The sequence below is a fragment of the Bubalus bubalis genome, chromosome 23 (genome assembly GCF_019923935.1).
Source record: "Bubalus bubalis isolate 160015118507 breed Murrah chromosome 23, NDDB_SH_1, whole genome shotgun sequence".
Lineage (NCBI taxonomy): Eukaryota > Metazoa > Chordata > Mammalia > Artiodactyla > Bovidae > Bubalus > Bubalus bubalis.
Window position 1 is genome coordinate 16,841,633 of NC_059179.1, and position 58,071 is coordinate 16,899,703.

Here is a 58,071-nt window from a genome sequence, read left to right on the forward strand (position 1 = left end):
TAAATAATACATACATACACACATATCTACAGAAACACACATGCATATTTCTCTGTGTGTTCAAATATAACCATAAATACATATTATTTTCCTTCTTTTTTGCTTTAATATGTCTGTATATCAGTAACTGGGTCTATGTGTGGGTCTGTGTTTAATAACTAGGGGAAAAGAGAAAGCACAGCCTTGAAAATAATGAGCAAATGTAATTTTTGTCTCATGTTATTCCCTCTAGCTGGATGAATCTTCCTTTGCTTTCTTCCTGCATGTATGTATGTATGTGTATATATATATATATGTATACATGTATAAAAACATATACATCACACATACGATTACACTTTAATGAACACTGAAAAAACAGAAATTATACATGCCAAACTGTCAAGAGATTACTCCCCTGAAGAGATAATAGCAGTAAGAGATGAGTACATTATACACATATATTTTTTAACACGTGATAATTTTCTACTCTAATTTTTTTAAAAATCAAAGTATGACATTTATAAGGTACCTTTTCACTGTAGATAAGATACAGCTTAAGATCTCAGGATAGAATTACAAAAAAACATTTTATTGAAGACAAAACAGTGAGCTGTAGTTCATGAAGCAAAACTTGAACTGAATCTTAAAGAAAATCAGAAGAGACAGGGCTCAGGAATGTCACTCCTGACTTTAAGGGAGAGGTGGACCATAGCTAACAGCAAGGGCAAAGAGCATCAGCTTGTGTAGACAGAGCTGGAGAGGCTTATCTGCAATCTGGCAGCAGCCCTTTCTTCAGACTGGAATGAAACAGACCTCATAGAAGTGTGGTATAGATCCCACCCCTTTCAGAAGTGGTGTAGTATCAATGTTCTTCAGATCAACCAGAGGTTTCAAGGTAAACTTCTGTAAAATGCTGACCAGGAGTAAAAACAGTTCCATGCGGGCCAGGCCTTCTCCAACACAAACTCTTTTTCCTAAAAATGAGACATAAATGAAATATCCATATAATTCTCATTTGACCTAGTGCACAGGGAGGTGTAGATAAATGTGAAATGAAAGAATAGAGTAAATAAATAGATAAACTAAGGAAAGACCAAATAACCAATGGCTTGTATTTACACTAAAATCTGGTCTGCTTCATTCCCTCAGAACATATTTCTGTGTACATTCTATTTAATATATTTTTTTAATCCCTTCTGTACACCCATGTGGGAATTGCTTTCCTGAGGGTGGCCAGTGACATTTTTCTACACTCACACACACACACACAGATATACACACACACACAGACATATACACACAAACAGACGTATATACACACACTCGCTCATCCCAATCGGCATGAGACACACTATATGTTCTCCATCTACCTCCAACCCAAGTCTCAACAACAGGTTTATTTCTCCTCATCTGATTCCTAACAATAATCTTGACCTTGCCATGTCCCTGTTTTAACACTATTTTAAGAGTTTACCACTATCAGGTATAAAAAGAAATGTCACAAACTAGACAAAAGTATGACTACATGTTCACCAATCCCGGACACATAAGCTATTTCAAGTGTTAGGAATTTCCAGTCATTCCTCCAAATGAAATACTCATCCCCTCAACTCTGCCAGCTGAGATTCTCTACATCCTTCTAGATCCACTGCATCTGTCATTTACTCTATACAAACTTCTTTGATCTATTCAGGTAGATATAATTTACTCCCTCACTGGTATTCCACAAGACTTATTAGTGCTTCTAATACAGAATATTTCACATGAAATTGTAATTATTCCTCTGTCCCACACACTGGAATATAAGCTTATAAGGTAAAGCCTTAGATCTTATAATGGTAGCACAGTATCAGGACAAAAGCAATCCCACAAACCCTGTAAATTGAGCAGAAATCTCGAGCAGGCTCATTATGCAACAATGAACCCAAAATTCAGGAAGAATATAAGATTAGCATTGTCTCTCTATGCGATCACCTCTGGGCACTGTTCATAGTCTGGGGGTGTTTCTCCATCTTCCCAGATCCATTCTGTTTGTTTTTCTTTTACACCTACTCTGTGTTTAGGAAGTTGATTTCTTTGGAATGCACAACCCCAATAGTTAGTTACCTTCTTTACTGTGAGTAAACTCAGAGGATTAAACATTGAGAAGGTTAGAATATGCCCTCCCTCAGTCCCAGCCTGTCAGGCCACAGTTTCAGCAGTGGCTGTATTCTCCAACCTACAGACCCATCTCCTGCTGAGGCAGCCATTCTCTTTGCTAAAAGTCTGCTTGAGTTTCAGCAACACCCTCCTTCTCCTGACTCTTCAACATAGGATGGTAACATCGTCCTGCTGATGCTCATCCCTGAGTACTTGACCACTCCTTGCCACTTCCCTTAATCGTGTCCACACCTCTGAAAACAGTCTCTTCATTAAACTGTCTAAAGTATCCTACCTCTTTCTTTCAAGGACCCTGAAAAATTAAAGGAAGATACTAAATATAAAATGTTTCTTCCTGCAAGAAAACTTCCTTTATCTTCCAACTACTCTGCCCTCTGCCGTGTCCCTCAAAACACAAGATTCAGGAGCTTCTCTCTCTGGGTGCCCACTGAAAGAGCGGAAACCCTCTGAAGAGTATTTTCTCTCTGGAGTATCCTTGCCTTTAACCTGCATTCCTCTTTCTTAGAGGAAGGATGCATCTGTTACCCACATTTGTATCTCTGGACCTGAGTGAGCATGAGTCTACTACATATAAGGTATGCAGACTACATTGAGTGAATTGACTTATCAGGTCAGGGGAGAAAAGCCGCAGTGTCTAGAAACCTAGATATCTAGGAGGAGCTCTTAGGAGACTCAGCAGTGGGTAAGAGAGCAGAAGTCAGGAAATACAGCCTCCAATCCAATGAGAAATTATCTGCACTTTGGGAGTGGTGCCTCTGGCCTCATGCAAATGACAATTTGTCCAGCCCAGACTAGCCTCCATGCAAAGCCCTTCCTTCTCTCATTTCACCACTGATGTACAGACAAAAATGAAGCATGCTTGCCTGCTGAAAAAGCCATGAAGTAGTCACTCTTCTTAAAGTTACCACTTTTATCCAGGAAGTGACCAGGATCAAACTGCTCTGGGTTGGGAAACTCCTTGCCATCGTGCAGGACAGAAGTCAGAGATGTTAATATGGTTGTGCCCTGTGATAAAGAGAAACAGATTAATTGGATTATAAAAATGGTCACAGAGCTTGAAAAAAAAAATACCTTGTCTAATCCTTTCCTTTTGTAAATGATATGACTGAGATACACACAAAAATTTATTCTTTCCATGTCAGAGAACAAGTTAATGACCAAGCCTGTGCTGTGCTTAGACACTCAAGTCATGTCCGACTCTTTGCAACCCCATGGACTGTAGCCCACCAAGGCTCCTCTGTCCATGGGGATTCTCCAGGAAAGAATACTGGAGTGCCATGCCCTCCTCCAGGGGACCTTTCCAACCCAGGGATCAAACCTAGGTCTCCCTCATTGCAGGCAGATTCTTTACTGTCTAAGCCACCAGGGAAGCCCAGTGACCAAGCCTAACAGATCTTAAATCCTACAATGCCAGTTCAGGGCACTGTTAAAGCCTGACTCCAAGACAATCGTCTTCAGCTTGTAGTCTACCTACTGCACTTGCTTTCCAGTAAATTAAAGGAGCTGCATTTTTCTTGACAAAAAGAAAAAAAGCCATATTGTTTAAATGTGCTGATGTCACTGAAAATCTAGCTCTTTCTCTTTGGAATCAAATATGACATCTTCTTCAAAACTACATGAGTGGCCATATTTTTGAAAACTATTTTCTTCTCCTACTAAGATGAGTAACTAGTAAGCATACCCTCCTCCTCCTATGTTTTTTCGATGTATTTGTTGAATGTTCTTCTGGAAGTAGGGTGGCATTTCTGGTTTCTTGTAAGGTTTTCCTAAACTCAGAGATACCACGTAACATAACGATTTAGAGTTTAGTTTTTAGAATGAGTTGAACATTTTTTCTACTAAATTAATTTCTGTGACTATAGGAAAGTTTTTTGCTTTTTTTTTTTTTAACATTTGCATGCTTCATTTTCATCACAAGTAAAATGTAAACAGGGAGTTCCCTGGTGGCTAGGGTTCAATCTGTAGCTTAGGTTTAATCCCCGGTGGGAGAACTAAGATCCCACAAGTGGCTAAGCACGCCAAAAAAAAACTAAACTAAAAACAAACAAACAAAAAAAAACACAAACAATAAATTTGCATTATTTTATTATGTAATGAGATAATATAAGAAATACTTTTTAAATAGAGGTTATTACCACAAGCTAAAACACTCAATAAATAGAATTTTGCTGCTATTATGATAACAATGATTTTATTCACAATATCTTGGGATCACAATAATACAGAGACAAAATTCAAATTCGGATTCATCTGAATGCCTTCTGGTATACTGTATAGCCTTTCCAAATACATGATATAGTTCTCACTCCAAAACATCATGAATTGAAAGACAATCATTTCCAAGTGTACAAATAAATAAAAGAATCAAGATTTCCAGGAGAAATATCAAAAACCTCAGATATGCAGATGACACCACCCTTCTGGCAGAAAATGAAGAGGAACTAGAGAGCCTCTTGATGAAAGTGAAAGGTGAAAAAAACTGACATAAAACTCAACATTTAAAAAACTAACATCAGGGCATCCAGTTCGATAACTTCATGGCAAATAGATGGGGAAACAATGGAAACAGTGACAGACTTTATTTTCTTGGGCTCCAAAATCACTGCAAATGGTGACTGCAGCCATGAAATTAAAAGATGCTTAGTCCTTGGAAGAAGAGCTATGATCAACCTAAACAACATATTAAAAAGCAGAGACATTGCTGACAAAGGTCCATCTAGTTAAAGCTATGGTTTTTCCAGTAGTCAAGTATAGAGTTGGGCCATAAAGAACATTGAGCACTGAAGAATTGATGCTTTCAAACTGTGGTGTTGGAGAAGACTCTTGAGAGTCCCTTATAATGCAAGGAGATCAAACCAGTCGATCCTGAAGGAAATCAGTCCTGAAAGTTCATTGGAAGGACTGATGTTGAAGCTCCAATACTTTGACCACCTGATGCAAAGAACTGACTCATTCAAAAAGATCCTGATGCTGGGGAAAATTGAAGGCAGTAGGAGAAGGGGATGACAGAGAGTGAGATGGTTGGATGGCATCACCGACTCCATGGACATGAGTTTGAGCAAGCTCTGGGAGATGGTGATGGACAGGGAGGGCTGGCGTGGTACAGTCCATGGGGTCGCAAAGAGTTGGTCATGAATGAGTAACTGAACTGACTGGAATAAAGGGGAAACTGAAGTTTCAGTCTTTCCTGAACCTCTTCCTTATGACACAGCAACTCCTGTGATTCATTTTCTGACCTGGGTGGGCTTAGAGATATGCCCTGCGCGTGAAGTACAGGAAGATAGTATGGCCACAGTACAAAGGCTTTCATATAAAGTTAATTAGTGACAAAAAAAATTTATCCTGGATGATGGGACCATCTGTTGCTGTTTAGTCACTGAGCTGTGTCTGACTCTTTGCGACCTCAAGGACTGCAGCCTGCCAGGCCACTCTGTTCGTGAGATTTCCCAGGCAAGAATACTGGAGTGGGTCACCATTTCCTTCTCCAGGGGATCTTCCCAACTGAGGAAGATGGGACTGTATACTTCAAGGTATAACAGAGTAACTGCTTTTGAGTCACCCTCACAAACTTGAAATATATATAAATTACAGAAAGGAGGACTTCCCTGGTGGTCCAGTGGTGAAGAATCTGCCTGCCACGGGACATGGGTTTGATCCCTGGTCCGGGAACATCCCACATGCCTCGGGGCAACAAAGTCCGTGCACTACAACGACTGAGCCCACATGCTCTACAGCCTGCATGCTGCGACAAGACAATCATTGCCATGAGAAGCCCAGGCACTGCACTAGAGACTAGCCTCTGCTCATCACAGCTAGAGAAACCCACAAGCAGCAATGAAGACCCAGTGCAGCCAAATTAAATAATACTTTCTGAAATTCTCAGGGGAAAAAACACGAAGTAACAGCTTTCCAGCATTGAACAAGAAGCAATCCAGGATTGTGATTCTTTAATAAGGAGGAATTAGGTAGGCCCTATATTCACTTCTAATATACTTCTGAAAAAACTTTCCTCCTAGAGTGCAGGGAGGTGGCAGCTGAGCAAAGTGGGACTCTTTCTGACCTAAGGAGACAGAGATCAAAACCTGATGCCTGCAACTCATGAGGAAGGACACAAGTCAGGAAGAATCTATAAACAGGGAAGATCTCAAAAGTATACAAGAGTATTCTCTGTACATTCATGTCTGTGGGTTGGGCAGCTTCAGGACCCCAATTAGAGTATGATTCCTGGGGAGGTGAGAACTGAAGGTGGATACCAGATGCTGTACAGTGATAGAGAAGTTGAGGTTCCAACCCAGTGAGAGTGGAAAGAACTTTCCTGGCAACTCAGATTTTCTGTTATGATTGATCCTCCAAATTCTAAGTTGTTGGATTAATGAACCCACCCTGGACTAAGGGTCATGCCCTAAGATTAAATCAAAAATTGAAATTAAATCACAATGACAAACAATTATAGTAAGCTTAAGAGACTAAAGGACATCTGTCAGTAATTTAGCTGCCTATCAAAATAAAATTCAGTGTCCTTAAAGAAAGGGTAATCCAGACTCCCCGTAAGACATCATTCAAAACATTCACTATACAACAGAAAATTAAAAATAAATGTGAAATGAAGTAAATGTGACCCAAATTTGAAGGAAAAAGAGCCAATAGAAGTAGAACCCATATTATCCTAGATATTAGAATTATCTAAGAACTACACAAGAACTACAAACCATGTATCATAAGTATATCTAAGTTTTTAAAGGAATAATTAATAATAAAAAAAAGAATAAATGAGAAATCTCAACAGAGATTTAAAACTGTAAAAATAGGAATTCTAGAAATAAAATTTTTACTGGATTGAATTAAAAACATTAGAGACTGCAAAAGAAAAGATTAGTGAATTTAGAGACATAAAAATAGAGTAACGGCTGAGAAGCCCCTATTGGAAGAACTTTCCAACACACAGTAATTATAAACTGTGAAATACACACGAACACACACATTCTGCAAGGCAGCCAAAAGCATGAAGTGTAGAAAACACTTGAGAAGGCAAAAAGATACTGGGTGAGTTTTCCATTTTAATGATGCTATCATGAGGACAGGTCTCAGACAACAAAATATTGAGTGACTAAAACATGACCATAAGCCAAGTCTCAGTGCTTTAAAGAATCAATGACAATATTCAGCTGTACCCACTGCACAGAAACAAACAAACAAACCAAAAAAAAAGAAAAAAAAACGGGGGTGTGGGGGGTGGTGGGTAATAAAATAAAAGAAAGAGCCAGAGAAGAGGACCCTTAAATTCCCTATATGAAATATCCCAAATCTCTGACAATCCTATAAGCCTTGAATTACATATGGAATAAATTCCAGATAACTACCCTAAAGTTAAAAAAAAAAACTAAATTTAAAACTCAGAATTCTGAGTTGAGAACAGCATAGTTAACAACCTGCTAAACAAGCAAATGAACAAAGCTTCATGTTCCTCAAAGGACATAAATGAATCACGAGTCCCTATGATATATCATTAAAAATATGTAGGACAAAATCCAAAATAATTAGACACACATACATACATACACACACACACACACACCAAGAAAATGTGACCCATACACAAGAGAAACAGAAGAACAACAGTAACACTAAAATAAAAATAGTGACAATGGAATAAACAAATAAGAATTTTGAATCTCACAATCAAATTTTGAATTATAATCATAGCTATTATAGTCAAGGAAATGAAAAAATGTCTCAACATTAAGTAAAATGTTAATGAATGAATGATCAAAATATCAATTGTAAAGAGAACCCAAATGGAAATTCCAAAACTAAAATTTATGGTTGATTATATTAATTATTAAATAGACTTTACAATAGTTTGAAATAAAAAGTTGGTGAAATAGAAAAATCAATAAAACTTTTTGCAGTCTGTAGAAAAGGAAAAAATTGAAAACAAATAAGCAACCAGAACCTAAGGAACCTTTTCAACAACACAATAAGGTGATTGGAGTACCAAAAAAAAAAAAAGAAAATAATTGAGAGAGGATGGGCAAAAAAAATTGAGAAAATAATGAAGAAAATGTAGACATCTACAATGTAGACTGAGCGACTTCACTTTCACTTTTCACTTTCATGCATTGGAGAAGGAAATGGCAACCCACTCCAGTGTTCTTGCCTGGAGAATCCCAGGGATGGGAGAGCCTGGTGGGCTGCCATCTATGGGGTCGCACAGAGTCAGACACGACTGAAGTGACTTAGCAGCAGCAGCAGCACAATGTAGACAAATAGAATAAATAAAAACAAAACCAGACTTAAACATAAATATATTGTAGTTAAAATATAGTCAAATACACAGAGAAAACTTGAAGGCAGTCAAAGAAAAATGGCCCATTACCTACACAAGAACAAGAATTCAAATGACTGCTGAATACTCATCAATAAAATGGAAATCAGAAAATAGTAAAATGAAATATTTAAAGCGCTAAAGGGAAAAACTTATACCCAGTTAACATAGTAATCTATATCCAGATATCCACCTGTTGCAAACAAAGTTTTATTGGAATATTTCCCTGCCTTTTTTAAAGTATTATCTATGGCTACCTTTATTCTATAATGGCAGATTAAGACTACATGGTCCACAAAATCTGTATCACTACTTGGCCTCTTAAAGACATGTTTGCCTGTTTAAAGCAAAAATTATAACACTGATGGTAGCTTTATAATATACATAGGTATTATATATGTGATTGCCATTTCCTTCTCCAATGCATGAAAGTGAAAAGTGAAGTCGCTCAGAAGTGTCCGACCCTCAGTGACCCCAGGACTGCAGCCTTCCAGGCTCCTCCATCCATGGGATTTCCCAGGCAAAAGTACTGGAGTGGGGTCCCATTGCCTTCTCTCATAAAGGAAGAGGAACAGGTTAAATAATCATATATGATTGCAATGTTCTTGTATTTTTTTAATTCAATAGTTTAATTTAAAGAAGACTGTAAAAATTTAAGAATACATATTGTAATCTCAAGAGAAATAATTTAAAAAATAGTTCAATGACAATAGATATTTATACTCCTGGAAAAAATCTACTAATCCATAGGAAGGCAGGAAATGAGCAGCAGAGAGATATAAAAAAGAGGGACAAACAAAAAAACAATTATTTAAAAGTACAGTTATTCCCAAGAGAAGACAGTAAAGGAGGAAGAGTAGAATTATGAACTTGGTGGATAAGCAGAACACAAATGATGAATTTGCAAATATAAACCCACCATATCAGTAATTATATTGAATTGCAATAAACTAAACATTCCAATTGAAAAAGCAGAATGCACTTAATAGATCTATAAGGACAATCCATCCAAAAGCAATAGAACACATTCTCTCCAAACACACATGAAACATTACCCAGAATAGATCATATGTTATGGCGCAAAACAAGTATTAAGAAGTTTTAGAAGACTGAAATCATATCAAGTATATTTCCAAACAAAATGTTATAAATTGAGAACTCAATTATAAGAAAACTGGAAAATACACAGAGATGTGGATATTAAACAATATGCTACTGAACAATCAAAGGATCACAGACTAAATCAAAAGAGAACCAAAAAGTACCTTGAGACAAAAAAAAAAAAAAAAAGTAAACACGGCATACCAAAACTCATGATGTCAGGAAAAGCAGTTCTAAGAGAAAAGTTCAGTGATAAATGCCTACATCAAGAAAAGAGAATGATATCAAACAAGCAACCTAACCTGACACCTCAAAGAACTAGAAAAAGAAGAAAAAACAAAGCTCAAAGTCAGCAGAAGGAAGGAAATAGAGATCATAAAGTAAATAAAAGAAACAGACAAATAAGAAAAAAGAAAACAAAAAAAAAGAAACAATGAGACTAAGAGCTGGCTTTTTAATGCCATAAACAAAACTGAAAAACCTTTAGCTAGACTTACCAAGAAAAGAAGAAATAAGACTAAAATAAGCAGAAATAAAAGAGAAAACATTACAACTGATACTGGACAAATACATACAATCATAACAAACTATTAATATAATGAACAATACCAGAACAAATTGGAGAACTTAGAAAAAATAGATTCTTAGAAACCTACAACCTATCAAGAAGGAATACATGAATCATGAGTAAGGAGATTGAACTGGCAATCCCAAAACACACAATACACCCCCAAAACACAAAGTGCGGGGTCAGACAGTTTCACTGATTAATACTAACAAATATATAAAGAGAAATGAATACCAATTCTCAAACTCTTCCAAAAAATACAAGAGGAAAGGCCACTTGCAAACTAACTTTGAAAAGCCAACATTACCCTTCTATTATAACCAAAAAGAATATTATGTGAAATGAAAATTATAGGCCAATATCCTTGATATCTGGTCCCATCACTGCATGGCTAAAAGAAGGGGGAAAAGTGGAAACAGTGACAGATTTTGTTTTCTTGGGCTCCAAAGTAACTCACTGCAGACAGTGACCACAGCCATGAAATTAAAAAACGCTTGCTCCTTGGGAGAAAAGCGACGATAAACCTAGGCAGCATATTAAACAGCAGAGACATCACGTTGCCAACAAAGGTCAGTACAGTCAAAGCTATGGTTTTTCCAGTTAATTCTGTATGGATGTGAGAGTTGGACCATAAAGAAGGCTGAGTGCCAAAAAATTGATGCCTCTGAATTCCGCTGCTGGAGAAGATTCTTGAAGGGTCCCTTGGACTGCAAGATCAAACCAGTCAATCCTAAAGGAAGTCAGCCCTGAACATTCATTGGAAGGACTGATGATGAAGCTGAAGCTCCAATACTTTTGCCACGTGATTCAAAGAATCAACCCATTGAAAAAGAAACTGACGTGCAGAAAGATTGAAGGCAAAAGGAGAAGAGGGCAGCAAAGGATGAGATGGTGAGACAGTATCACCAACTTAATGGACATGAATTTGAGCAAATTCTGGGAGATGGTAAAAGTCAAGGAAGCCTGACATACTGCAGTCCATGGGGATGAAAAGAGTCAGACACAACTTAGGGACTGAAAAACAACAATAATCCCTGATAAACATAGATGAAAAAATCCTCAACAAAATATTAGCCAACTGAATTGAAGAATACAGTAGTAAGTGGATTTATGAGCAAGCTGGATTTATTCCAGGGATGCAAGGATGGTTCAATATGTGTAAATCAACTTGTGTGATAGAACTCATTAACAAAATGGGGAATAAAAATCATAGATTCCTCTCAGTTGATTCAGAAAAAAAAGCATTTGATGAAACTCAACATTCATTTATTATAAAAACTCTCAACAAAGTGGTATAGACGGAAGGTACCTCAACCTAATACAAGCTATATGTGACAACCCAACAGTCAATATGATACTCAACAGTGAAAAGGTGAAAACTTTTCCTTTAAGATCAGTAACAAGACCAGAATCACCACTTATATTGAACAGAAGGAGTCAAGGTTTGGGAAAACTTTTCTTAAGATGCAAGAGAATTGGGTATGTTTAAATGCTAGTGGAAAGGAGTCAACAGGGAAGGAGAGAATAAAAAGAAGAAATGATTAATTGAAGAGGAACCCTGAAAAAGTGAGAGGAAAGAGATCCATAACACAAGTGAAAAGATTTACTTTAAGTAAAAGGAAAGCCCTTCTTCCACAACAACAAAATGAAAAAGAAAATAAAGGGGTATGGATGTAGATAAACTTGTAAATCTAGTGGAAGGGAATTGAGGGAGTTCCCTAAAATGGATTCTGAATTTCTCTGTGGGAGACTAGATCATTTGGGAAAAAGTCCATGGTGGAGAAATGGAAGGGAAGAATTCAAAGCTGAAAATAGTTGGTGTGCTTGTTGGAGCAAGATGAGTTCAGTTATGAAACAAGAACATTGAATAAAGTCCCTAAGAAAGACAATGCCAAAGAATGCTCAAACTACTGCACAATTGCACTCATCTCACATGCTAGTAAAGTAATGCTCAAAATTCTCCAAGCCAGGCTTCAGCAATATGTGAACTGTGAACTTCCAGATGTTCAAGCTGGTTTTAGAAAAGGCAGAGGAACCAGAGAGCCAATTGCCAACATCTGCCGGATCATCGAAAAAGCAAGAGAGTTCCAGAAAAACATCTATTTCTGCTTTATTGACTATGCCAAAGCCTTTGACTGTGCAGATCACAATAAACTGTGGAAAATTCTGAAAGAGATGCGAATACCAGACCACCTTACCTGCGTCTTGAGAAACGTGTGTGCAGGTCAGGAAGCAACAGTTAGAACTGGACATGGAACAACAGACTGGTTCCAAATAGGAAAAGGAGTATGTAAAGGCTGTTTATTGTCACCCTGCTTATTTAACTTATATGCAGAGTACATCATGAGAAATGCCAGGCTGGATGAAGCCTGGCAATCCAAGATTGCCTTGAGAAATATCGATAACCTCAGATATGCAGATGACACCACCCTTATGGCAGAAAGTGAAGAAGAACTAAAGAGCCTCTTGGTGAAAGTGAAAAAGGAGAGTGAAAAAGTTGGCTTAAAGCTCAACATTCAGAAAACTAAGGTCATGGCATCCGGTCCCATCACTTCACGGCAAATAGATGGGGAAACAGTGGCAGACTTTATTCTTTGGGGCTCCAAAATCACTGCAGATGGTGACTGCAGCCACGAAATAAAAAAACGTTTACTCCTTGGAAGGAAAGTTATGACCAACCTAGACAGCATATTAAAAAGTAGAGACATTACTTTGCCAACAAAGGTCTGTCTAGTCAAGGCTATGGTTTTTCCAGTAGTTATGTATGGATGTGAGAGTTGGACTATAAAGAAAGCTGAGTGCTGAAGAAATGATGATTTTGAATTCTGTTGTTGGAGAAGACTCTTGAGAGTCACCTGGACAGCCAGGAGATCCAACCAGTCCATCCTAAAGAGATCAGTCCTGAATATTGATTGGAAGGACTGATGTTGAAGCTGAAACTCCAATACTTTGGCCACCTGATGCAAAGAACCGGCTCATTAGAGAAGACCCTGATGCTAGGAAAGATTGAAGGCAGGAGGAGAAGAGGACAACAGAGGATGAAATGGTTGAATGGCTTCACCTACTCGATGGACATGGGTTTGAGTGGACTCCAGGAGTTGGTGATGGACAGAGAGGCCTGGCATGCTGCAGTCATGGAATTGCAAAGAGTCGGACATGTCTGAGTGACTGAACTGAACTGAACTGATTGAGTTGGTGACAATAATATGATCCTCATGGGCTGCATGGTCTTCCAGAAGGGATCAGTAGCTCAAATGCAGGTGGGGAGGAAGAAAACTGTTGCATTGGACTTTTGACAAGTGAAACAGATAGAGAGGCGCTTACTGATTAAGTGGTAACAGTAATAAAACATACACTGGAAAATAGGGAGTGGACAGAAGAGTAGCCTAATGAACAGGCAGAATATGGGACTAACAATGTACTAAGAATCCTGTGGGAGTCTAAGCACTATTATATTTATTAAATTCTATCTACAAATTAAAAGGAAAGGAGTATGTGGTCTGAGGGTGAAATACCTGAGACATGACTTTGTAATACCTGTAGACAATTAGGCAATCTATACATCTACTGCTGTGATAGTTGAAACCTAAGAGTCTTAATGAGGAGTATAGATGAAATACCTCTCACCTTGGGAATGAGATATTCTCTGAATTTAATGTCCTGAGCTGCAGCATGGGGTAGGTTGTTGGGGATAAGGTCAATGAATCTCTGGATCTCGTGGATCACAGCATCTGTGTAGGGCATGCGGCTCCTGTCCTCCATGCATGGACTCCGGTTTCTGCCAACCACACGGTTAATTTCTTCCTGCACTTTAGCTGGCAAGGTAGAAATCAGAATTTATGTCAAGTGATAAAGATATTTTGTCTTCTTAATCATGATTACATTGTGGTAGGATATGGAGAGAAGGAAAAATTACATGTGTTTTCCTACAAGGGAAAAAATGAAAAAGAATTTCAGTGTCATGGACAAATTGGAATTTCATTAGAGACTTAAATACACATACATATAAAGCACAGTTACATCATGAAATTCATTTCTCAATTCTGATACTCTCCTTTGTGTATTTTTTAAAACAAACTCAGGGATGTGGGATCTCAAAGGCTCACATCATGCAGTTTAACCATTTTGTTTATGTCAGTTTTATTTTATGAAAGTTCTAAAAGAGTAGAAGTACTCCATGCAGTAAATACTTAATAAATGGACCAACTGAACAAGATGCTTGGTTGACTCAACACATAGGAATAATGAGTAAGTTAAGGGAGAATATTCAAGATGACAGAGTAGAAAGACTCTGAGATCACCTCCTCCCACAAGCATTACAAAATGATTAATACAATGATTTACAGCACAACTATCAATAAGAACAACCTGAAGTCTAAGAGAAAGTTCTTCAACAACTAAAGATCTAAGGATGGAATCATGAATGCATAGGAGAAGCAGAATCATAGCACAGTTAAGACTTTATCCTCAGGTAGGAGACCCATGAACAGGTTAATTACAATTACAGAGGTTCTCCCCAAGGAGTGAGGGGTCTGAACCCATCACTGGGCTCCCTAACCCAGGAGTGCTGCACCAGGAAGAGGAGGCCCCAGAGCACTTGGCTTTGCAGGCCAACAGGGCTTATTTCAGATGATCTAGTGAGCTGCGGGAAGTAGAGACTCCACTCTTAAAGAGCGTATACAAAATCTCACCCACTCTGGGACCCAGAAGCAGGAGCAGTAATTTGAAAGGAGCCTGGGTCAGACCCATTTATTGATCTTGGACAGCCTCCCAGAGAGGCACAGGGCAGTTGGGGCTCACCTCCAGAACACATATGCTGGTAGCAGCTACTTTGGAGAGCTCATCCCAACACATGGACATGAATGATAGTAAGTGCAATTTTAGAATCTTCCCTGTGGTTTATTAGTGCCAGAACTTGGCCCATCTCATCAGCCAGTTATCACCTGTTCTTGGATGTGGGACACCAAGCAGCTAGCTGGACTGGGACATACTCCTACCCACCAGCATGCCACTTACTATAGCAGCCCTGAGCCCCAGCTGCCCCTGGACCCAACCCCACTCACCAGTTGGGAGACACCAACCCCAGGACTCCCTGGGCCCCCATCCAGACAATGAGCAGGCCAACTGCAACTCCAGGACCCCTAGGGTCCTACAGCCAGGGAACACAGGATCTGGCTCCCCCTACCAAGATACCCAAGACCCTGCAGCCAGAGAAACCAGGATGTGGTCTCATACACCAGAAGGCAGGTACTATCCTCAAGACTCCTGGGGCCTGATCCACCAACTAGCAGGCCAACCTCAGCCCCAGGACCACAGCAGTCCTGCAGCCAACCATGTCAAGATCCAGCCTACTCAACAGCAGGTCAGCACCACTAGAAGACATCTTGGGTCTCAGGCTCACCCAACAGCAAACTGACACCCAATTCTAGGAAGCCCCAGAACTCTCTGCCAGCCATCTCAGGAAGAGGCCCTGGACCCAGCTCTAACCACCAGAGGGCCAGCACTAGACTGGACCCCATGGGGTTTCATAACCAGCTGCCACATGACCCAACCCCACCCACCATCACCCAGCAGCTGCTCCACTAGAAAAATGTATTGAATACAAACAGAAGAAAAAGAAAGTTGAGGAAACAATTCTTATACAAAATAGACTTTAAAACAAAGACTGTATGGAACAAGAGAAAAAAGAAGGAAGGACATTACACAATGATGAAAGAATCAACCGGCAAAAAGATATAACAATTACAAATCTATATGCATACGTGCTAAGTTGCTTCAGTCAACTTATGACAGCATGGAAAGTCCTAGAAGATATATTATGCGACCCTTTGGACTGTGCCCACCAGGCTCCTCTGTCCATGAGATTCTCCAGGCAAGAATAATGGAGTGGGTTGCCATGCCCTCTTCCAGGGGATCTTCTCAACCCAGGGAATGAACCCACATCTCTTATGTCTCACATGCAAGTTGGCAGGTGAGTTCTTTACCACTAACACTCCCTGGGAAGCCCGTAAATATATATACATATAACTAGTTCACTTTGTTGTACAGCAGAAACTAATACAACATTGTAAGACAATTAAACTCAAAAAAATTAAAAATAAAAGTGTCTTAATAGGTCAAAGCACAAAGCATGATAAAGTAAAGGAAATATTCTCTTAGATGAGGACCAAATAAAGAAAAAAAGGAGAATGAGAAATTACATTTTTCAGGAAATTTTGTTTGGCCAAAAGAGTGTATTTGAACAGAATTTTTGTGTATAACTTTTTAATTTAAAGAGTGAGGTTTTTTGATGAAGAAAGATTGTGATTTTGTTGAGTCAATCCTTCCATTGCAAATGCATCTGAGTAGAATTAACTTTTGACAAAAGTACATGTATTGGACTTGGAAGGCTTATCAAGCAATATCATTGTAGAGAAGATTCTTCACCATCTGAGCCACCATGGAAGCCCTACTGCACCTGACCTGATGCAAATCAAGGATACTCCACCACAGTAGGGAGGACTGTGACCTCTGCCCTCCATAATTCTGCTACTGGTTAAACATTTTATTCTCCTGTTTTATTATACTCTGATTTGAATGCAATTCATACAATGATAGGAAGATATACTAAGGATAGAAGTTTTTCTTGTACATCTTCTAGGCAGATGAAGAGTAGAAAAGTCATCAGTGTTGCCTGCCAATTTCTAACCAGAATTTCATCCTGTCCATCATCTGTGATCCTACCTGTGACCTCTGGGTGCTTCAGCAGGAGCAGGACCCCATATCTCAGAGTGAGGCTTGTTGTCTCTGTTCCAGCAGTAAGCACATCCCATACAGTGGTGATCAAGTTGTCCATGGTAAACTCAGACTGTTTATTGTGTTTCTCCTGGCAATGATGTATTAGGATTACACGATAAGTAAAAGTAACTTACAAGCAACTTAAAACAATTCCATATAACAACATAATTGTTAAAGTTTACTTATTTGACAAATTAAGCCAAACATTAGAGAATGTTATAGATGACGGTAAAGTTAGATGCATTGTTAGAATTTCTTCAATTAAAATATAACCAGAGTTAAACTTCCAACAAGTCCTTTCTGATTCCTCACTTGCTCACCCACTGGAGTAAATCAGTTCTTCAGTAATTTCTTTCTAACCTGACTCTTATCAAGTCATCACTGCTACTCACCATCAGTTCGAGCATCTATTGTCTATTTCATCATATCTGAATTTCTCACTCAGGCCTTCAGAACCACCTATCCTCAAATTGAAACACTATTCCCAAATTCATCAGTCATTAAACCCATGACAGTTCCTCAGTTTCTATCAAGACAATCTCTTTAAGAATTCCACACACTTCATCACTACACTTATCTTTCCCTGAACCAGTTTTGTCCTCTCTGCTAATCCTCAAAACCTACTTCATCTGTTTTCTACTGTCTTTTCCAAGAGTAGCCTTTCTAGATTCCCATCCATTTCTGCCTTCTCTCATTTCTTACATCACCCATTCATGGAATTTATTTAATGAAAGAGAATATACCATCTATCACTTATCTTGAATGTGTGTGTGTGTTTCAATCTGTTCTCAAATAAAGAACCAGCTTTAACATGGTAAATATAAACACTTCCAAGCAATTTTCAGTGACAATGCAGAAATAATTCAAGACATCCAGTATGGTTTGCACAATAGGTTGCAAAAGCAATGAATATATCTTTAAGAAGGAGCATTTGTTTTAATAAACCAATTCCACTGAGAAGAACAAAGCTATTCCATGTATTACACCACTCCACCTACAAAGATGAAGTAGCAAGTCTGGGTTCCATTTTACCTTTTCCATTTTAATCAGGAAGTAATCAATAAAGTCTTGAGGGTTATTGAGGTCCAAGGATTCTTGGTGTTCCTTTATTTTCTCCAAAATAAACTTTCTTTGCTCAGTCATGTTTTTAAATAATGTGTTATGACTCCCTGGGAGATAATGTAGTAAAGAGGGGAAAGCATTGTAGAGCTAAAAAAGAAAAAAAGCAGTCAATTCATTCAGCAAAGATTTACAAGCCCATATTATGGTGCAGACATATTGCTATAAAATGAGTAAATAAAGATGAGTAAGATATGCTCCTTGCACTGGAACCCATTTGGGATTTGAAGGAGAGGGAACTGATAAAATGGCCTGAGTGACAGTATGCACAGATTACCAACTAATTTCAAAACCATTCGAATTATTTTCATAACCAAAACTTGGAAGAAATTCAGGGTCATACCACATCTTTCCAAATGAGGGCACTGAGGTTCGGAAAGGTTAGTCAACCAGTCTAAGTCACAAAACTAGTGACAGAGGTAGATTCCAGTGTTTATCCCAGTTTACACTACACACATGTCTACAGAGAGTCACCTAAACAGTGTGCAGGGATCATACACTTTTCTACATTTATTTTTATGAAAATATATTAACAGTTGACACATATTATATTAGTTTCAGGTGTACAAAATGGTGATTCACCATTTACACACATTATAAATTAATCACCATGATAAGCCCAGGAATCATCTGTCATCATACAGTTATTGAAATGTTATTGACTCTATTCCTTATGCTGTATATTATATCCTTGTGACTTATTACACTTATATCTGAAGTTTATATTTCTTAATCCTTTTTACCTATTTCATTCGTCCCTCTACTTCTTCCTCTCTGAGGACCACAAATTCTTCTCTGTATCTATGAATTTGTTTCTGTTTTATTTTGTTTGTTTTAAAATTGTTTTAATTCTAAATATGAAGCAAATCATATAATATTTGTCTTTGTCTGACATTCTTCCCTTAGCATAATATCTTCTAGGACTATCCATGCTGTCATATATGGCACAATTTCATTCTTTTATACGGCAAAGTAATATTTCATTGTGTGTATGTGTGTGTATTCCACTTCTTTTTTATCCTTTCGTCTATCAGTGGACACTTAGGTGGTTTTGATATTCTACCTTTTGTAAACAATGCTACAATGAACATAAGGGTACATATATCTTTTTGAATAAGTTTCTTTTCTTCAGATAAATACCCAGAAGTTTTCTAGAGAGAAGTACCCAGTTGAGTCCCAGATCTTATAGGAGCTCTATTTTTAACTTTTTGAGGAACCTCTATACTGTTTGCCATAGTGACCATTTCAATTTACATTCCTACCAACAGTGCATAAGTGTTCCCTTATCTCCACATCCTCCCAACACATGTTATTTCTTCTCTTTCTTATAATAGCCATTCTGACTGGTGTGAGGTAAAACCCTTTAGTGTTTTCATTTGTATTTTCCTGATAATTAGTGTTTTGACCATCTTTCCATGTGCCTATTGGCCAACTTTTGTCTTCTTTGGAAAAATATCTATTTGAACCTCCTGTCCATTTTTTAATTAGGGTTTTCTTTTGGTTGTTGAAGTGTATGAGTTCTTTGTGTATTTTGAACACTAACTCCTTGTCAGATACATCATTTGCAAATATATTCTATTCAGCAGGCAGGCGTTTTGTTTTGTTGACAGTTACCTTCACTGTGCAAAAGCTTTTACATTTGAGTAGGTCACATTCCTTTATTTTTGCTTTTGTTTCCCTTGCCTAACAATGCATAATCAAAAAAAGATCAACAAGATTAATGTCAAAGAGCACACATCCATGATTACTTCTAGAATTTTTATAGTTCTGGTTCTTACATTTAAATCCTTAATCCATTTTGAATTTATTTTATATGTGGTGTGATAAAGGCATCCAGTTTGACTCTTTTGTATGTAACTGTCCAGTTTTCCCAATACCATTGATTGAAGAGGGTGTTTTTTCTACATTTTGTATTCTAGCTTCTTTTGTTGTATATTAATTACCTACTAAGTGTGGTAAGTATCTAAGCTGTCTCTTCAGTTCCACTGATCTATGTCTGCTTTTTTGCCAGTACCATACTTTTTTTCTTTGCTTGTGTGGCTAGAACTTCCAGTACTATGCTGAAACAAAAGTGGGGAGAGTGGGAATCCTTGTGTTGTTCCTGATTTGAGAGGAAATACTTTCAGGGTTTCACTTTTGAGAATGATGACAGCTTCTCCTATAGGGGCTTTATTACATTTAAGTATGTTCCCTCTCTATTCACTCTTTATTATCATAAATGGATGTTGAATTCAGTCAAAACATTTTTTTTTGCATAACTTAAAAAAATCATATGATTTTTATTTTTCATTTGTTAATGCCATGTATCACATAGATGGATTTGCAGACACTGAACCAGCTTTGCATCCCCAGAATAAATTTGGCTTATTCATAGATTATAATTGTTATAATGTATTACTGATTTCAATTTCATGCAAAGATGGGCACAATAAAGGATAGAAATGGTATGGACCTAACAAAAGTAGAAGATATTAAGAAGAGGTGGCAAGAATACACAGAACTATACAAAAAAGATCTTAATGACCCAGATAATCACGATGGCATGATTACTCACCTAGAACCAGACATCCTGGAATGTGAAGTCAAATGGGCCTTAGGAAGCATCACTACAAATAAAACTAGTGGAAGTGATGGAATTCCAGCTGAGCAATTTCAAATCCAAAAAGATGATGCTGTTAAAGTGCCAAACTCAATATACCAGCAAATTTGGAAAACTCAGCAGTGACCACAGGACTGGAAAATGTCAGTTTTCATTCCAATCCCAAGAAAGGCAATGCCAAAGAATGTTCAAACTACCACACAACTGCACTCATCTCACATGCTAGCAAAGTAATGCTCAAAGTTTTCCAAACCAGGCTTTGACAGTACATGAACTGCGAACTTCCAGATGTTCAAGCTGGATTTAGAAAAGGCAGAGGAACCAGAGATCAAATTGCCAAAATCTGTTGGATCATAGAAAAAGCAAGAAAAGTCCAGAAAAACATCTACTTCTGCTTCATTGACTACACCAAAGCCTTTGACTGTGTGGATCACAACAAACTGGAAAATTCTTCAAGTAATGGGAATACCAGACCACCTGACCTGCCTCCTGAGAAACCTGTAGGCAGGTCAAGAAGCAAGAGTTAGAACTGGACATGGAACAAGAGACTGGTTCCAAATTGGGAAAGGAATACATCAAGGCTGTATGTCTCACTACTTATTTAGCTTATATGCAGAGTACATCATGGGAAATTCCCAGTTGGATGAAGCTCAAGCTGGAGTCAAAATTGACAGGAGAAATATTAATAACCTCAGATATGCAGATGACACCACCCTGATGGCAGAAAGCCAAGAAGAACTAAAGAGCCTCTTGATAAAAGTGAAAGAGGAGAGTGAAAAGGCATCTTAAAACAAACATTCAAAAAACAAAGATCATGGCATCTACTCCCATCACTTTATAGTGAATAGATGGGGAAGCAATGGAAACAGTGACAGACTTTGTTTTCATGGGCTCTAAAATCACTGCAGATGGTGACTGCAGCCATGAAATTAAAAGACACTTGCTCCTTGGAAAAAAAGCTATGACCCCCTACACAGCATTATTAAAAAGCAGCAACATTACTTGGCCAACAAAGGTCTGTCCAGTCAAAGCTGCCATTTTCCCAGTAGTCATGTATGGATGTGAGAGTTGGCAAAGAAAGTTGAGCACCAAAGAACTGATGCTTTTGAATTGTGGTGTTGGAGAAGACTCTTGAGTGTCCTTTGGACTGCAAGGAGATCCAACCAGTCCATCCTAAAGGAAATCAGTCCTGAAGATTCATTGGAAGGGCTGATGCTGAAGTGGAGGCTCAAATACTTTGGTCACCTGATGCGAACAACTGACTCATTAGAAAAGACCCTGAAGCTGGGGAAGATTGAAGGCAGGAGGAGAAGGGGACGACAGAGGATGAGATGGTGGGATGGCAGCATCACCAACTCAATGGATATGAGTTTGAGCAAGCTCCAGGCATTGGTGAGGGACAGGGAATCATGGCATGCTGCAGTCCATGGGGTCAGAAAGAGTTGGACATGACTGAGCAACTTAACTGAACTGAATATTCTGTTGAGGATTTTTGCAGCTAGGTTCATCAAAAATATTGGCCTTAATTATTCTTTTCTTTTTAATTTTTTTTCTAATTTAGGTATAAGGGTAATGCATCATAGAATAAGTTTGAAAGTGTTCCTTTAGACATGTTTGGAAAGGTCAGGCATTAGTTCTTTTTTAAATATTTGATAGAATTCACTCGTGAGGCCATCTGGTCCTGGATTTTTGATTTTGTGGAGTTTTGATTCCTGGTTCTATTTCACTACTAGCGTTCCATCTTCAGATTATCTGTTTCTTCCTGATTCAATCTTGGTATGTGCTTCTATGAATTTATCCATTTTCCACTAGGTGTTTAATTTATGGGTGTATAATTATTCATTGTAGTCTCTCATGATTCTTTGAAATTCTGTGATATCAATTGTAATGTTCCTCTTTCATTTCTGATTTTATTTATTTGCACTTTCTTTTTTTCTGATGAGTCTGGCCAGAGTTTATCAAATCTGATTATCTTTTCAAAGAACCAGCTTTTTGTTCACTAATCTTTTCTATTGCCCTTTTAGCCTCTATTGTTTATTTAGTCTCTGATCTTTATTATTTCCTTCCTTCTGCTAACTTTGGGCTTTGTTTGTTCTTCTTTTTCTAGTTTGTTTTTTTTTTTTTCCTTTGTTGTTGTTTTGTTTTTTGATGTATGTGTGTGTGTGTGTGTGTAGCAGTTTTATTAAAGTAAGAAAAGGGACAGAGAAAGCTTCTGACATAGACATCAGAAGGGGGACAGAGAGTACTCCCCTCGCTAGTCTAAGCAAGGGAGTTATATAAGTTTTTAATTAGTTATGATAAATCAAAAAAATGTCTCAAGGTTGTAAAGGTCTTACTAGATCCACTCCCATAATTTACATTTTAAGATAACAGGATTAGCCACAAGTTTTTCATGAAGGAGAAACTGTCCTCAAGAAGGATGTATTGTTGTTATATAATCCTTAGTACACAGTTTAAAATGAGTTGTTTGTGTGTAATCATCAGTACTAGGCTTAAGTAAAAAAATGTTTTCTGTGACGAAGACTAAAGAATGTAGAGGGAAAAAAATATGTTTGTCCTTTCCTCCTCCTTGAGAATTCCAGAACCCTACCTCTGCTTCATGAGCCCAGATCACTTTCTCCTCCTTAGGGATCCCAGACTTCTTATCAACCTGCCTAGGAATTGACTCTCTCATCCCCTCCTTTTCTTTTGGAGAATTATGTTGCCAAGGGAAAGGGGCATCCTTTTCATTCTATAATTACTTCCTGCTGTTGAGGGGTGTCATCCCTAAACTGTTGAGGCAACATATTCTCCTAACCCTCATATTGAGGGTCTCTGATCCATGGGCCCCAAGTAATAGTTGGGGGAGGCTGCGGCACTTGTAGGAGCCTGGACAACCATTTGTAACCTAAAAGCTTTCAGAAAGTTAGAAACAAACCCCGTTATACAGTTACAGATGTGAGGCAAAATAGTCATTAAACCAAGCTCAAACATAATCAAAATTAAAAGTACATTATGTCCATAGTTACATCAGTTCATCTTAGGATTGCTAGATGTCATCAGATCAAGAAGAGGCATCACATACGATTGTTGCTGGTGAAGACTTGAAGGAAGTCCTTTTGGAGAAACCCACCATGGGAAACCTTCAATTGATGAGGAGGTTGAAGAGCTGAAAGCTGAGTCACATGGTTAATTTTAAGGCTTCAGTGTCTATAACAATGTCTGTGTGTAAGAAGGCTCTTCCATAGGTACATTCAAATGGGAACAGTCCTTCCTTTTTAGGGGCAATTCGAGCCCTCATTAAAGCTATGGGTAGAATTTAAACCAACTGTCTTGTGGTTCCTGAGTTAGTTTACACAGATGCCTCTTAATAAAGTCATTAGCCTTTTCAACTTTTTCTGAAGATGGGGTCTCCAGGAACCGTGTAAGTGATATTTTATTCCTAGAATTTTCTACACCCCTTGAGTTACAGCAGTTTTAAAGACAGAGCCATTGTTGCTCTGAACTTTAGAGTTTAAGATCTCACTCACATCATGAGAAGTCAGTACAGTACGATATTTGCCCATTAGTCAAAATCAATAGTAGCTTTAGACATTAGCAAAACAATAGTAGCAATTACCGTTAAGGAATGTGGCATAGGCTTTTTTTTTTTTTTTTTACTAAGGAACAAACTAAACTCTGATCCTGTGGGCAAGCTCAAAGCAGGAGCGTGCAAGAGAGCAGTTTGAAGAGCCTTAAAAGCCTTTTAAGTCTCTGGGAACCTAACCAGCTTGTCGATTTGGGCCTGCTGAGTTTCAGTTATAAGTTTATCTAAAGGCCAGGCAAGTTCTCCATAACCCAGAATCTGAATGTGGCAGTAGCCTGTAATGCCCCAAAATCCTCTCAAATTGTCTAAAAGTCATATTTGGCTCATTTAGAAATTTCAGACAATAAAGTATAAGGATTAGGCACTTACTATTTGTATATCTTGAATTAGTCTCCATTTATCATTTGACATTTTTACATCCAAAATAGGAGTGTTGCATGGACTACTACAGGGAATTAATAGCCTCTGTTCCTTTAAATCTTCAATGATGGATTTTAAACCTTCCTTAACCTTGGGAGTTAGTGGGTACTGCTTTTGATGTGAAAATAAGTGAGGGTCTTTGAGCTTGATAACAACAGGAACAGCATTTTGTGTTCAACCCTGTTTTTCCATCAGCCCACAATTTAGGATTTACATTTTGTTCAATTAACAGGAGAAAAAGAGCAGGCTCCATATTCATGAAAACAGGCCTGGACCTTGTTCAGTATATCCCTCCCCAGGAGGGGTGAAGGAGACTCTGGCATGATTAGAAACTCAAGAAAATAGCAGAGTCCTAGTTGCAGAATAAAGGACAACTAAAATAATAACATCCGGCTCATATGGACAGTCCCACTATAGTAGTGGATCAGGAGGAAAGTGGATCAGGAAGAAAGCGGACCAGGGGCTTCAGTGAGCACAGAGAAAGTTGCCCCAGTGTCCAAAAGAAATTGACTGATTGGCCCCCCACAGTTATTAATACCCAGGGTTCCTCGGGTGTAATTAGGATGGGAGCTTGTGTGGGGACCCCCAGGCACCTACAGTCCTGATTGTCTTAAGAGTCCAATCCCTGGGGCCTACACCTCGGAGGGCAGTCTCTTCTCCAGTATGGTCCTTTGCAGACTGGACATGTAGCTGGGGGTGGCTTAGATGACTGAGGGCAATCCCGCTTGAGATGCTGCTCTTTTCACAATAATAACAAGTCCATCCCTTTTCACCTGGGTCTGTCTGGGCATTTTTCCTCAGGCTGTTTCACAGTGGCTCTAACAGCCATACTGGGGCTTCAGTTTTTTGCCTGGTTCTTTTTTACCTCTTATTTTCCTCCTCATATTCTCTACCGTAATACCGTCTGAGACACTGCAACAGTTTTTCTAAAGACTGATTTGGTCCGAACGCCTGCTTTTGTAACTTACAGCAGATACCTGGAGCTGATTGAGTGAGAAAACTATCTTTTAAGATCATTTCTCCCTCTGTAGTTTCGAGATCAACATCAGTAAACTTGCAGAGACGCTCCTGTAGTCTACCTAGGAATTTACCAGGAGTTTGCTTCTCTCCCTATTCTATCTCAGTCAACTTAGCATAGTCTAAAGTCTTTGCACTAGTTTGAGTCCTTCAAGAATACATCCAGCAAAGCAGCTCTGTTATCGGAACTGCTTGGCTCCCAGTAGGAAGGAGGGCTATTTCATGTTCCCTCTTTCCCCTTGCCTTCAAGCCATTCATCTCCAAAAGTAGTGGCTTCCCCCAAAACTCAAGTTTTTGAATCAGGAGTCAACTTCTGTCCCAAGACATATATTACATCTCTCCAAGTAAGGTCATAAAGTAAAGTTAGTCCCATAAAGCCTTCTATGTACTTCTATGTACTTCTATATCCTCTAAATAGTCTCGACCACAATTGGGACTATTGGAATTTCTACTGAGACTGAGGCAGCCCCTCCTGGAAGGGTCCCTGATTCTCAGCCTGTTCAGTTGGGAGCCCCAGATACAGGAGCAAAGTAAGAAAACAGGAGACAGCTGAAGATTTCACACCCAAATCTGCACCCTTAGGACGTAAGTCTGGCATGTCTCGCAGAGAGATAAAGAGCAACACATATGTCACTTCTACCCATTTCCTTTGTTTTCTACAGAACTTGTCTAATTGTAAAACAGTATCATAATTGAGAACCCCTTTAAACTGCCAGTGTTCCCCATTTCCCAAAGGATACTGTGGCCATTCAGTATCACAGAAGATCAGGCGTGTATTTTTTAAACTCTGGGGATCAAACTTGTCCAAAGTTTTTAAATTACATTTTAAAGGAGTGGTTCTGGAACTGTTAGCTCCCATCTCTAACAAAGAAAAAAGCAGCATCCACGGCCGTGGCTTCTTTCCATCAGAGGCGTCCCTCCCTGCTCTAGATGGGTGTGCAAACACTTTCCACTGAAGCTTTCCTTTCCTGGTCAGACTTAGTCTGTTCCTTACTGATGCAGACATTTTACTCATCCCTCCCAGTTCTATCACCAAGGTGGCATGGAGATGCACCAGGGGTAGATCTGATGACATCCCAGATTGATTTCTAGTTCCTTACCACCAAGACCTTTGTTGGATTTGCCAGAGTAGTTTCCCAGAATGTTTCCCAAGCTAGGACTACTAGAGGAAACATCCATCTTACGTGTGCCCATGTACATTCCTGAGTACAGTCCTGATAGCAGTAGAAGCAGTGAGACATAAAGAGATGAGCAATAACCAAGATGTCCCTTCTAAGTGTCACCATGCCAGTATATGTGATAACAAAGGTGGTAGAGGGCTGGCCAGTGAAGAAAAAGTGATTTTTGTCCTCAAGATAGTAGGTCCAATACTTCCATTTCCTTTCCACAGATTCCATAAAAGGAATATCTAGGGAGTTGAGACAGAAGCCATTGGAGAGCTTTCTCTGGTCTGCTAATAGCTAGCACCACCAAAGGAAGAAGCCCATTGCACTTCCAATCTGAACAGATCCTGCAGTTCCCAAGTGATGTCCTCAAAAACCTCATGGTCACCAGCAGTGCTTTATCCACATAGATAGGAGGCACAGCCATGACAAAGACTCACTTTTAGGACTCTGGGCCCTGAGGCCGGCAGTCAAGAGAGTGACCTCTAGCCTGAGAGACATTCCTGGAGTTAGAGCTCTGGCTCACTCCCAAAAAAGCTCTTGTAACTTTTGCCTCCTAGCAAGGCTATGCGCTTCCATACTTGGGGTTTAAGTAAAAGTACATAGTAATGGCATGAATCACAATGCCCTTGAAAGTCTATGATCTGACAGATCAGGTTAGTAGTTCTAATTCCCCAGGCAGTTATGGAATGGTCAAAGAGACCAGAAAAAACACTGACTGAGAAAGGAAAGCTCACTCCACACCCTTTGCCCATTTCTGGCCACTCCCCTCACAGGGACGTTGAGTGCCTCTTGAATGGCAGGTCGGTATAAACCCCCAACAAAGCTCCCCTTTTTGGAGCTCCCTTAAGTCATTACGGGGCACCTCGAAACCACAGAGCAGGGCTCATCACTTGCTTTGCACAGAACGTGTCATTCATTCACACACGCACACCATAGCGCTAGTAAAGTAAAGCAGAAAATGTGTATACTGAGAAAGCAGTGAGGCTAGAGCTCTTGAGTGTTCTTACCTTGTCCTGAAAATCCTGGATGAGCCCCCAAGATAATAGCTTATGGTGAATGATGTCAGATTGATGATATCCGAAGAAGATTTAGCTTCGGGACCAGGGACCATTCTTGATCACTCAAGAGCTTTTGTGAGCACTTTTATTAAAGAAAGAAAAGGGACCGAGAAAGCTTCTGACATAGACATCAGAAGGGGGACAGAGAGTGCCCACTCTTTTTCTAGTTTTATGTGTAATGTTAGATTGTTTACTTGGTATTTATCTGGTTTCCTGAGGTAGACCTGTTTCACTACAAACTTCCCTCTTAGAACTGCTTTTGTGAGTCACATAGATTTTGGAATGTTGTGTTTCCATTTTCATTTCTCTCAAGGTATTTTGATTTCCTCTTTGACCCATTGTTGTTTAGCAGCATCTTATTAAGCTCCCATATGTTTGTGTTTTTTCCAATTTTTTTCTTGTAACTGGTTTGTAGTTTCATACCATTGTGGTCAAAAAGATGTTCAATATCATTTCAATTTCTTGAATTTACTGACACTTGTTTACTGACATCATATGATCTATCTTGGAAAATGTCTCATGTGTACTTGAAATCAAGGTGTATTCTGCTGCAATTGGATGGAATGTTGTATATAAATCTATCAAGTCCATCTTGTCTAATGTGTTGCTTAAGGCCAGTGTTTCCTTATTTAGTTTGGCTGTTCTGTCCATGGGGTCACAAAGACTCAGACACAACTGAGTGACTGAACTGAACTGTTCAGTCCATTATGTAACTGATGTGTTAATGTCTCTTCAGTTCAGTTCAGTTGCTGAGTCTTATCTGACTCTTTGCGACCCCATGAACTGCAGCACCCCAGGCCTCCCTGTCCAACACCAATTCCCGGAGCCTACCCAAACTCATGTCCATTGAGTCAGTCATGCCATCCAACCATCTCATCCTCTGTCATCCCCTTCTCCTCCTGCCCTCATTCCCAACATCAGGGTCTTTTCAAATGAGTCCGCTCTTCATATCTGGTGGCCAAAGTATTGGAGTTTCAGCTTCAACATCAGTCCTATCAATGAACACTCAGGACTGATCTCCTTTAGGATGGACTGGTTGGATCTCCTTGCAGTCCAAGGGACTCTCAAGAGTCTTCTCCAACAACACAGTTCAAAAGCATCAATTCTTCGGTGCTCAGCTTTCTTTATACTCCAAGTCTCACATCCATACATGACCACAGGAAAAACCATAGCCTTGACTAGATGGACCATTGTTGGCAAAGTAATGTTTCTGCTTTTTAATACGCTGTCTAGGTTGGTCATAACTTTCCTTCCAAGGAGTAAGTGTCTTTTAATTTCATGGCTGCAGTCACCATCTGCAGTGATTTTGGAGCCCAGAAAAATAAAGTCTCTCACTGTTTCCACTGTTTCCCCATCTATTTCCCATGAAGTGATGGGACCAGATGCCATGATCTTCGTTTTCTGAATGTTGAGCTTTAGACAAACATTTTCACTCTCCTCCTTCACTTTCATCAAAAGGCTCTTTAGTTCTTCTTCACTCTCTGCCATAAGGGTGGTGTCATCTGCATATCTGAGGTTATTGATATTTCTCATGGCAATCTTGATTCCAGCTTGTGCTTCCTCCAGCCCAGCATTTCTCATGATGTACTCTGCATATAAGTTAAATAAGCAGGGTGACAATATATAGCCTTGACGTACTCCTTTTCCTATTTTGAACCAGTCTGTTGTTCCATGTCCAGTTATGACTGTTGTTTCCTGACCTGCATATAGGTTTCTCAAGAGGCAGGACAGGTGGTCTGGTATTCCCATCTCTTGAAGAATTTTCCACAGTTTATTGTGATCCACACAGTCCAAGACTTTGGCATAGTCAATAAAGCAGAAGTAGATATTTTTCTGGAACTCTGTTGCTTTTTCCATGATCCAGCGGATGTTGGCAATTTGATCTCTGGTTCCTCTGCCTTTTCTAAAACCAGCTTGAACATCTGGAAGTTTGCGGTTCACAATTGCTGAAGCCTGGCTGGGAGAACTTGAGCAACTTTACTAGTGTGTGAGATAAGTGCAAATGTGCAGTAGTTTGAGCATTCTTTGGTATTGCCTTTCTTTGGGATTGAAATGAAAACTGACCTTTTCCAGTTCTGTGGCCACTGCTGAGTTTTCTAAATTTGCTGGCATATTGAGTGCAGCACTTTCACAGCATCATCTTTTAGGATTTGAAATAGCCCAACTGGAATTCTATCACCTCCACTAGCTTTGTTTGTAGTGATGCTTCCTAAGGCCCACTTGACTTCACATTCCAGGATGTCTGGTTCTAGTTGAGTGATTACACCATCATAATTAACTGGGTCATGGAGATCTTTTTTATACAGTTCTTCTGTGTATTCTTGCCACCTCTTCTTAATATCTTCTGCTTCTGTCAGTTCCATACCATTTCTGTCCTTTATTGAATGTCTCCTAGTATTATTGTATTACTGTCAATAACTCCTTTTAAGTCTGTTCACACCATACCATTTTTTGAATGAAGAAACTATACCAGAAAGATTAAGGAAATGCCAATATTACCTAACTTACTTTTATTTAGACATTTTACATCTTCAGAAATGTATACATTGCCCTTACTCATTAGGCCATCACAGTCCTAGAATTTACAGAAACCTTTTTAAACAGTATCTTCATTACTTAATATCCTCGGTAGGTACTGAAGAAATTTATTCAGCTGCTATCTTGTATCAAACTGGATAGAGAATCAAGAAATCTAGTTTTTATATCTAACTCATTCTTCTTTTGGTTAGGTTACTTTGAAAATAAGCTCAGTATTTTCAGGTGAGCTTTCTGTTCCATAGACTATTTGTTCTCTAGAGTCCTTCCCAAGTAAAACATCAGAACACTATGATCCATGGAATTTTAGTTGTTAGTTATAGTACTGCTAAGTCACTTCAGTCGTGTCCAACTCTGTGTGACCCCATAGACGGCAGCCCATCAGGCTCCCCTGTCCCTGGGATTCTCCAGGCAAGAACACTGGAGTGGGTTGCCATTTCCTTCTCCAATGCATGAAAGTGAAAAGTGAAAGTGAAGTCACTCAGTCGTGTCCTACAACATAGGTAATTAATTTTTTCTGACAGTTTACTAACATAAAAAATACAATGCATATACCATCCTATATATACACATAAAAATCAGAGGAAAAAAGATTTCTCAAAAAAAATACCTTGCTATAATTGTTGCACTATTTTTTTATTACTATTGTTATATTTTGTTTAAAAATTCATTTCAACACTTTCAATTGCTTTGATAACTCACTAAGTGGTAACAAACAATAGCACAAAGAGAAGTGGTAATCAATTTAGATAGAAAATTATTTCTTACTTAAAGAGAACGTTGACCTTACCTCAATCCAGGGGGTGCTTACAATTTTTGCATTTTCATCAAAATACTTTGCCAAGGTCAGAAATTTTTCATCACTGTATTCAAAACGATTCTGGAATATAATGGAGCAGATCACATTGCAGGGAGCATAGCTCAGAAGGAAAGTAGGATCACATGGAGATCCTAAAAAACAATATATAAAAGTTGGGATATAATTTTCAAATAAATCTTAAGTTTACTTTTTAAAATAATGGAGAAAGATTGATTTCTAAGATTTTTTTATTATAAGAAAAACCTGGACCTGCCATCATCACTATAAATTCAACATGCCTAGAGAGTTGGACCATAAAGAAGGCTAAGTGCTGAAGAATTGATGTTTTCGAATTGTGGTGCTGGAGAAGACTCTTGAAAGTCCCTTGGAGAGCAAGATCAAACCAGTCAGTCCTGAAGGAAATCAGTCCTGAATGTTCATTGGTGCTAAAGCTGAAGCTCCATTACTTTGGTCATCTGATCTGAAGAGCTAACTCATTGGAAAAGACTGTGATGTTGGGAAAGACTGAGGGCAAGATAAGATGGGGCTGACATGAGTTTGAGCAAACTCTGGGAGATAGTGAAGGACAGGGAAGCCTGGCATGCCATAGTCCATGGGGTTGCAAAGAGTCGGACGTGACTCAGCAAATGAACAACAACAACAAAATAAATTTGCATTTCCTAAGCAAAATTATCTAATCCAGTGTAATTTATTTATTAAATTTCTCCCAATTATTCTCCCATTTATAGCATTCTCCAATTAAAGCCACAAGGTAATACACAAGGAGGAGATCATTTTGAAATGTTTTTAAAACTATAAAATTTAGCTCTTGCTATTGATATTCTTCAAAATACCCAGAAGAAATTGACCAATATAACAAGAAGGTAAGGAGACTGAGGAGAATTGAAATCATATTTTGCAAAATGCATTGAAAAAGTTTGTGTGTTTCTCTCAGAAGAAAATAATGAGAGGGATTGAAGACTAGAGATCTCTTCAGGAAAATTAGAGATAAAAAGGGAATATTTCATGCAATGATGGTCACATTAAAGGACAGAAATGGTATAGACCTAACAAAAGCAGAAGATACAAAGAAGAGGTGGCAAGAATACACAGAAGAACTATACAAAAGGATCTTTAAAACCCAGATAACCATGATGGTGTAGTCACCCATCTAGAGCCAGACATCCTGGATGTGAAGTCAAGTGGGCCTTAAGAAGCATCACTACAAAGAAAGCTTAGTGGAAGTGATGGAATTTCAGTTGAGCAATTTCAAATCCTAAAAGATGATGCTGTGAAAGCACTACACTCAATATGCCAGCAAGTTTGGAAAACTCAGCAGTGGCCACAGGACAGGAAAAGGTCAGTTTTCATTCCAATCCCAAAGAAAGGCAATGCCAAAGAATGCTCAAACTACCACACAGTTGCACTCATCTAACATGCTGCAAAGTAATGCTCAAAATTCTCCAAGACAGTCTTCAACAGCATGTGAACCACGAACTTCCAGATGTTCAAGCTGGTTTTAGAAAAGGCACAGCAACCAGAGGTCAAATTGCCAACATCCATTGGATCATAGAAAAAGTAAGAGAGTTCTGGGAAAATATTAACTTCTGCTTTATTGACTACACCAAAGCCTTTTACTGTGTGGATCACAAGAAACTGTGGAAAATTCTGAAAGAGATGGGAATACCAGACCCCACCTGACCTGCCTCCTGAGAAATCTGTAGGCAGGTCAAGAAGCAACAGTTAGAACTACACATGGAATACAGACTGGTTCCAAATTGGAAAAAGAGTACGTCAAGGCTGTATATTGTCATCCTGCTTATTTAACTTATATGCAGAGTATATCATGCAAAACGCCAGGCTGGATGAAGTTCAAGCTGGAGTCAAGATCACCGGCAGAAATATTAAAAACTTCAGATATGCAGATGACACCATCCTTATGGCAGAAAGTGAAGAAGATCTAAAGAGCCTCTTGATGAAAGTGAAAGAAGAGAATAAAAATGTTGGCTTAAAACTCAACATTCAGAAAATTAAGATCATGGCATCTGGTCCCATGATTTGGACTTCAAATCCAAATTTGGTCTTCATGGAAAATAGATGGGGAAACAATGGAAACAGTAACAAACTTTATTTTCTTGGGCTCTAAAATCAATGCAGATGGTGACTGCAGCCATGAAATTAAAAGACACTTGCCCCTTGAAATAAAAGTATGACCAACCTAGAGAACATATTAAAAAGCAGAGACATTACTTTGCCAACAAAGGTCCATCTAGTCAAAGCTATGGTTTTTCCAGTAGTCATGTATGGATGTGAGAGTTGGACTATAAAGAAAGCTGAGTGCTGAAGAACTGATGCTTTTGAACTGTGATGTAGAAGACTCTTGAGAGTCCCTTGGACTGCAAGGAGATCCAACCAGTCCATCCTAAAGGAAATCAGTCCTGAGTATTCATTGGAAGAACCTATTATGAAGCTGAAACTTCATTACTATGGTCACCTGATGCGAAGAGCTGAGTTGTTTGAAAAGACCCTGATGATGGGAAAGATTGAAGGCAGGAGAAGAAGGGGACAACAGAGGATGAGATGGTTTGATGGCGTCACCAACTCGATGGACATGAGTTTGAGCAAGCTCTGGGAGTTGGTGAAGGACAGGGAAGCCTGGTGTGCTGCAGTCCATGGTATTGCAAAGAGCCGGATATGACTGAGCAACTGAACTGAACTGAACTATAAGCAGGTTAACAATATAAAATAAAGAATATTACACCATTTTTTGTTTTTTGACTCCTGACAACTTTTAAGCCTTACTTTTTCTTCTACTCACACCTTGAATAACTGATGTGATTGCGTCTTTGGCACAAGCAGTAAGTTTAAACCACACAAACCCTGATGTATACATTGGAACTCCACCCTCTAACCACCGTAAAAATTCCAAGCTGGTATCCTTTTCCGTAAAGAGCAATATTGCATAGGAACCTGGAATGTCAGGTCCATGAATCAAGGCAAATTGGAAGTGGTCAAACAGGAGATGGCAAGAGTGAATGTCGACATTCTAGGAATCGGCGAACTGAAATGGACTGGAATGGGTGAATTTAACTAAGATGATCATTATATCTACTACTGCAGGCAGCAATCCCTCAGAAGAAATGGAGTAGCCATCATGGTCAACAAGAGTCCGAAATGCAGTACTTGGATGCAATCTCAAAAACGACAGAATGATCTCTGTTCATTTCCAAGGCAAACCATTCAATATCACAGTAATCCAAGTCCAATGCCAAAGAATACTCAAACTACCGCACAATTGCACTCATCTCACACACTAGTAAAGTAATGCTTAAAATTCTCCAAGCCAGGCTTCAGCAATATGTGAACCGTGAACTTCCTGATGTTCAAGCTGGTTTTAGAAAAGGCAGAGGAACCAGAGATCAAATTGCCAACATCCGCTGGATCATGGAAAAAGCAAGAGAGTTCCAGAAAAAATATCTATTTCTGCTTTATTGACTATGCCAAAACCTTTGATGGTGTGGATCACAAGAAACTGTGGAAAATTCTGAAAGAGATGTGAATACCAGACAGACCACCTGATCTGCCTCTTGAGGAATTTGGATGCAGGTCAGGAAGCAACAGTTAGAACTGGACATGGAACAACAGACTGGTTCCAAATAGGAAAAGGAGTACGTCAAGGCTGTATATTGTCACCCTGTTTATTTAACTTATATGCAGAGTGCATCATGAGAAACGCTGGACTGGAAGAAACACAAGCTGGAATCAAGATTGCCGAGATAAATATCAATAACCTCAGATATGCAGATGACACCACCCTTATGGCAGAGTGAAAAGGAACTAAAAAGCCTCTTGATGAAAGTGAAAGTGGAGAGTGAAAAAGTTGGCTTAAAGCTCAACATTCAGAAAATGAAGATCATGGCATCTGGTCCCATCACTTCATGGGAAATAGATAGGAAAACAGTGGAAACCATGTCAGACTTTATTTTTTGGGGCTCCAAAATCACTGAAGATGGTGACTGCAGCCATGAAATTAAAAGACGCTTACTCCTTGGAAGGAAAGTTATGACCAACCTAGATAGCATATTCAAAAGCAGAGACATTACTTTACCAACAAAAGTTCGTCTAGTCAAGGCTATGGTTTTTCCTGTGGTCATGTATGGATGTGAGAGTTGGACTGTGAAGAAGGCTGAGCGCTGAAGAATTGATGCTTTTGAGCTGTGGTGTTGGAGAAGACTCTTGAGGGTCCCTTGGACTGCAAAGAGATCCAACCAGTCCATTCTGAAGGAGATCAGCCCTGGGATTTCTTTGGAAGGAATGATGCTAAAGCTGAAACTCCAGTACTTTGGCCACCTCATGCGAAGAGTTGACTCATTGGAAAAGACTCTGATGCTGGTAGGGATTGGGGGCAGGAGGAGAAGGGGACGACAGAGGATGAGATGGCTGGATGGCATCACTGACTTGATGGACGTGAGTCTGAGTGAACTCCGGGAGTTGGTGATGGACAGGGAGGCCTGGCGTGCTGCGATTCATGGGGTCGCAAAGAGTGGGACATGACTGAGCGACTGATCTGAACTGAACTGAATCCTTTTCTGGCTTTCTCCAGGCATTTTTGGATTGGTTTTCTAGCCACTGTGTCCTACATGAAAGCCTCATTATGTGAGTAATATAACTTTTCATATCCTATTGAGATGTGTGTATCTACCAATATCAACAACCAATATTGAGATGTTGGTAGTGTGAATCACTACCAACCTCAACAGTTATACTAAATTTTCAGTGGGAAATCCATCCTGCCTCTGCCTGGTGACTACTACCACAACACTTTACTACAGAATGAAAAAACTTAGTAGGAATCAAAAAGTAGAAATTACAAGAAAAAAGATGCTGCTCAACATGTGAAATAAATTTATAACAGTTAGTTAACCAGTGACAAACTGGGCTACCCCAAGAGGATGAGGTCTCCATAGTTAGGTGGAATCAAGCAGACTCTGGGTGATCATAGGCAAGGAAGCTGAGTGAAGGTCATATTCACTATGGGAAAATTGAACCAGTTAATAATAAGCTGTTTAAAAGATACTTGCTCCTTGAAAGAAAAGCTATGACAAACCTAGATAACATATTAAAAAGTAGAGACATCAGTTTGCTGCAAAGATCTATCTAGTCAAAACTATGGCTTTTCCATAGTCATGTATGAATATGAGAGTTGGATCACAAAGAAAGCTGAGTGCCAAAAAATTGACGCTTTCCAATTGTGGTCCTGGAAAAGACTCTTGAGAGTCCCTCGGATAGCAAGGAGATCAAACAAGTCAATACGAAAGGAAATCAACCCTGAATATTCAATGGAAACACTGACACTGAAGCTGAAGCTCCAGTACTTTGGCCACTACATGGTAAGAGCCAACTCATTGGAAAATACTCTGATGCTGGGAAAGATTCAGGGCAGGACAACAAGGGGGTGACAGAGGATGGGATGGTTGGAAGGCATCACCAACTTAATGTACATGAGTTTAAGCAAACTCTTAGGGCTATTGAAGAACAGGAAAGCCTGGTGTGCTGTGGTCCATGGAGTCACAAAGAGTCAGGTATGACTTAGTGACCAAACAACAACAGCAACTTGCTAAAACCCAATATTTACTGATTTATTAATTGCATTTCCAAAATTTTACTCTAGAAAGTAATCAGCGATGTTCAATGATTAGTATAGATTGTATTGTTTAATATTATTAACAACAAAAAACTGAAATCAATCTATGTGGCCTAAAATAAACTATGGTACATCCAAAATAATGAACTACTATTCTATTTTGTTAATAATATTTGTGATAAACATTTTAAAATTAACCATGTGAAAATATTTATTTAATATGCTAAATTTGAACAAAAGGGTAGAGAATAATCTATGCAGGATGAGCCTTGTTTTCTTCTTCTGCCAGATCTTCCACCCATTCCTAGAAAATATGCACCAAAAGTCCAAATGATGTTCATTGACACTCTACTGCCATCTTGAGAAACTTACCCAAAAGAAGAAACCCAAATCATGGAAATATTTGTAATAATTGCATTATTTATATGAGTAACACAAAAAAATGAGGGAGAAAACCCATCTGGACCATAATATAACATTAGTAAAAAAACATCATGGTGAGTCATTGTTTAGAATATAGTGTTATTAAGTTCATAATGTTCTTTAAAAATTAAGCACTGTGGTTTACAAAAGCACATATGTGTTAAGATCCTTATCTTTCTCCTTCCCTGTCAAGTCTCCTACTCACCCCTTTCTCTCTTATCCCCTCTTCCTGTGCTGCATGGGCATCCACACATGTGTACACTGAGCAGATGTGTGCTGCTGAAGCTCCCTCCCGTCACACCCACAGAGGAGCTGTAATACAGGCATACTTAGAGAAGGATTTGGTGCAAAGTCCACACCTGAACCACTAACTTTGGTTCAGTTTTAATAAAATATCACTGATAGACAGGACTGTACAAGTTTAAGGTGCCATAGCATAATGACATGACATGTATATGTTGCAAAATATTTGCAATGCTTCTCAAGAAGTTACCTGAGAACTTAGTCTTTCAAGTTACTAGCAGATTACCACAATCCATGTTCTCTTCTTCTTCCTATGCACACAGCTAACCACATTTTCCAGCTCTTCATACAGTAAGGTGTGGCCCTGTGACTCAGTTATAGCCCATGGGCTATGAAAGAACTTTTGTGTGCCACTGCCATATCTCACCTATTAAAAACACTATTTGTTCTTTTCTTTATTCTTTACTCATCCCCACTACCATTCAAAGAGATGAACTCTGGGAGCCACTGGAAGGCAACCATGTGCTGAAGGCATCAAAGGCCCTGGAAACCAGGTGCTTGAAAAGGCCATTATGCCAGCAACTTCCCCTCCTGCTACTGTCATGCGAGCAGAAAGTCAACTTCTGTTGTATTTGAGCCATTATCTCTCTGTAGTCTACTTGTAATAGCATTTGGTCTGCCCAAGCAGTTACTGCTAATTACATAAAGAAATACCCACCATTGGTTTTTTTTAATGCTTCCACCAAACACAAGGCTTCCTCTTGAATTCTGTGTTCAATCGTCCTCTTCCCCATCCCCATATTCCTCAAAACCATGAGGGAGAAACGCCGAGTTTGCTTCCATTTTTCTCCATTGCTGAAAACAATTCCTATATTGACCAAAAAATAGAGAAGAAAAATCCATTACTATGAATTCCAGCTTAGTCTTTAAAACAGGAAGTGATAATGACACCTAACAGGGATTAAATATAATGGTGGCAGCCTCAGGAATTCCCACTGAGCCCTATTTCACCTGCCTCCTCCTCTCTTAACCCAGTTTAGTGTTGTACTGTGAAGACTCTTGGTTTTACGTACTACTACACTCTTCCTCATCCATTAGCTCCTACAAAAATCAGTTCAACTCTGCGAACCAGGTATTTTGTCTCCATTTTATTGATGAGGATGCTAAAGATCATAGAGGCAAATGCTTGCTCTATGATGACTCAGCTAACAATCCATGGAGTCCAAGTTATAGGTTAAGGTTTTAGAACCAGCTTGTGCATTGTGAGTGAATTGTAGAAGAAATAACAAAAGGAGTCAGTTCTCAAGAGAGGGAGAAACAGTACTTGTGCATTTGGAAGGAAGTTCAAGAAAATCCATTCTTCAAATAGGGGACACAGTCATAGCTCTTTACATTTTAACATTTTTCTTTATTTGTTAAATCTCATCCATGAAATATGGCCTTAACATCAGGAAGTTCAACATCAGACTTTCAGACTCAAGAAGAGATCAGGGGAAAAGACAATGCTGAAAAGGAACTTGTCCAAAAAGACGTTAAAGAACAACGTAGAGGAGGAAAGGACCCTATTCAGGCCTTGTTTCTTTTTGTAGGAACCCAGTGACTGGCCAGAGGACTGTCTGGTATAAGGCCCAGCTACAAAAACAGATGAAACACAATTCAAGGACTCAGTTTAGAAAGCTTGTCCTAATATCATCTCTAATTAATACTCCAATTGATACTTAACAATGTTTCTTAATGATCCTCTTTTCAGAGTTTTTTGTGCTTTATGCTTTGTATTCTGCTGAGTACAAATATTTCCTGTGTGTGTTTTTTTTTTTTTTTTTTAAGAATAAAAAAGTAAAGGCAAGCTTGGAAATATTCCAAACCCTTATTGGTTCCGTGCATACTATGCAAGTTTCCAAAAATGTTTCTTAGCATCCATGACTTTGGCCAGAAAGCAAAATGTTTGATTAATAGGACAATTTAGTCATTTCCCTCCCTTCTCTTTCTCTTTCATTATCTTCAGTTCAGTTCAGTCGCTCAGTCATGTCTGACTCTTTGTGACCCCATGGAATGCAGCACCCCAGGCCTCCCTGTCCATCACCAACTCCTGGAGTTTAGTTAAACTCATGTCCGTTGAGTCAGTGATGCCATCCAACCATTTCATCCTCTGTCATCCCCTTCTTGCCCTGCCCTCAATCTTTCCCAGCATCAGGGTCTTTTCCAATGAGTCAGTTCTTCTCATTAGGTGGCCAAAGTATTGGAGCTTCAGCTTCAGCATCAGTCCCTCCAATGAACACACAGGACTGATCTCCTTAAGGATGGACTGGTTGGATCTCCTTGCAGTCCAAAGGACTCTCAAGAGTCTTCTCCAACACTACAGTTCAAAAGCATCAATTCTTTGGCATTCAGCTTTCTTTATAGTCCAACTCTCACATCCATGCATGACTATTGGGAAAACCATAGCCTTGACTAGATGGACCTTTGTTATCAAAGCAATGTTTCTACTTTTTTTTTTTTTCAGATGTGATTAAGTTGGGTTTTTTTTTTAGGTTTTTTTTTTTTTTTAATTTTTTAACTTTACAATATTGTATTGGTTTTGCCATATATCTACATGAATCCTACACAGGTATACACGTGTTTCCCATCCTGAACCCTCCTCCTTCCTCCCTCCCCGTACCATCCCTCTGTGTTGTCCCAGTGCACCAGCCCCAAGCATCCAGTATTGTGCATCGAACCTGGACTGGCGACTCATTTCATATATGATATTATTCATGTTTCAATGCCATTCTCCCAAATCATCCCACCCTCTCCCTCTCCCACAGAGTCCACAAGACTGTTCTATACATCAGTGTCTCTTTTGCTGTCTTGTATACAGGGTTATTGTTACCATCTTTCTAAATTCCATATATAAGCATTAGTATACTGTATTGGTGTTTTTCTTTCTGGCTTTTTAAAATGCTCATTATCTTACTCTACTTTTTAAAATGCTCATTATCTTAACTGTCCATAATTTAAAATGAGCATCGCTTAATTGCAAATTAATAGAACATTAGTAATCAGATGGTTTGCTTTCACTGCATTTAAAGCTTCATAGAGATACTGTGCCACCTTCATAATTTTAAACATGGATTAATGATCCTTTATGCTTCCCAGGTGACTCAGGGATAAAGAATCTGCCTGTCAATGCAGGAGACACAGGTCCAAGAATTCGATCCCTGGGTCAGGAAGATCCTCTGGACAACGAAATGACAATCCACTCTAGTATTCTTTCCTGGAAAATCTCATGGAAGAGGAGCCTTGATGGCTACAGTCCATGGGGTAATGACAGAGTCAGACACAGCTTAGTGACTAAACAATAACAACGATTCTTTATAGAGAAATGTTGGAATTACAATGTCGTTGTAAACTTCTCTAAGTACCTATAATTTCTCAATTCTTTAGCCTTTTTTAACCTTTCCAACCTACAATTCCCACACTCCTCAAATAAAAACATACCTAATCCCTGGTTGATGTTGTCTGCTGCTGGTAAACTGCCTCTGGCAGAAAATTCCTCACTCTGATCAATTAGGACTTGCTTCACTGCTTCATATCCATGCAACACCACAGTGGGCTTCATGCCAAAATACAGAGTGAACACAGGACCATAATCTTCTGCTAGCTGGAAAAGGAACAGGAGATGTAAGAAAAGTGAGCATTCTAAAACTGAAAAAATAGATACTGTGGGAAATACTTTTAATTTTCATAAGACACACTTCAATATTCATTCATCCATTATAAAAAATTTCAACTTCTAGAACCAGTAATCTAGTATGAAATCACATATTTCCAATGGTAATTACCATTATATGACTAGTAATATTGTTATTATTATCATCACCATCAATAGTTATCCCTTATTCAGCTGCTACTATGTGACAGAGGCTATAGTATGAATTTTATATTGTTCTGTTAAGCTTTTTTCTGCCAAATCTATAATTACACCAAAATTCCTCTTCTTTCCTATAGTTATAATAAATAATACATTTCTCCTCTGGTTTAAGGAAAGGTGCTTATCTCTCCCACATGCAAACTAAAAATCATTCCTCATTATCCATTCTCCACATATTTTTAGCACCAGAGACCTCTAAACTTTCATAATACATAAGGACATACTCATAAACATTTTCCAGCTTCCCTGTGTAGTGATGTGAGTGAGGTCTTTCTATCATGGTAACTTATTCAATGTAACACGTTATATAGGACTTATACTCTTTCAGCTTGTCCAATATTTCACTCCTTCTGCTACCTTACAATTTATTCTCCATACAGCAACCAGGCTGATTTTTTCACAAAGCAAATGTTGAGGTACATCACACTGATTTTATGCTAAAGACCAATGTTCTGACTTCTGTTTACATCGCCAAACTTATCTCAGAACATGTTTTTACTTACTCTTGGAGCTATAACCAGACTGCTCTTATGTCAGGGACTCCAAACATAATTAATCTTCAGATTGAAAAAGAATGGAACAGTGCACCAGCCCCAAGCATCCAGTATCATGCATCGAACCTGGACTGGCAACTCGTTTCATACATGATATTTTACATGTTTCAATGCCATTCTCCCAAATCTTCCCACCCTCTCCCTCTCCCACAGAGTCCATAAGACTGTTCTATACATCAGTGTCTCTTTTGCTGTCTCATACACAGGGTTATTGTTACCATCTTTCTAAATTCCATATATATGCGTTAGTATACTGTATTGGTGTTTTTCTTTCTGGCTTACTTCACTCTGTATAATAGGCTCCAGTTTCATCTACCTCATTAGAACTGATTCAAATGTATTCTTTTTAATGGCTGAGTAATGGTATGGGGAGGGAGGAGGGAGGAGGGTTCAGGATGGGGAACTCATGTATACCTGTGGCGGATTCATTTTGATATTTGGCAAAACCAATACAATTATGTAAAGTTTAAAAATAAAATAAAATTTAAAAAAAAAAAAAGAAAGAAAAAGAATGGAACAAACCAGCACTTTACCAGGTTACAGTCTTATTTTCCTTATTTCATGGCTGCAGTCACCATCTGCAGTGATTTTGGAGCCCCCAAAAATAAAGTCTGACACTGTTTCCACTGTTTCCCCATCTATTTGCCATGAAGTGATGGGACCACATGCCATGGTCTTAGTTTTCTGAATGTTGAGGTTTAAGCCAACTTTTTCACTCTCCTCTTTCAATTTCATCAAGAGGCTCTTTATTTCTTCTTCACTTTCTGCCATATGTCATCTGCATATCTGATGTTATTGATATTTCTCTAAGCAATCTTGATTCCAGCTTGTGCTTCCTCCAGCCCAGCGTTTCTCATGATATACTCTGCATATAAGTTAAATAAGCAGGGTGACAATATACAGCCTTGATATACTCTTTTTCTTATTTGGAACCAGTCTGTTGTTCCATGTCCAGTTCTAACTGTTGCTTCCTGACCTGCATACAGGTTTCTCAAGAGGCGGGTCAGCTGGTCTGGTATTCCCAACCCTTTCAGAATTTTCCACAGTTTCTTGTGATCCACACAGTCAAAGGCTTTGGCATAGTCAATAAAGCAGAAATCGATGTTTTTCTGGAACTCTCTTGCTTTTTCCATGATCCAGAAGATGTTGGCAACTTGATCTCTGGTTCCTCTGCCTTTTCTAAAACCAGCTTGAACATCTGGAAGTTCATGGTTCACATATTGCTGAAGCCTGGCTTGGAGAATTTTGAGAGGTACTTTACTAGCATGTGAGATGAGTGCAATTGTGTGGTAGTTTGAGCATTCTTTGGCATTGCCTTTCTTTGGGATTGGAATGAAAACTGACCTTTTCCAGTCCTGTGGCCAGTGCTGAGTTTTCCAAATTTGCTGGCATATTGAGGGCAGCACTTTCACAGCATCATCTTTCAGGGTTTGGAATAGCTCAACTGGAATTCCATCACCTCCACTAGCTTTGTTCGTAGTGATGCTTTCTAAGGCCCACTTGACTTCACAGTCCAGGATGTCTGGCTCTAGGTGAGTGATCACACCATCGTGATTATCAGGGTTGTGAAGATCTTTTTTGTACAGTTCTTCTGTGTATTCTTGCCACCTCTTCTTAATATCTTCTTCTTCTGTTAGGTCCATACCATTTCTGTCCTTTATCGAGCCCATCTTCGCATGAAATGTTCCCTTTGTGTCTCTAATTTTCTTGAAGAGATCTCTAGTCTTTCCCATTCTGTTGTTTTTCTCTATTTCTTTGCATTGATCACTGAGGAAGGCTTTCTTATCTCTTCTTGCTATTCTTTAGAACTCTGCATTCAGATGCTTACATCTTTCCTTTTCTTCTTTGCTTTTCACTTCTCTTCTTTTCACAGCTATTTGTAAGGCCTCCCCAGACAGCCATTTTGCTTTTTCGCATTTCTTTTTTTGGGGGATGGTCTTGATATCAGCTCTAATTTCACTTCCCCAGAGAAATTTCTGCTGACTACCCCTCTTACCCCTAATTCTTCAAGTTACACTGCCTGTTTCAACTGTGTTCCTATTACATGTTTTGTATCCATATGTTTACTTGCATGATTGTTTCATAAATACATGCCTGGTGTTGGGTGGTAAAGAATTTGCCTGCAAGGCAGGAGATGTGGTTTCGATCCCTGGGTTGGGGAGATCCCCTGGAGAAGGAAATGGCAACCCACTCCAGTATTCTTACCAGGGAAAACCCATGAAGATGAGCCTGGGGGCCTACAGTCCATGGGGTTGCAAAAGAGTCAGACATAACTTGGCAACTAAACCACAACACCACATTGTATGTTTTGACCTGGGTTCAGTCCCTGGGTTGGGAAGATCCCCTGGAAAAGAACATGGCAACTCACTCCAGTATTCTTACCTGGAGAATACCCATGGACAGAGGAGCCTGGCAGGCTGCAGTCCATGGGATCACAAAGAGTTGGACACAGCTAAGCCACTAAGTGCAGCACAATGCATCCATACATTTATTTGCATGATTGCTCCATAAATACATGCCTATCATCTAGACTGTAAATTCCATAACATTAGGGTCGTTTTTTTTCATTCATCTTTGAAAATCCCAAAATCTAACATACTTATTACTGAAATTAAAAATGTGAAGTTGCTCAGTCATGTCAGGCTCTTTGCAACCCCATGAAGTGTAGCCTGCCAGGCTCCATCCATGGGATTTTCCAGGCAAGAATACTGGAATGGGTTTCCATTTCCTTCTCCAGGGGATCTTCCCAACTCAGGGATCGAACCCAAGTCTCCTGCACTGCAGGCAGACTCTTTACCATCTGAGCCACCAGGGAAGCCCTGATAAAATTAGGCATTTAGTAACTTGTTGAACATATACTCAAATAACCTGTGCAAAATAATTCTTATTTACATTTTAAAGACATGGAAATTAAAATCAAGAGATATTTTTAAAACTTAACCAGAAAAAAAAAAAGAAAAAACTTAACCAAGGCTGTGATTTAACAACTGCATATTCTGGAGAGCTAACACAATCTTCAAAACCAGATCCAAACACAAAGAAAGGAGTTTCATTGGGCAGTACTCTGATAACTAATTGTCTCAGAGAAGCTGATTTCAGATATTTCCTTAAAGATTTAGAGTTATTGCTCTATTAAATAGCTAAGAGTAGAAGCTTTATTCATTCATTTGTTGAGATAATAGAAACTGTGAATTCTCTTAAATTCAGTTTTACTTATTTCCTTCATTTCAGTCTACTTTTTGGAAAATTTTAGTTTTGTCACTCTGTAAATGAGTAGATTTTTTACTTAAAGAAATTTTCATTGCCATTAAAATTACCAAAGGATAATTACTATAAAGGGAACCTATGTCACAATATTCAGCAGTGGCCACAGGAGAGAAAAAGGTCAGCTTTCTTTCCAATCCCAAAAAAGGCAATGCCAAACAATGCTCAAACTACCGCACATTTGCACTCATCTCATATGCTAGTAAAGAAATGCTCTAAATTCTCCAAGCCAGGCTTCAGCAACATGTGAACCATGAACTTCCAAATGTTCAAGCTGGTTTTAGAAAAGGCAGAGGAACCAGAGATCAAATTGCCAACATCTGCTGGATCATGGAAAAAGCAAGAGAGTTCCAGAAAAACATCGATTTCTGCTTTATTGACTAAGCTAAAGCCTTTGACTGTGTGGATCACAAGAAACTGTGGAAAATTCTGAAAGAGATGCGAATACCAGACCCCACCTGACCCGCCTCTTGAGAAACCTGTATGCAGGTCAGGAAGCAACAGTTAGAACTGGACATGGAACAACAGACTGGTTCCAAATAAGAAAAAGAGTATATCAAGGCTGTATATTGTCACCCTGCTTATTTAACTTATATGCAGAGTACATCATGAGAAATGCTGGGCTGGATGAAGCACAAGCTAGAATCAAGATTGCTTGGAGAAATATCAATAACATCAGATATGCAGATGACACCACCCTTATGGCAGAAAGTGAAGAAGAACTAAAGAGCCTCTTGAAGAAAGTGAAAGAAGAGAGTGAGATGGCATCTGGTCCCATCACTTCATGGCAAATAGATGGGGAAACAGTGGAAACAGTGTCAGACTTTATTTTGGGGGGCTCCAAAATCACTGCAGATGGGGACTGCAGCCATGAAATTAAAAGACGCTTGCTCCTTGGAAGAAAAGTTATGACCAACCTTGATAGCATATTGAAAAGCAGAGACATTACTTTGCCAACAAAGGTCCATCTAGTCAAGGCTATGGTTTTTCCAGTAGTCATGTATGGATGTGAGAGTTGGACTATAAAGAAAGCTGAGCACCAAAGAATTGATGCTTTTGAACTGTGGTGTTGGAGAAAACTCTTGAGAATCCCTTGGACTGCAAGGAGTTCCAACCAGTCCATCCTAAAGGAAATCAGTCCTGAGTGTTCATTGGTAGGACTGATATTGAAGCTGAAACTCCAATACTTTGGCCACCTGATGGGAAGAGCTGACTCATTGGAAAAGACCCTGATGCTGGGAAAGATTGAAGGCGGGAAGAGAAGGGGACGACAGAGGATGAGATGGTTGGATGGTATGACCGACTCAATGGACATGAGTTTGGGTAATGGACAGGTGATGGACAGGGAGGCCTGGTGTGCCGCAGTTCATGGGGTCGCAGAGAGTCGGAGATAACTGAGCAACTGAACTGAACTGAACTGAACTGATATAGGGTTATTGTTATCATCTTTCTAAATTCCACTATATGCATTAGTATCCTGTATTGGTGTTTTTCTTTCTGGCTTACTTCACTCTGTATAATAGGCTCCAGTTTCATCCACCTCATTAGAACTGATTCAAACATATTCTTTTGATGGCTGAATAATATTCCATTGTGTATATGTACCACTGCTTTCTTATCCATTCATCTGCTGATGGACATCTAGGTTGCTTCCATGTCCTGGCTATTATAAACAGTGCTGCGATGAACATTGGGGTACATGTGTCTCTTTCAATTCTGATTTCCTCCGTGTGTATTCCCAGTAGTGGGACTGTTGGGTCATATGGCAGTTCTATTTTCAGTTTTTTAGGGAATCTCCACACTGTTCTCCATAGTGGCTGCACTAGTTTGCATTCCCACCAACAGTGTAAGAGGGTGCTCTTTTATCCACACCCTCTCCAGCATTTATTGCTTGTAGACTTTTGGATAGCAGCCATTCTGACTGGCATGAAATGGTACCTCATTGTGATTTTGATTTGCATTTCTCTGATAATGAGTGATGTTGAGCACCTGTTCGTGTGTTTGTTAGCCATCTGTATGTTTTCTTCGGAAAAACATCTGTTTGATTCTTTGGCCCATTTTTTTTATTGGGTCGTTTATTTTTCTGGAATTGAGCTGCAGGAATTGCTTGTATATTTTTTAGATTAATTCTTTGTCAGTTGCTTTGTTTGCTATTATTTTCTCCCATTCTGAAGGCTTTCTTTTCACTTTGCTTATAGTTTCCTTCGTTGTGCAAAAGCTTTTAAGTTTAATTAGGTCCCATTTATTTTTGCTTTTATTTCCAATATTCTGGGAGGTGGGTCATAGAGGATCCTGCTGTGGTTTATGTCGGAGAGTGTTTTGCCTATGTTTTCCTCTAGGAGTTTTATAGTTTCTGGTTTTACATTTAGATCTTAAATCCATTTTGAGTTTATTTTTGTGTATGGTGTTAGAAAGTGTTCTAGTTTCATTCTTTTACAAGTGGTTGACCAGTTTTCCAGGCACCACATGTTAAAGAGATTGTCTTTTCTCCATTGTATATTTTTGCCTCCTTTGTCGAAGTTAAGGTGTCCATAGGTGTGTGGATTTATCTCTGGGATTTCTGTTTTCTTCCATTGATCTATATTTCTGTCTTTGTGCCAGTACCATACTGTCTTGATGGCTGTGGCTTTGTAGTAGAGCCTGAAGTCAGGCAGGTTGATTCCTCCAGTTCCATTCTTCTTTCTCAAGATTGCTTTGGCTATTTGAGGCTTTTTGTACTTTCATACAAATTGTGAAATTATTTTTTCTAGCTCTGTGAAAAATACCATTGGTAGCTTAATAGGGATTCCATTGAATCTATAGATTGCTTTGGGTAGTATACTCATTTTCACTATATTGATTCTTCCAATCCATGAACATGGTATATTTCTGTATCTGTCTGTGTCCTCTTTGACTTCTTTCATCAGTGTTTTATAGTTTTTGTATATGTCTTTTGTTTCTTTAGGTAGATTTATTCCTAAGTATTTTATTCTTTTCTTTGCAATGGTGAGTGGAATTGTTTCCTTAATTTCTCTTTCTGTTTCCTCATTGTTAGTGTATAGGGATGCAAGAGATTTCTGTGTGTTAATTTTATATCCTGCAACTTTACTATATTCATTGATTAGCTCTAGTAACTTACTGGAGGAGTCTTCAGGGTTTTTTATGTAGAGGATCATGTCATCTGTAAACAGTGAGAGTTTTACTTCTTTTCCCATCTGGATTCATTTTTTTATTTTTCCTTTCTGACTGCTGTGGCCAAAACTTCCAAAACTATGTTGAATAGTAGTGGTGAAAGTGGGCACCCTTGTCTTGTTCCTGACTTTAGGGGAAATGCTTTCAATTTTTCACCACTGATGATAATGTTTGCTGTGGGTTTGTCATATATAGCTTTTATTATGTTGAGGTATGTTCCTTCTATTCCTGCTTTCTGCAGGGTTTTTATCATAAATGGATGCTGAATTTTGTCAAAGACTTTCTCTGCATCTATTGAGATAATCATATGGTTTTTATTTTTCAATTTGTTAATGTGGTGTATTACACTGATTGATTTGTGGATATTAAAGAATCCTTGCATCCCTGGGATAAAGCCAACTTGGTCATGATGTATGATCTTTTTAATATGGTGTTGGATTCTGTTTGCAAGAATTTTGTTAAGGATTTTTGTATTCATCAATGATATTGGCCTTTAGTTTTCTTTCTTTTTTTTTTTTTTCTTTTTTTTTTTTGTGGCATCTTTGTCAGGTTTTGGTATTAGGGTGATGGTGGCCTCATAGAATGAGTTTGGAAGTTTACCTTCCTCTGCAAGTTTCTGGAAGAGGTTGAGTAGGATAGGTGTTAGCTCTTCTCTAAATTATTGGTAGAATTCAGCTGTAAAGCTGTCTCAACCTGGGCTTTTGTGTGCTGGAAGATTTATGATTACAGTTTCAATTTCCATGCTTCTGATGGGTCTGTTAAGATTTTCTATTTCTTCCTGGTTCAGTTTTTGGAAAGTTATACTTTTCTAAGAATTTGTCCATTTCTTCCAAGTTGTCCATTTTAATGGCATATAATTGCTGATAGTAGTCTGTTATGATCCTTTGTATTTCTGTGTTGTGTGTTGTGATCTCTCCATTTTCATTTCTAATTTTGTTGATTTGATTCTGCTCCCTTTGTTTCTTGATAAGTCTGGTTAATGGTTTGTCAATTTTATTTATCGTCTCAAAAAACCAGCTTTGGGGTTTGCTATGGTCTCCTTTGTTTCCTTTGCATTTATTTCTGCCCTAATTTTTAAGATTTCTTTCCTTCTACTAACCCTGGGGTTCTTCATTTCTTCCTTTTCAAGTTGCTTTAGGTGTAGAGTTAGGTTAGTTATTTTCCCTTTTTCTTGTTTCTTGAGGTAAGCCTGTATTGCTATGAACCTTCCCCTTAGCTCTGCTTTTACAGTGTCCCACAGGTTTGGGGTTGCTGTGCTTTCATTTTCATTCATTTCTATTCACGTTTTGATTTCTTTTTTGATGTCTTCTGTGATTTGTTGGTTATTCAGCCGCGTGTTGTTCAGCTTCCATATGTTGTAATTTTTAATAATTTTTCTCCTGTAATTGACATCTAATCTTACCACATTGTGGTCAGAAAAGATGCTTGGGATGATTTCATTTTTTTTGAAATTACCAAGGCTATATTTATGGCCCAGAATATGATCTATCCTGGAGAAGGTTCCATGTGCACTTGAGAAAAAGGTGAAATTCATTGTTTTGGGGTAAAATGTCCTATAGATATCAATTAGGTCTAGCTGGTCTATTGTATCATTTAAAGTTTGTGTTTCCTTGTTAATTTTCTGTTTAGTTGATCTATCCATAGTTGTGAGTGGGGTATTAAAGTCTCCCATTATTATTGTGCTATTGTTAATTTCCCCTTTCATACTTGCTAGCATTTGTCTTACATATTGTGGTGCTCACTTGTTGGCTGCATATATATTTATAATTGCTATATCTTCTTGGATTGATCCTTTGATCATTATGTAGTGTCCTTCTTTGTCTCTTTTCACAGCCTTTGTTTTAAAGTCTATTTTATCTGATATGAGTACTGCTACTCCTGCTTTATTTTGGTCTCTATTTGCATGGAATATCTTTTTCCAGCCCTCCACTTTCTGTCTGTATGTGTCCCTTGTATTGAGGTGGGTCTCTTGTAGACAACATATATCGGGGTCTTGTTGTTGTATCCATTCAGCCAGTCTTTGTCTTTTGGTTGGGGCATTCAACCCATTTACGTTTAAGGTAATTATTGATAAGTATGATCCCACTGCTATTACTTTGTTGTTGTGGGTTTGAATTTATACATCCTTTTTGTGTTTCCTGTCTAGAGAAGATCCTTTAGCATTTGTTGGAGAGCTGGTTTGGTGGTGCTGAATTCTCTCAACTTTTGCTTGTCTGTAAAGCTTTTGATTTCTCCTTCATATTTGAATGAGATCCTTGCTGGGTACAGTAATCTGGGCTGTAGGTTATTTTCATCACTTTAAGTATGTCCTGCCATTCCCTTCTGGCCTGAAGATTTTCTATTGAAAGATCAGCTGTTATCCTATAGGAATCCCCTTGTGTGTTATTTGTTGTTTTTCCCTTGCTGCTTTTAATATTTGTTCTTTGTGTTTGATCTTTGTTAATTTGATTAATATGTGTCTTGGGGTGTTTCACCTTGGGTTTATCCTGTCTGGGACTCTCTGGGTTTCTTGGACTTGACTTCCTTCCCCATTTTAGGGAAGTTTTCAACTATTATCTCCTCAAGTGTTTTCTCATGGTCTTTCTTTTTGTCTTCTTCTTCTGGGACTCCTATGATTCGAATGTTGGGGCATTTAACATTGCCCCAGAGGTCTCTAAGATTATCCTCATTTCTTTTAATTCTTTTTTCTTTTTTCCTCTCTGTTTCATTTATTTCTACCATTCTATCTTCTACCTCACTTATCCTATCTTCTGCCTCCATTATTCTACTGTTGGTTCCCTCCAGAGTGTTTTTCATCTCATTCATTGCACTATTCATTATATATTGACTCTTTTTTATTTCTTCTAGGTCTTTGTTAAACCTTTCTTGCATCTTCTCAATCCTTGTCTTCAGGCTATGTATCTGTAACTCCATTTTGTTTTCAAGATTTTGGATCATTTTCACTATCATTATATCAGGTAGATTCCCTATCTCTTCCTCTTTTGTTTGGTTTGGTGGGCATTTATCATGTTCCTTTACCTGCTGAATATTTCTCTGCCTTTTCATCTTGTTTATATTGCTGTGTTTGGCGTGGCCTTTCCATATTCTGGCAGTTTGTGGTTCCTCTTTATTGTGAAGGCTCCTTGCTCTGGGTGAGGTTTGTGGTGGCTGACTGGTGGCTTGTCAAGGTTTCCTGTTAGGGAAGCTTGTGTCAGTGTTCTGGTGAGTGGAGCTGGATTTCTTCTCTCTGGAATGCAATGAAGTGTCCAGTACTGAGTTTTGAGATGTCAGTGGGTTTGGTGTGACTTTGACAACCTGTATATTGAAGCTAAGGGCTATATTCCTGTGTTGCTGGAGAATTTGCTTGGTATGTCTTGCTCTGGAACTTGTTGGCCCTTGGATGGTGCTTGGTCTCAGTGTAGGTATGGAGGCTTTTGATGAGCTCCTATTGATTAATGTTCCCTGGAGTCAGGAGTTCCCTGGTGTTCTCAGGATTTGGACTTAAGCCTCCTGCCTCTGGTTTCCAGACTTAATTTTACAGTAGCTTCAAGACTTCTCCATCTATACAGCACTGATGATAAAACATCTAGGTTAATGATGAAAAGTTTCTCCACAGTGAGGTACACCCAGAGAGATACATAGAGTTAAATGGAGAAGAGAAGAGGAAAGAGGGAGATAGAGGTGACAAGGAGGAGAAGAGGGGGAATCAGAAGGGAAGAGAGCAAGCTAGCCAGTAATCACTTCCCTATGTGCTCCCCACAGTCTGGATCCCTCATAGATGTTCACAGAGTTACACAGAGAAGAGAAGAGGAAGGAAGGAGGCAGAGGTGGCCAAGAGGATAAAAGGGGGAATCAAAAGAAGACAGATCCAGCCAGTAATTAGTTCCCTAACTAAGATCATGGCATCTGGTCCCATCACTTCATGGGAAATAGATGGGGAAACAGTGGAAACAGTGTCAGACTTTATATTTTGGGGCTCCAAAATCACTGCAGATGGTGATTACAGCCATGAAATTAAAAGACACTTACTCCTTGGCAGGAAAGTTATGACCAACCTAGATAGCATATTCAAAAGCAGAGACATTACTTTGCCATCAAAGGTCCATCTAGTCAAGGCTAATGGTTTTTCCAGTGGTCATGTATGTATGTGAGACTTGGACTGTGAAGAAAGCTGAGTGCTGAAGAATTGATGCCTTTGAACTGTGGTGTTGGAGAAGACTCTTGAGAGTCCCTTGGACTGCAAGGAGATCCAACCAGTCCATTCTAAAGGAGATCAGTCCTGGGTGTTCATTGGAAGGACTGATGCTAAAGCTGAAACTCCAATACTTTGGCCACTTCATGAGAAAAGTTGACTCATTGGAAAAGACCCTGATCTTAGCAGGGATTTGGGGCAGGAGGAGAAGGGGACAACAGAGGATGAAATTGCTGGATTGAATCACTGACTCAACGGACATGACTTTGAGTAAACTCTGGGATTTGGTGATGGACAGAGAGGCCTGGCATGCTGCGACTCATGGGGTTGCAAACAGTCAGACACGACTGAGCGGCTGCACTGAACTGAACTGAGGTGTTCTCCACAGACTGGAGCACACAAAGAGATTCACAGAGTTGGGTAGAGAAGATAAGGGGAAGGGAGGCGATAGAGGCGACCTCATGGAGAAAAAGCAGAGTCAAAAGGGGTAGAGAGCAATCAAGCCAATAATCTCGCTCCCAGGCATATAAATGGGTGCTGAAGACTGGGTTCTTAAAGGTATAAAGTTGATAACAAATACCAAAAAGCAAAGGTTAAAAATCTAGAGTAGAGGTTAGATTCTCAAAAATACAATATTTAAAAAACAAAGTCACAAAAATTATAAAGTATATATATATATATATATATATGAAGTTTGTTTTAAAATAGGGTCTTTTTTTTTTTTTTTTTGCAAGGTAATAGTAGGTTATAAATGTGGAGAAGGCAATGGCAAGCCACTCCAGTACTCTTGCCTAGAAAATCCCATGGATGGAAGAGCCTGGTAGGCTGTAGTCCATGGGGTCGCTACGAGTCAGACGCGGCTGAGCAACTTCACTTTCACTTTTCACTTTCACGCAATGGAGAGGGAACTAGCAACCCACTCCAGTGTTCTTGCCTGGAGAATCCCAGGGACAGCAGAGCCTGGTGGGCTGCCGTCCATGGGGTCGCACAGAGTCGGACATGACTGAAGCGACTTAGCAGCAGCAGTAGGTTATAAAAATGAAAATTAAAGCAGCAATAGAGGACTTACAATTTTTTTAAAAAAATTTAAATGATGGGATTAAAGATCTAAACGTAAGACCAGAAACTATAAAACTCCTAGAGGAGAACATAGGCAAAACTCTCTCTGACATACATCACAGCAGGATCCTCTATGACCCACCTCCCAGAATATTGGAAATAAAAGCAGAAATAAATAAATGGGACCTAATTAACCTTAAAAGCTTCTGCACATCAAAGGAAACTATTAGCAAGGTGAAAAGGCAGCCTTCAGAATGGGAGAAGATAATAGCAAATGAAGCAACTGACAAACAACTAATCTCGAGAATATACAAGCAACTCCTACAGCTCAACTCCAGAAAAATAAATGACCCAATCAAAAAATGGGCCAAAGAACTAAATAGACATTTCTCCAAAGAAGACATACAGATGGCTAACAAACACATGAAAAGATGCTCAACATCACTCATTATCAGAGAAATGCAAATCAAAACCACTATGAGGTACCATTTCACACCAGTCAGAATGGCTGCGATCCAAAAGTCTACAAGTAATAAATGCTGGAGAGGGTGTGGAGAAAAGGGAATCCTCTTACACTGTTGGTGGGAATGCAAACTAGTACAGCCACTATGGAGAACAGTGTGGAGATTCCCTAAAAAACTGGAAATAGAACTGCCTTATGATCCAGCAATCCCACTGCTGGGCATACACACTGAGGAAACCAGAAGGGAAAGAGACACGTGTACCCCAATGTTCATCGCAGCATTGTTTATAATAGCCAGGACATGGAAGCAACCTAGATGTCCATCAGCAGATGAATGGATAAGAAAGCAGTGGTACATATACACAATGGAGTATTACTCAGCCATTAAAAGGAATACATTTGAATCAGTTCTAATGAGGTGGATGAAACTGGAGCCTATTATACAGAGCGAAGTAAGCCAGAAAGAAAAACACCAATACAGTATACTAACGCATATATATGGAATTTAGAAAGATGGTAACAATAACCCTGTGTACGAGACAGCAAAAGAGACACTGATGTATAGAACAGTCTTATGGACTCTGTGGGAGAGGGAGAGGGTGGGAAGATTTGGGAGAATGGCATTGAAACATGTAAAATATCATGTATGAAACGAGTTGCCAGTCCAGGTTCGATGCATGATACTGGATGCTTGGGGCTGGTGCACTGGGATGGCCCAGAGGGATGGTATGGAGAAGGAGGAGGGAGGAGGGTTCAGGATGGGGAACACATGTATACCTGTGGCGGATTCATTTTGATGTTTGACAAAACTAATACAATTATGTAAAGTTTAAAAATAAAATTAAATTTAAAAAATTTTTAATGATAATAGTAAAAATATATCTAGGACATTCTCTGGAGCTTTTGTGGACAGTGTGGGGTCAGTTCATTTTCAGATAGTTCCTTGGTCTGGCTTATACTTCTCAAGATCTATAGGCCCCTTCCTATGTAGTTGGTGCTAACTATAGGGTTTTAATCTATTGCACCTGTCAGTCACTTCCAAAGCGGTTCCCTCTGTTTATTTTAGCTTCTTCTGTTTGCTGGTCTCTTCAGTGTCTAATTTCCACCCTGACACAAGGGGGCGGTGGTGGTCACTTTTTTTAGGCTCACTTGTTCAGTACTGCAGTGGGGAGGGAGGAACATTGCCAACAAATATCACTGGCGTGTGTGGGGAGTGCTCGCGTGTCTCTGCCACACTGGGCTTACCCCCACTCACAGCGTGTGTGCTTTCCCAGTCTACACTGATCAGGCTCTAGGTTGCTCTGCCAGGAACTGTCTGAGGCAGGCCCTGGGTTGCATGCACTTGTCAGGTCTAAGCAGCTCAGGTTCAGGTTCTTGGGTACTCCACAAAGGCACAGACTTGGTTGGACCTGCGTTTTGTGCCCTTCCCAGGTCCAAGCAGCTCAGGTGACCAGGTGCTTGGCAAGCACAGTCGCCCCCAGTTGGAGGCTGCATCTTATCACCTCCCCCGTCCCAGCCACTCTTTTCTGGGTGTACAACAGGCATGCCTTCTCAAGTGTGCCGTGTGTCTCTTCTAGGAAGCTGATCTCTGGCTGCAACACTCCCAGTGGAAGTCAACCATCCAGAATCCCTAGAAGTCTTGGTTAGCAATGAAGCCTGCTTGCAGTTTGGTAGAGGATGCCTCTCTGGGGCCACAATTGTCCCCTTCTGGCTCTGGCTGCCATCGCCTACGTGTCTCTAGCGGGCGATGGACCAGTCAGCAGCTGGCTAGCTCTGCTCAGTCCTTTGTTCTGTGCGTGGGCCTGGCAGTGTCTTATGTTAGGGCTTTTTGTGGGCTAGCTATCCCACAGTCTGGGTTCCTATCTCATGTTAGTTCCCTCAGATTGCCCTTGGGGCATTCAGGCCCGGTCCTTACCCCAAGCAATGCAGCCTGCACCTCCCTGTCCAGTCCCCGCTTGCTAGTGGCAGATGCAAGCGTCTGGGCTGCTTCTCCGCTGGGAGTTGCCATTAGGCACCTAATCTGTGGGTTTTATTTATTTATTTTTCCTCCCGGTTATGTTGCCTCTGAGATTCCAAGGCTTGCCACAGACCTGCCAGTGAGAGTGTTTCCTGGTATTTGGAAACTCTCTCTTTTTTAAGACTCCCTTCCCAAGATGCATCTCCATCCCTACCTCTTTTGTCTCTCTTTTTATTTTTTATATTTTGTCCTACCTCCTTTTGAAGACAGTGGGCTGCCTTTCTGGGTGCCTGATGTCCTCTGCCAACATTCAGAAGTTGTTTTGTGGAATTTTCTCAGCATTCAAATGTTCTTTCCATGAATTTGTGGGGGAGAAAGTGGTATCCCTGTCCTATTCCTCTGCCATCTTAGGATTGCCCCCCAGAAAGAGAAGTTAAGGAAACAATCTTATTTACCACTGCATCAAAAAATAAAAAATAGCTAGGAAAAAACCTACATAAGGAAATAACAGACCTGTCTCAGAAAATTATAAAACAATGATGAAAGAAATTGAAAGTGACAGAAACAAATGGAAAGATAAACTGTGTTTTTGAGTTAGAAGAAATCATATATAAAATGATCATACTAAGGCAATCTGCAGATTGCAGTTCTATCAAAATACCAATGACATTTTTCACAGAACTAGAATAAATAATTTTAAAGTTATATGGAAACACAAAACACTGCAAATAGTCAAAGAAATCTTGAGGGGGTGCAGAAAAAAAACTGAGCTGGAGGAATCAGACTCCCTGACCTCACAATATACTATACAACTACATTAACCAAAAAATATGATACTGGTACAAAAACAGACAAATCTATGGAACAGAATAGAACACCCCAAAATAAACCCACACACTTACAGTCAATTATTCTATAACAAAGGAAGTAAGAATATACAACAGAGAAAAGATAGGGAATATCACCTATATTTTATAGTAACTATAAATGAAGTATAACCTTTAAAATTGTGAATCACTATACTGTACATCTGTAGCATATAATATTGTACATCAATTATACTTCCATTTTTAAAAATGAATAATAACTAAATGATAAAATCATGTCTGGGTATTCACTAGGCAATTCCCTTTAAAACCACTCTTTAAAAACACAGTGTCTGCAGTAACAAGAGTTGGTTGATTTGCCAGCATAAATGGGTTCCATAGGAGCTAATTCTGGTAATTTAAAATAAAAGGCTAAGCATACCAAAAAATTTTAATAAAAAAAAAAAAAAACTGGTGTCAAGAAAACAAACTGGGACAAGACATAAAGCTGTCTTACTTACTCATGGCAAACAACTGGAAGAAAATCACTCATACTTGCCTTGCTTATGGATTTGCTGACATTCTTAGTATTTATCTGGAAAATATTTCCAAAAACTGGGAGAGGAGTGGGCCCAGGTGGCAGCTTCCCTTTGGCATGCCTCTGATTCCACAGAAAAAGGAAAATCAAAAAAGAAAGACAGGTCACCAGAACTACGAAGAGTTCCATTGGTGTGCTTCGCGTGAGGGCAACTGAAAGTTTAAAATCTAAAGACTTTTTAAAAATACTAAGTGCAGGCTTATCACCAAACATGCAATGAGTCTTTGAACTTTTGAATAAATATTGCTTTATCATCAGTGCACTTTGGCCTGTCAGTAGATATTTAAACAAAAACTTATCAGCCTTAATACTGATGAATATCCTAAGTTTTTGATGAAAATCCCAACTAAAAAATAACTCGATTCCTCAGAGATGACCACATATTAGTAGTGAAACTGAAGATATCAGATTTTCAAAGGGCTGGAATTCATGATCACGACAAATGATGAAAGAGAGTATCTCTGTATCAAAATTCATCATCATATGAGCAGAAAAAGAAGCACTTCCTCAGAGCCTTTTCTCAGAAGATCTATGAAAAGGCCACATCAAGACAGAAGAAGGAAATAGGGCAAATAAAGAAAGGAATAGAGAGCTGGTCTTATCTTAGAAAAGAGTAG

General features: G+C 39.1%; 1 protein-coding gene across 1 annotated transcript; it reads right to left on the bottom strand.

Moving 5' to 3' along the window:
• Positions 1-320: 320 nt before the first annotated feature.
• On the bottom strand, positions 321-57,625 carry LOC112581647 (cytochrome P450 2C31-like). Its single transcript, XM_025274461.3, has 9 exons — positions 57,416-57,625; positions 40,979-41,141; positions 38,220-38,369; positions 31,183-31,343; positions 17,946-18,122; positions 16,860-17,001; positions 13,764-13,951; positions 3,006-3,147; positions 321-956 (listed from the first exon to the last, which is right to left on the bottom strand). The coding sequence occupies exons 1-9, from the start codon at positions 57,581-57,583 to the stop codon at positions 775-777; spliced, it is 1,473 nt and encodes a 490-aa protein (XP_025130246.2). The 5' UTR covers positions 57,584-57,625; the 3' UTR covers positions 321-774.
• Between the last annotated feature and the right edge of the window lie 446 nt (positions 57,626-58,071).

What these genes read in the sequence shown, in the direction of transcription:
- LOC112581647 (XM_025274461.3), bottom strand. Translation starts at nt 57,583, where the DNA reads ATGGAACTCTTCGTAGTTCTGGTGACCTGTCTTTCTTTTTTGATTTTC. An exon ending in CAACATCAACCAGGGATTAG is followed by an intron (nt 38,370 to 40,978) that starts GTATGTTTTTAT and finishes TGGTCAATATAG; the next exon opens with GAATTGTTTTCAGCAATGGA. An exon ending in TCCTGATTAAAATGGAAAAG is followed by an intron (nt 17,002 to 17,945) that starts GTAAAATGGAAC and finishes CATCATTGCCAG; the next exon opens with GAGAAACACAATAAACAGTC.